Source organism: Hemitrygon akajei, chromosome 8 (assembly GCF_048418815.1).
Source record: "Hemitrygon akajei chromosome 8, sHemAka1.3, whole genome shotgun sequence".
NCBI lineage: Eukaryota > Metazoa > Chordata > Chondrichthyes > Myliobatiformes > Dasyatidae > Hemitrygon > Hemitrygon akajei.
The window spans coordinates 62,383,888-62,455,976 of record NC_133131.1 but is presented as its reverse complement, the minus strand read 5'-3'; the positions used below and the strand labels follow the sequence as shown (position 1 = coordinate 62,455,976).

At 47.3% G+C, this 72,089-nt stretch overlaps 1 protein-coding gene across 3 annotated transcripts; it reads left to right on the top strand.

The window, feature by feature from the left end:
• Positions 1–19,838: 19,838 nt before the first annotated feature.
• On the top strand, positions 19,839–48,850 carry dcaf8 (DDB1 and CUL4 associated factor 8). Of its 3 annotated transcripts, none has more exons than XM_073053921.1 (13): positions 19,839–20,004; positions 26,864–26,941; positions 32,134–32,852; positions 36,897–37,037; positions 37,374–37,468; positions 40,255–40,365; positions 40,585–40,657; positions 40,847–40,904; positions 42,446–42,553; positions 43,406–43,536; positions 44,224–44,343; positions 47,639–47,755; positions 47,839–48,850. In XM_073053921.1, exons 2-13 carry the CDS (start codon positions 26,893–26,895, stop codon positions 47,953–47,955), a joined length of 1,839 nt encoding a protein of 612 aa, XP_072910022.1. In that variant the 5' UTR covers positions 19,839–20,004; positions 26,864–26,892; the 3' UTR covers positions 47,956–48,850. The 3 variants fall into 3 exon arrangements, with proteins under 3 accessions (XP_072910022.1, XP_072910021.1, XP_072910023.1); XM_073053920.1 differs by lacking the exon at positions 19,839–20,004 and adding an exon at positions 20,450–20,673; XM_073053922.1 differs by lacking the exon at positions 19,839–20,004 and adding an exon at positions 20,995–21,443.
• Positions 48,851–72,089: the final 23,239 nt, after the last annotated feature.

Here is a 72,089-nt window from a genome sequence, read left to right as displayed (position 1 = left end):
TCTGATGACTCTGCCATAGTTGGATGCATCAGCAAGGGCGATGAGGCTGAGTACAGGGCTACGGTGGGAAACTTTGTCACATAGTGCGAGCAGAATCATCTGCAGCTTAATGTGAAAAAGACTAAGGAGCTGGTGGTGGACCTGAGGAGGGCTAAGGCACCGGTGACCCCTGTTTCCATCCAAGGGGTCAGTGTGGACATAGTGGAGGATTACAAATACCTGGGGATACGAATGGACAATAAACTGGACTGGTCAAAGAACACTGAGGCTGTCTACAAGAAGGTTCAGAGCCGTCTCTGTTTCCTGAGGAGACTGAGGTCCTTTAACATCTGCCGGACGATGCTGAGGATGTTCTACGAGGCTGTGGTAGCCAGTGCTATCATGTTTGCTGTTGTGTGCTGGGGCAGCAGGCTGAGGGTAGCAGACACCAACAGAATCAACAAACTCATTCATAAGGCCAGTGATGTTGTGGGGGTGGAACTGGACTCTCTGACGGTGGTGACTGAATACAGGATGCTGTCCAAGTTGCATGCCATCTTGGACAATGACTCCCATCCATTCCATAATGTGATGGTTAGGCACAGGAGTACATTCAGCCAGAGACTCATTCCACCGAGATGTAACACTGAGCATCATAGGAAGTCATTCCTACCTGTGGCCGTCAAACTTTACAACTCCTACCTTGGAGTGTCAGACACCCTGAGCCAATAGGCTGGTCCTGGACTTATTTCCACTTGGCATGATTAACTTATTATTATTTAATTATTTATGGTTTTATATTGCTATATTTCTTCACTATTCTTGGTTGGTGTGGCTGTAACAAAACCCAATTTCCCTCTGAATGTATTTCTGTCTGTCTGTCTCTGTCTGGGATCATCCATCATGGGATTTGCCAATCCCTACTGCACATGGGGGGAGTCAGGAGCACCAAGTTTTTTGGAGTGTGCATCACAGACGATCTCATCTAGTCTCTCAATACCACCTCATTAGTCAAGAAAGCACAACAGTGCCTCCACTTCCTGAGGACATTGAGGCGAGAGAGTCTCCCTACCCCCACTCTCCTCACATTCTGCTGGAGCAGCACAAAGAAAGTCCTGACCAGCTGTGTTATCAACATGGATGGGAAATGCAAGCATCTGGCCACAACCCTGCAACAGATTGTGAGGCTCACTGGGGTCTCGCTCCCCTATCCCAGCAGGTATACTACATTTGCAGAGTTCTCAGCATGCTCAGGGAGGCTCACATCTGTCCCACAATATCTCTCTCTTCCCACAGTAAAAGTACAAGGTCTGTTAAGCTGGGTAAGAGCTTCTTGCCCCAGGCTGTGAGACCTCTGGACACTCCGTTCTTACCCAGAACACACTATTTCTGAGAGTGCTGGTAGCAGAACACCGCTGTATATTGAATTCTGCGTCATAAATGCACTTTATAACAATTTGTCCATTTATAGCCCTTTGTTGGTCAGGGTTGACCATGGATGTTGTGTCTGAGCTGTCTACGTGATTCACAAGCCAGGGCAGCACGATACAGAGAGCAAGCTGTTGCCCATGCATCCCTTCTCCAGGCAGCTGATGAACGCAAAGGAATGGCAGGCTCGGATGCAGTTTGGTACCAGCAGCATTCCAGGAGTTACCAGTCAGCGTTGAACACAATGTAGGACTGCCTCAGGGAGTCCAGCTCCTGATATTTTCCTTGGGGTTTACTCCCGAAGCCTTCCCTACAAGCGGATACAGCCACAATGCAGCTGAGGTTTGAGATCAGTGTTTTCCTTCTCCTAGATGAGCTGCCAACCACGACTGACAAGTCCCGTCTGCCCAAAGTGAACCCGCCTTTTCCCCTTCTCCTGTCAGCAGAAATATAGAAACATAGAAAATAGGTGCAGGAGTAGGCTATTCGGCCCTTCGAGCCTGCACCGCCATTCAGTATGATCATGGCTGATCATCCAACTCAGAACCCTGTACCAGCCTTCTCTCCATACCCCCCGATCCCTTTAGCCATAAGGGCCGTATCTAACTCCCTCTTAAATATAGCCAATAAACTGGCCTCAACTGTTTCCTGTGGCAGAGAATTCCACAGATTCACCACTCTCTGTGTGAAGAAGTTTCTCCTCATCTCTGTCCTAAAAGGCTTCCCCTTTATCCTTAAACTGTGACCCCTCGTTCTGGACTTCCCCAACATCGGGAACAATCTTCCTGCATCTAGCCTGTCCAATCCCTTTAGAATTTTATACGTTTCAATAAGATCCCCCCTCAATCTTCTAAATTCCAGCGAGTATAAGCCCAGTCGATCCAGTCTTTCTTCATATGAAACAGAAACAGTTCTGCCGGGCTTAGTTGTTAAGCCGCATGTGAAGGCCAGGAGTTGGAGTTGGTTGTCAGAGGGTATCTGAGATGCACACCATTGGGAGCATTTAATAGGTAGTGGGAGCTCATCTACCCACCCCCCTCCACCACCCCACCAACCCAGCAGCTATGAAAACCTTAAGGAACCGTCTACAAAATACATTTTTATTATCTGTTAATATAATAGTGTTAATATTATTTTATCTGCTGTTTGTGATATATAGACTGTGTTTTGGACCAGCATCCCAGAGGAACATTGTTTCAAAGTTCAATGTAAAATTTATTATCAGAGTACATACATGTCACAACATACAACCCTGAGATTCATTTTCTTGTGGGCATACTTTGCAAATCTATAGAACAGTAACTGTATGTTGGATCAATGGCCAACAAACTGTGCAAATGCAGATATAAATAAATAACAATTGATAACGAGCAATTGATAACAAATTATGAGTCCTTAAATGAGTGTAGTTATTTCCTTTTGTTCAAGAGCCTGTGGGTTAGTAACTGTTCTTGGATCTGGTGGTGTTAGTCCTGAGGCTCCTGTACCTTCTACCTGATGGCAACACCAAGAAAAGAGCATGACCTGGGTGGTGTGAATCTTTGGATGCTGCTTTTCATAACAACATTTCATGTTGATGTGCTCAATGGTTGGGAGGGATTTACCCGTGACGTACTGGGCTGAATCCATTGCCTTTTGTAGGATTTTCCACTCAAAGGTATTGGTGTTTCCATACTAGGCTGTGATGCAGCAAGTTAACACACTTTCCACCACAAATAGATAGAAGTTTGCCAAGCTTTAAGATGACATGCTGAATCTCTGCAGACTCCTGACAAAGTAGAGGTCTTGTCGTGCTTTCTTCGTAATTGTGTTTATATGATGTGCCGAGGACAGGTCCTCTGAGATAGTGACACCCAGGAATTTAAAATTACTGACTCTCTCCACCTCTGATCCTCCGATCATTACTGGCTCATGGACCTCTGGTTTCGCTCTCCTGAAGTCTACAATCAGTTCCTTGGTCTTGTTGACATTGAGTGAGAGGCTGTTGTTATGACACCACTCAGCCAAGTTTTCAGTCTCCCTTCTGTATGCTGATTCATCACCACCTTTGATAAGGCCCCAAACATCAGCAAACTTGTATATGGTGTGAGAGCTGTACTTAGCCGCACAGTCATAGGTGTGAAGCGAGTTGAGCAGGGGGCAAAGTACACATCCCTGTTGTGCTCCTGTGCCGATGGAGTTTGTGGAGGAGATGTTTGTGCCAATCTGAACTGACTGAGGAAATCCAGAAGCCAATTGCACAAGGGGTTATTGAGATCCAGGTCTGGAGTTTACCAATTAATGTTATTTGGGGATGATGGTATTAAGTGCTGAGCTGTAATCAATAAAGAGCATCCATCTTTGCTGTGAAGAGCCAACAAGATAGAATTGACCCATTGCTTCAGAAGGCAAACTGGAGCAGATCCAAGTCGTCACTCTGACAGGAGCTGATATGCTTCAACACCAGCCTCTCAAAATATTTCATCACTGTGGATATAAGTTCCACTGGGTGATAGTCATTTAGATAGGTTACCACACTCTTCATGGGCACTGTTATGATTGTAGCCTGCCTGAAGCAAGAGAATATCAGACAGTACTGGAGTGAGGGGTTGAAGATATCCGTGAATACATCAGCCCAGGCTCTTAGTACACAGCCAGGTACTCTGTCCAGACTGGACAGTTTCCACGGATTCTCTCTCTCGAAGGCAGCCAGCAAGTCATCCAAAGGATCATCGGGAGACATGGGCGTGTCAAAGCGAGTATAGAAGGCATTGAGCTCATCTGGGAACAAAGGTCTGCTGTCCCCCATGTCACAAGATTTAACTTTGTAGGAGGTTATGGCATTCAAACCCTGCCACAGCTGTTGAGCATCCCTCATTGATTCCAGTCTAGCTTGGAATCACCACTTTGCCCAGGAGATGGCTTTCCAGAGATCATACTTGCACCTTGTGGCATTCTTGATCTTCAGGCTTGAATTCCTCTCATTGGGCTCTCAGCAGGTTCCAGATTTCATTGTTCATCCAAGGCTTCTGAATGGTGAAAACCCTGAATGATTTTGTGGGGACACACTCATCCACAGCTGCTTTAATAAAGTCTGTGACCACCCTGGTGTAGTCATTCAGATCCTCAGATAAGTTAAACATAGAAAACCTACAGCCCAATACAGGCCCTCTTAACCCATCCCTTCATTTTTTCATCCAGGTCATTTATAAAAATCACAAAGAGTAGAGGTCCCAGAACAGATCCCTGAGGCACACCACTGATCACTGGCCTCCATGCAGAAGATGACCTGTCTACAACCACTCTTTGCCTTCTGTGGGCAAGCCAGTTCTGGATCCACAAAGCAATGTCCCCTTGGATTCCATGCCTCCTTACTTTCTCAATAAGCCTTATCAAATGCCTTGCTGCAATCCATATACACTACATCTTCCTCCATCAATGTCTTTAGTCACATCCTCAAAAAATTCAATAAGGCTTGTAAGGCACGAACTGCCTTTGACAAAGCCATGCTGACTATTCCTAATCATATTATGCCTTTCCAAATGTTCATAAATCCTGCTTCTCAAGGATCTTCTCCATCAACTTACCAACCACTGAGGTAAGACTCACTGGTCTATAATTTCCTGGGCTATCTCTACACCCTTTCTTGAATAAAGGAACAACATCCACAACCCTCCAGTCCTCCGGAACCTCTCCCATCCCCATTGATGATGGAAAGATCATCACCAGAGGCTCAGCAATCTCCTCCCTCACCTCCCACAATAGCCTGGGGTACATCTCATCTGGTCCTGGTGGCTTATCCAACTTGACGCTTTCCGAAAGCTCCTGCACATCCTCTTTCTTAATATCTACATGCTCAAGCTTTTCAGTCCACAGTAAGTCATCCCTACAATCACCAAGATCCTTTTCTGTAGTGACTACTGAAGCAAAGTACTCATGAAGTACCTCTGTTATGTCCTCCGGTTCCATACACACTTTTCCACTGTCACACTTGATTGGTCCTATTTTCTCACGTCATATCCTCTTGCTCTAAGTATACTTGTAGAATGCCTTGGGGTTTTTCTTAAACCTGCTTGCCAAGGCCTTCTCATGGCCCCTTCTGGCTCTCCTAATTTCTTTCTTAAGCTCCTTCCTGCTAGCCTTATAATCTTCTAGATCTCTATCATTACCTAGTTTTTTCAACCTTTTGTAAGCTTTTCTTTTCTTCTTGACTGGATTTAGAACAGCCTTTGTACACCACGGTTCCTGTACCCTACCATCCTTTCCCTGTCTCATTGGAACGTATATATGCAGAACCCCATACAAATATGCCCTGAACATTTGCCATATTTCTTACGTATGTTTCCCTGAGAACATCTGTTCCCAGTTTATGCTTCCAAGTTCCTGCCTGATAACCTCATGTTTCCCCTTACTCCAATTAAACCATATATAACTATATAACAATTACAGCATGGAAACAGGCCATCTCGGCCCTTCTAGTCCGTGCCAAATGCTTACTCTCACCTAGTCCCACTGGCCCGCGCTCAGCCCATAACCCTCCATTCCTTTCCTGTCCATATACCTATCCAATTTTACTTTAAATGACAATACCGAACCTGCCTCTACCACTTCTACTGGAAGCTCGTTCCACACAGTTACCACTCTCTGAGTAAAGAAATTCCTCCTCATATTACCCTTAAACTTTTGCCCCCTAACTCTCAACTCATGTCCTCTTGTTTGAATCTCCCCTACTCTCAATGGAAAAAGCCTATCCACGTCAACCCTATCTATCCCCCTCATAATTTTAAATACCTCAATCAAGTCCCATCTTTCCTAACTTGTCTGTTCCTATCCCTCTCCAATGCTTTGGTAAAGGAGATAGAATTATGATCACTATCTCCAAAATGCTTTCCGATTGAGATAGCTGACACCTGACCAGCTTCATTTCCCAAAAACAGATCAAGTACAGCCTCTCCTCTTGTAGGCTTATCTACATATTGTGTCAAGAAATCTTCCTGAACACACCTAACAAACTCTACCCCATCTAAACCCCTCGCTCTGGGGAGATGCCAATCAATATTTGGGAAATTAAAATCTCCCACCACGACAACCCTGCTATTATTACACCTTTCCAGAATCTGTCTCCCTGTCTGCTCCTCGATGTCCCATTTACTATTGGGTGGTCTATAAAAAACACCCAGTAGAGTTATTGACCCCTTCCTGTTCCTAACTTCCACCCAGAGACTCCATAGACAATCCCTCCTTTTCTGCAGCCGTGACACTATCTCTGATCAACAGTGCCCTCTCCTCTTTTGTCTCCCTCTATGTCCTTTCTGAAACATCTAAAACCCGGCACTTGAAGTAGCCATTCCTGCCCCTGAGCCATCCAAGTATCTGTAATGGCTACAACATCATAGCTCCAAGTACTGATCCACGCTCTAAACTCATCTGCTTTGTTCATGATGCTTCTTGCATTAAGATCCTCCCTCACACACTGTCTCCAAGCTTTCTCTATTTGTGAGCTAACCGCCTCTTCCCCAGTCTCTTTGGTTCAGTTCCCACCCCCCAGCAGTTCTAGTTTAAACTCTCCCCAATAGCCTTAGCAAACCTCCCCGCCAGGATATTGGTCCCCCTGGGATTCAAGTGCAACCTGTCCTTTTTGTACAGGTCACACCTGCCCCAAAAGAGGTCCCAATGATCTAGAAATCTGAATCCCTGCCCCCTGCTCCAATCCCTCAGCCACGCATTTATCCTCCACCTCATTCTATTCTACTCTACTCTACTCACTGTCACATGGCACAGGCAGTAATCCTGAGATTACTACCTTGAGGTCCTGCTGCTCAACTTCCTTCCTAACTCGCTGTAGTCTGCTTTCAAGACTTTCTCCTTTTTCCTTCCTATGTTGTTGGTACCAATATGTATCACAACCTCTGGCTGCTCACCTTCCCACTTCAGGATATCATGGACGTGATCATAAACATCCCAGACCCTGGCACCTGGGAGGCAAACTACCATCTGTGCTTCTTTCCTGAATCCACATAATTGCCTGTCTGACCCCCTAACTACAGAGTCCCCTACCACTGCTGCCTGCCTCTTCCCTTCCCTACCCTTCTGAGCCACAGGGCAACACTCTGTGTCAGAGGCATGACCACTGTTGCTTCCCCCTGGTAGGCTATCCTCCTCAAGAGTACTCAAACAGGAGTACTTATTGTTAAAGGGGACAGCCACAGGGGTACTCTCTAATATTGGACTCCTGCCATTCCCTCTCCTGACTGTTACCCACTTCTCCGTCTCCTGTGGTCCTGGTGTGACTATAGCTGCCTATAGCTCCTCTCTGTTACCTCCTCACTCTCCCTGACCAGATGAAGGTCATCGAGCTGCATCTCCAATTCCCTAACACGATCCCTAAGGAGCTGTAGCTCGACGCACCTGGTGCAGATGTGGCCGTCTGGGAAACTGGGAGTCTCCCAGACTTCCCACATCTGACACCCAGTACAGAACACCTGCCTCACACACATTCTTCCTGTCTGTAGTCTACACAGGCAACCTACCACGCCTCAACTCGTTATTGCTGAAGACCTGTTGAACCAAATCCTTCCTACTCTGTCTCCCTCTACTCTGATACCCGCTCTATAAAGCTGTCTCCTTTTAAACTCTTCTCGCTGTACTCACTGGCTGAAGTCCATGCGCTTGTGCAGTTGTGCCCCAATCAAACTGCTGAAGAAATAACCTGATTATTTATAATAATAATAATAATAATAATAATAATAATAATAATAATAATAACAATAATAATAATACAGAAACACAAGAGATTCTGCAGTTGCTTGAGCAACACACACAAAATGCTGGACCTCAGAGGACCTGTCCTGGGCCAATCATATAAATATAATTGCAAAGAAAGCACAACAGGACCTCTACTTCTTCAGGAGTCTGTGAAGATTCAATATGTCATCAAAATCCTTGGCAAATTTCCATAGATGTGTGGTGGAAAGTGTGCTGACTGGCTGCATCACAGCCTGGTATGGAGACACCAATGCCTTTGAGTGGAAAATCCCACAAAAGGTCATGGATTTGGCCCAGTACATCATGGATAAAACCTTCTCAACCATTCAGCACATCGACATGAAACATTGCCGTCGACAAACAGAATCCATCATCAAAGATCCTCACCACCCAGACCGTGCTCTTTTCTCACTGCTGCCACCAGGTGGAAAATACAGGAGCCTCAGGACTCTCACTACCAGGTCCAAGGACAGTTACTACTGTTGGCCAGAAGAAACTTCAGTCTGATCAAGGACAGGGGAAGGAGACAAGTTACTTTGTTCCCCCATTTTATGGACTCTGAACAGTTTCTTGCTCTTGGACAATCTAATCAGAGCAACTGAATGTGGACACAGGAAGCTTAACCTGAGAACATTCTCAAACAAATAGCTGTTTGTTATGTAAAGGGCGTGGACTCTGAACTGATCCTTGCTCTGGGACAACCTAATCAGAGCAATATATTCTCAGAGGAGTAGCTACTTGTGATGTAAAATGCCAGACCTGAAATCGGTAATCTCGTTAGACTCTGTCTAGGTTGCCTCATTTAACTGATTTGGACCAGTCAGAGTGTAAAGACACAAATATACAAGGCTGGGGTGGGCAGAGCCATGAAACAATGTTGGCTGTAGCCCTGGACAATGACCAGTAAGAAGGTGACCCAGGTAGGTCAGGTGACATTGAGCCAATGGGATGGAGATCCAATGGTTCAATTGATGATGAACAGTATAAGACTCAGGAGCTCCAAATACGCAGGGGTGATAACTCTCCAGCAGCCAGAGACCAACCATTGTGGATAAGGGGGATCCCACGGACACGTGGAGATCGGGACCACGAGAAACATCTGGCCAGCTGAGTGTATATTTGGGTGTAAACACATAATAATCGATTTTCTTTTCTCTTCATTGACTGTTCATGGAGGGTCAGGGAATTCTAGTAGGGTGCACACAGAGACAGTTCGTGAACCCACGTGTTTTTTGTTGAAACAATAAAAGTTACTTGTCGGTAAATACAGATTCTCTGTGCCTCACTGATCATTATTACAAGGGGTGATTCTAGTAACAGAATTGACATCCCTGGGTGGGCTTGAGGATAAATCTCTTTCTTCAGTGGGAGACTCAAGTCAGACTATGTAGGTGAGTTACAGAGATCTGGGGCTGGGCAGTTAGTGGTAACTGACTCAGGATGGAGAATTCAGGAAATTCTGCAAGTCCACAAGACTTGGCTTGTTTTGATTGGAGGGAATACCTCCTGAAATGCGTGTTGGGAAAGTGGCCACAATATGAGGAGTTTGTCAGTCACCCTGGCTGTGCCCTATAGAAAATCGTCCGAGGGCAGCTGTCGAGCAGGAAGTTTAAACAATTACAAAAACCAGTAGCAGTTGGCTGTTTAATTGAGGATTTGATAGAATTATGACAAAATGCTAAAGCAGAACAGCGTAGATTAGAATTGGAAAACAAACGTCGGCATAAAGCTGAAGCCGAACGAGATCGGTTAGAAGGAAAACATAAAAGGCTCCAAAAGGAGGTAGAAACCTTTAGAGAAAGGGTTACAGGGTCAGAGAGGTGTGGACTTGATGCATATGAACCAGTTTCAGATGAAGTGTGAGAAATTACTTAAAGAGAAAAGTAAACGAGAGAAAGCAGCCACACAGGTGAAGGATGAAGTGGAAGGATTAGGTAAACAGTGCAGTGATTTAAAGACAGCTCTGAATGTGATTCAGAAATCAACACAGGAAAGGACAAGTGACACTGGAGATCATGCAAAGTGATTAAAGCAGATACAAAAGCTGCAGGACCAACTTGGGGCACAGTGAGGAATAACGTGCTTTTGGATCTGAAAAAGGGGAGGAATGTGAATATGGAGATATTGATTGGCATGATTTAGCAGATGAAGCTGGTAGACACGGTTACAAAAATTACGAAGCACCATTTTCTGAGGAACTTCCACCAACATCCTTCCACAACAGCAGCTGGTGCTACCGTCTGCATGATTGGCACCCCTAGTTGCTATCAGAGAGGGGGGAGCAAATCAAAATCAGAATATAACATGCACCACACAGTTTGGGGTACAGCAGCTTAGAGATATTGCTAAGGATATCAGGACATGTGTGCTCGGAGACAATCCTCGAGAGCTTTTCCGAGCAACTAGACATCAGAGAATAACACACGGCCTAGACGAGGAAAGGAAACTGATTATTATGTGTTTACACCCAAATATACACTCAGCTTTGCCAGATATACAACGACATGGTGGGGGAACAAGAACGGAACTGAAAAACGCATTAATGACTGTGATGGGAGTTAACAGAGGGGAGCCAGAAGGCGCGCTCTCCAGATGTTACCAAAGGAGAGGTGTAATTCCCACTGCATTTGCATCCCGTTTATGGACAGTGTTCCAAGGGGTTTATGGGACAGCATTAGAGCGGGACCATTTAGGACCAGAGGCCTCAAGTAGATGGTTGAGGACACTGGTGTCTCACTGTACCGATGAATCTAAAAAACGACACTGGAAGTGTTTGATCCTTCTGAACCCACACATACTGAGGCATGGGTCCTGAGGAAAATGAGTAGAGCGTGGGAAAAGGAGATACAAAGACTATCTAAACTAATGGGAAGGTGATGCCTGTTAGAAGTCAGGCACCTGCCTGGAGAAACGAGGGTAGGGGACCCACCCCGAGGGCCCTGCCACACCATCAAGGGGCAAGGAAGGGCAGAGGAAATGCAACAGGGCCAGGAACAGAAGGTGGAGTAATTAAATGCTATAACTGTGGTCAAGAGGGGCACATTAAGAGAGATCGGAGATGAGAAAGATCAGAGCAAGGCAGTTTGCCCTCGGAGGGGCTAGAAAGACGGAGCCCACAAAAATAGCACGGTGCAGACACCACCATCCAGGGAACTGTACCCTGAGTTTCAGTAACGGTGTCAGGCCTCACCAACATGAGTGTGTGACACAAGGTGGGATGAAACCGGAAGACCTCGAGTGAGTGGCAGGGTCGGAGGCCTCCCTGTTATTTTTTATGGGATGCTGGAGGATTACAAACCACCGGCAACGCTACTAATGTAAATAACATAAATACAAGGTAAAATTATCCCAGTTGGATTCACAGGACATTCACAAGCGGGACATGTGGTTGTACCATTGGAAGTTAGAATAGGAGACATAGCACTGGAACATTCAGTAGTGTTGGTGGAATTACCCAGGGAGCAGGAACATATACTGGGGAATGGTTACATGGTCAAAGTGGGGCTTTGCTTTGATCCAGTTAACTGTATGATTTGGCAGGTGCCAACTGGCATGAACAACATACACCACATGCAGATCCCAGTTGGAGAATATCAGGATAGAATATGCACAATGGGTGAAATGTGGATAAAACCAGAGGAGATGAGCAATGAACAGAAGGTGCAGCAAATAGTTGCACAGAACATGACTGCGGGAAAGATGGCTGGCAGTGTGTGCATACTAAGTCCAGACCCCAAACCACAGAAGCAATATGGGTTTCCCAAAAAAGCAGAGGAAGATGTCGGTAAGGTAATACAGAGTTTGGTACTGCAAGGGGTTCTGAGGCCAGCAGCCTCCACTAATAACTCACCAATATGACCAGTGAGGAAACCAGATGGTAGTTGGAGACTGACGATAGACTATCGACAGGTGAATAAATTTAACAGCCCCAACTGTAGCAACTAACCCAGAGACAGTGGTCAAAAAGAATGGAAGAGCACAATGGTTCACAGTTTTAGACATAAATATTGGATTTTGGTCTATCCACTTGAACGAAAGTTTGCATTTACCTTTCTCGGACAGCAGTATACATGGACTGCCCTACAATGGGGGTTCCATAATTCCTCATCTTTGTGTCACCAACGCTTAGGTGAAGGGTTAAAACGGTTTTCAAAAACTGAGTGATTGGTCCAATATGTAAATAATCTGCTCCCGCAGACTGAAACTAAGCAGGAACATTATCAGCTATTGACAGAACTGTTGCAATTAATACGTGCATTGGGACTAAAGGTAAACCCTAAAAAACTACAGGTGATGAAACAAGAAGCTAGTTATTTGGGAATGATCTTGTCACCGGGAAAAAGAGAGATTGATAAGTGAAGAGTAGAATCGGTTATGAAACTGCCTATTCCTGAGACCTGAAAGGGATGCGGTCATTTCTGGGGCTGGTAGGATACTGTAGAGATCGCATTGATGGATTTTCCACTAAGGCAGCTCCTTTAATGGAGTTACTGAAGCAGAGCGTGGCGTGGGAATGGAAACCAGGTCACACCCAGGCCATCACAGACCAGAAACAAGCATTGGTCACTGCGCCTGCTTTAAAAACCCCAAATCCAAATGACCCATTCTCATTGGAGGTGGCTACAACTGATACCACCCTCTCAGCAGTGCTCTTACAGCAAACACGTGGGAAGTTAAGACCAGTAGCATATGCATCACACATGCTCCCACCAGTAGAACAGGGGTATACTGTGTGTCAGAAACACTTGTTAGTGGTTTTCTGGGCGGTACGACATTTCACCTACATAGTGGGACTTAATCCACTTACAATACTGACAGAACACACCCCCGTACAAATACTGTTCTATGGAAGGATTAAAGATGGTTCAGTAAACCGAAGCAGAATTGCTAGATGGACATTGCTGTTGCAAAGGAGAAATATTAGTGTAAAGCGAGTAAACACTACCTCAGTGTTAGGCGATAACCTGGTGTACCAAGGAAATGAACATGAGTGTCATAACTATTATGAGTGACCAAAGGGTCCACTTGTATCAAAACAAAAAGGAGGGGGTGGAAGCAGATCAGATAAAGTAATGACTGAGAACAAAGACACAAAGGAAAAATAAAAACCCTATTTTAAAATTTTTGTTGATGGTCCCTCACTCATTAGTACAGGATGTGAGAGGAGAAGTGGGTGGGCATCTATGTAGAGGATGAACATGGCTGGGAAAGGTATGGTATAGCTTTAAAGTCACCCAAGGCCATGAGTGCACAGGCAGAGAATTGGCAGCTGTAGCATATGTGGTTAGCCACCCAGAGCATTTTCCACCAGGGTCAGTCATACACTCTGATATGTTTGTAACAGCCTTACAGAACATTTGCCTCTGTGAGAAGCCAGAGGGTTTGTTTCAGCTGATGGAAGGTCCCTCCCATCTGCTGCTTTATTGCAATATATATTTGGAGAGGCAAGGGGAAAAGAATATGGAGTGGTAAAGGTGAAAGCTCACTCTAAATTAACTCCTGAGGGAAATAGAAAGGCTGACGAATTGACGAAGCAAGGTGCTTTATTTGGGCAGGAATGGCAGCCACAGATTGGGGAGATTGGGTGGCAGAAGGAACAACAGATTAAGGTTATGGATTGAACAGAGGAGCAGAAGAAAGATAAAGCATTTAAAAAATTGATAGAAGGTGCAGGGTCTGAAATATACAAAAAGAACAAGGGAGTGTTTATCAAAGATGGGGTTGTCCTTCATGAAGGAAAGTTTGTAGTTCCAAAAGGAGGAAGAACCCAGATGATCCATTGGTACCATGATCTATAGGGACACCAGGGGTGCGGACACCCTGGAAAAGATCAAGGAAGTGGGCTGGTGGCCTAAGATGAAGGATGATGTAGAGCATTATGTCAGAAATTGCTTGATTTGTGCACAATATAATCCTGATAGAAATGTAAAGAAAGAAGCCCTTCGACACACCAGACCAGTGGAAGGGCCTTGGACTAATTTGCAGACAGATTACGTTGCTCCCTTATCACCCACCTCAAGAGGGTACAAATATATTCTGGTAGTAATAGATATCTTTATGAAGTGGGTGGAACTTTCCTGGCTAAGACAAAGACAGCAAAGGCCACTACAAAAATCTTATTGGAAAGGATATTGACTCACTGGGGACTACCCCGGAGTATCGAATCAGATCAAGGCACACATTTCACAGCACAGATAATGCAAGATGTGATGGCACTTTTAGGGATCAAGCAGAGATTTCACATACCCTATAGACCAAAGCAGAGATTTCACATACCCTATAGACCAAAGCAGAGATTTCACATACCCTATAGACAAAAGCAGAGATTTCACATACCCTATAGACCAAAGCAGAGATTTCACATACCCTATAGACCAAAGCAGAGATTTCATACACCCTATAGACCAAAGCAGAGACTTCACATACCCTATAGACCAAAGCAGAGATTTCATACACCCTATAGACCAAAGCAGAGATTTCACATACCCTATAGACCAAAGCAGAGATTTCATACACCCTATAGACCAAAGCAGAGACTTCACATACCCTATAGACCAAAGCAGAGATTTCATACACCCTATAGACCAAAGCAGAGATTTCATACACCCTATAGACCAAAGCAGAGATTTCACATACCCTATAGACCAAGGCAGAGATTTCATACACCCTATAGACCAAAGCAGAGATTTCACATACCCTATAGACCAAAGCAGAGATTTCATACACCATATAGACCAAAGCAGAGACTTCACATACCCTATAGACCAAAGCAGAGACTTCATACACCCTATAGACCAAAGCAGAGATTTCACATACCCTATAGACCAAAGCAGAGATTTCATACACCCTATAGACCAAAGCAGAGATTTCACATACCCTATAGACCAAAGCAGAGATTTCATTCACCCTATAGACCAAAGCAGAGATTTCACATACCCTATAGACCAAAGCAGAGATTTCATACACCCTATAGACCAAAGCAGAGACTTCACATACCCTATAGACCAAAGCAGAGATTTCATACACCATATAGACCAAAGCAGAGACTTCACATACCCTATAGACCAAAGCAGAGACTTCACATACCTTATAGACCAAAGCAGAGATTTCACATGCCCTATAGACCAAAGCAGAGATTTCATACACCCTCTTGACCAAAGCAGAGACTTCACATACCCTATAGACCAAAGCAGAGACTTCACATACCCTATAGACCAAAGCAGAGACTTCACATACCCTATAGACAAAAGCAGAGATTTAATACACCCTATAGACCAAAGCAGAGATTTCACATACCCTATAGACCAAAGCAGAGATTTCATACACCTTATAGACCAAAGCAGAGATTTCACATACCCTATAGACCAAAGCAGAGATTTCATACACCCTATAGACCAAAGCAGAGTCTTCACATACCCTATAGACCAAAGCAGAGACTTCACATACCCTATAGACCAAAGCACAGATTTCACATGCCCTATAGACCAAAGCAGAGATTTCACATGCCCTATAGACCAAAGCAGAGATTTCACATGCCCTATAGACCAAAGCAGAGATTTCATACACCCTATAGACCAAAGCAGAGATTTCATACACCCTATAGCCCAAAGCAGAGACTTCACATACCCTATAAACCAAAGCAGAGACTTCACATACCCTATAGACAAAAGCAGAGATTTCATACACCCTATAGACCAAAGCAGAGATTTCACATACCCTATAGACCAAAGCAGAGATTTCATACACCCTATAGACCACAGTCTAGTAGAATTATGGAAAGGATGAATCAAACACTAAAAAATATGATTGAAAAACTGGTGCAACAACATGGAACAACATGGTAAGTAGCTTTGCCTTGATGATAATAAGGAATACAGTGGCATCTTCAACTGGTTATCCCTTATAAACTCATGACCGGAAGAGACATGACAGGATTGGAGGAGTCCTTTACGCAGTCTTTACACAAACCATCTCACTGAATACCTACGCTCTGTCCGCCAGAGAAAGCAGGATCTCCCAGTGGCCACACATTTTAGTTCCACATCCCATTCCCATTCTGATATGTCTATCCATGGCCTCCTCTACTGTCAAGATGAAGCCACACTCAGGTTGGAGGAACACACCTTATATTCCGTCCAACCTGATGGCATGAAAATTGATTTCTCTAACTTCTGTTAATGCCCCTCATCTCCTTCTTACCCCATCCCTTATTTATTTGTTTGTTTGTTTGCTTATTTATATTTCTCTCACCCCTTTTTTCTCTCTCTGTCCCTCTCACAATCACTCCTTGCCTGCTCTCCATCTCCCTCTGCTGCTCCCCTCCCCCTTTCTTTCTCCCTAGGCCTCCCGTCCATTGATCCTTTCCCTTCTCCAGCTGTGTATCCCTTTTTCCAATCACCTTTCCAGCTTTTAGCTTCATTCCTCCCCTTCCTGCCTTCTCCTATCATTTTGGATTTCCCCTTCCCCCCCTACTTTCAAATTTCTTACTATCTTTTCTTTCGGTTAGTCCTGACGAAGGGTCTCAGCCCAAAACGTCGACAGTGCTTCTCCCTATAGATGCTGCCTGGCCTGCTGTGTTCCACCAGCATTTTGTGTGGGTTGCTTGGAGGGGTTGTTAGGATTAGATATCTCAGAACCCAAAATTGATGGGATTGTGTCAGAAAAGTGGGTACAACAATTGGTAGAGACAGTGAAAGAGGCTAATTATGTGGCAGCCCACCAAATAGGAAAGAAAAAACAACAGAGTAAAGCCTACTCAAAAGTCAGTCCCATAGAATTAAGCCCAGGACAAAGAGTGATGATCAGAATACACCAACCCACCTCAATTTTAAATCCAAGGTTTGCAGGGCCCTATGAAATTATAGTCAAAGCAAGCCCTTCAGTGTACAAAGTGCTGACTTCCCCAGATAAATGGGGGTGGTATCATTGGTGGGGCAGAAACAGGATTTTTATCACCATCGGCACATAACAATTAATGCCCTGATTTGGCAGACTTGAGGATGGAACAACTGTTCCAAGAAGATGGGAACAAACCCTGTCAAGGGGATGATTTTCAGTCCTCTCATCCTGAGAATCAGGGAAACTCTGTCAAAAAAATCAAAGGAAAAGGAAGATAAGCTAGTGCTTGTTCCCCCCATCCTGAAACGAAACTGGGTGAGGAAATATGGTGGCTTGAGTCCAAAGACAATTGGGAGCTTAGATTGGATGGGTTCAAAAACCAAAATATGGACTTAAAATAATTTAAGATTTAAACTGGAAATAAGAGCAGTTATTACTCTTGTGTGTTATTCATTTAACTCAACATGAAGAGAATAATATATTTTGTTGCAATGGAATTTACCATGACTGGGACCATGGTCAGTCTCGTTCTAGAGCCAGTACAGTGGACAAACGTGTCAACAGTGATATCATTGCTTGGAAAACACTCAGTGAGAAAAAACATATCTTCTCAATGGACACCAGAAATACGGTCTAACAAAGGAGAAATGGAGGACTCAATTTTGTATTATACACAGTAATGAGGGAGAACCTCAAGATCCAACAAACTGATACAGATGTTGTTACTGAATTGCTGTCAATTTCTCACTTGACCACAGATGGGACACGTGTTGTGGAGGAGGCAAGGGAGATCATTCATCAATGGACAAAACACACTAAAGTTATTAAAACACACGCTGGTAAGGCAAATGAAATATTCAGTGACCCAGGCTTTTGGAGCAAATTTTGGAATTGGGGGACAAATGTTCAAAAAAATTCATGGGTAAGAATAGTATCACCTGCTGCTGTAATACAAATTTTATTTACCTGATAATTGTTGTTGCTCAATGTATATCAACTGAGAAGATGGAAGGCTGAAATAATGGGAAATATTGAGGACAATGCTTTCATGAAACAGCAGAGACGATTGTGAATTTAGTTAGTGAATGTTAATATTTTTTATAGAATGTAAGTGTTGCACACCTGCTTTGTTCCATGGCAGTCCTATGGGCAGTCAGCTGAATGAGAGGATGATAATAATCCTAAGATAAATATCTTTGGATCAAGAGGAGGGAGGTGTAGGCCAGAAGAAACTTCAGTCTGATCAAGGACAGGGGAAGGAGACAAGTTACTTTGTTCCCCCATTTTGTGGACTCTGAACAGTTTCTTGCTCTTGGACAATCTAATCAGAACAACTGAATGTGGACACAGGAAGCTTCAGGTAATGATCTGCTAAACCTGAGAACATTCTCAAACAAATAGCTGTTTGTTATGTAAAGGGCGTGGACTCTGAACTGATCATTGCTCTGGGACAACCTAATCAGAGCAATATATTCTCAGAGGAGTAGCTACTTGTGATGTAAAATGCCAGACCTGCAATCGGTAATCTCATTAGACTCTGTCTGGGTCACCTCATTTAACTGGTTTGGACCAGTCAGAGTGTAAAGACACAAATACCCAAGGCTGGGGTGGACAGAGCCATGTAGGTCAGGTGACCTTGAGCCAATGGGGTGGAGATCCAATGGTTCAATTGATGAGGAACAGTATAAGACACAGGAGCTCCAAATAAGCAGAGGGGCGATAACTCTCCAGCAGCCAGAGACCAACCATTGTGGATAAGGAGGACCCCACGGACACGTGGAGATCGGGACCACGAGGAACGCCTGGTCAGCGTAGACCTCTTTCCTGGGTAACATCCTTTTCTCTTCATTGACTGTTCATGAACTGTCAGGGAATTCTAGTAGGGTACACACAGAAATAGTTTGTGAACCCACGTGCTTTTTTAGTTGAAACAATAAAAGTTACTTGTCGGTAACTACAGATTCTCTGTGCCTCAATGATCATTATTACAAGAGGTGATTCTTGTAACGCTACCCTTCAACCATCAGGCTCTTGAACAAAAGGGGATAACTACACTCATTTAAGGACTCTTTTATCTTGTTATTTCACGTTCATTATTTATTGCTATTGATTTATATCTGCACCTGAACAGTTTGTTTAGAGCTTATGATGTTTACAGTTCTAAGTATGCCCACAGAAAAGAATCTCAAGGTTGTATGTGGTGGCATGTATGTACTCTGATAAGAAATTTTACTTTGAACTTTGGCACTTTAGCAGACCAGGCAGTATCTATAAACAATAGATGCTTTGCCCCAAGGTTCTGCTTTTCTCTCTCCATGGATGCTGCCTGACTTGCTGTGTTTTCCGGCTTTTTTGTGTGTTACATACCGACGTATTATGTGGCTGTCGGCACTTCGATATCCGCGAAAGCTTTTTTTTTCCTGAGAGACAGGAACACCTTATAGTTTGTGAAAAGGGGTTACAGAAACCCTTTCTTCTGTTTTGTGTAATCGGTGACATACAAAGAAGCTTTCCTTCGAAAGAAGAGTAAAATTACATTTTAGCAGCGTTCAACGCACTTCCTATCAATAAAATTAAATCGGGGAGATGTAAACAGGAGGTGACATCATTGCAAGTGATCTGTCTGTTCTCCGAACGCTTTCAAAAACTACACCACCGCACAAAATATTGGCAAGGAATAAAGATAACAAGTAGGAAGCGAAAATAACCAGAGTAATCTTATGTATCGTTCATGAAAACTTCGAAGGTTTGGGATTTGTACTGATAAAGTTGGTTGACGATTGACGGGCAAAAGGAAGGCAAAATGGCACTGTTCAAATCGGATTGGTTGACGCAGCGGCGCCAGTACAGGAAGTGACGATTCACCGAGGACGGTTGGAGTTGCTATCACTGAACTTTTAATAGAATTACTTGGTTTTAAAACCTTTTCCGTCGCTGATGCAGATCTGCGAGAAAAAGAGGAAAAAAACTGCATGAAGGCCTAGAGTAGGGGAAGAAGGAGACTTCCACGGGAAAGTAATTTTCGTTGTTGACAGTTAATGTGCTTTACCCACTTCGATTCTGTCATATTCTCATATTCGTAATTCGCATGTGAAAATCGCTGATAGCATTTATTAGAGCGATAAATTTAAATCGAATCGTAAAAATTATCGACGTAATTGGCGTGGTCGCCATTATGAGGGGCAAATGCACTGGGGGCTGCCATTTTACGGGGCATCACTCCGGGGCGGTGGCCATCTTAATGAGGGGCATTGCATTTCCCCGTAGTATATGGTTTCGCACCGGAAACTTTAACTCTTGTTTGTCTTCACACGGATGTTATCTGACCCGCCGAGTGTTTCTGTTTTCACTGTAAGCCCGGCCTGTTTGCGTTTCAGTTTGTTTTTCACCCACTTCCCCTTTACGTTCAGAGCGGGCCGGCGTTTGGAGGGACAACCTGTCAATCACAGTGATTGGCAGGTGACGGAGGAAGGGAAGGGGCGGGGCCTGTTGTCGCCTGCAACAAAGATGGCGGCGGAGGGCCGAGCCAACAACAACAACAAGCGGAGCAGCTTCAATCTCCGGCCTGGGGCCTAAGGCGAGAGGGGCTAAAGGCCCCAGAAACCACTCAGGCTACAGACAAAAACCGAGTTATATCCTTGTAGAAGTTCGGGAACGGAGGGAGGCTTGGGGCAGGGGAGGAAGGTATGTTGTGGGGGGTGGGGGAAGGTGATGTCTCTGTGTTTGGCTGGGTGCATCAGACCAGGCTATGGGTCGAGGGTGTCACGTCGTGCCCGCAGGATGACTTCCTTCCGGGTGCCCGTTCAATTTCCTGCTCTGGGGGTCTTGGGTGTTGGATAGTGGTTGGCAGGGTTTGGCTGGCAAGACCCTCCCATTTGCTGTGAGTGCAGCCTCACAGCCCCTTCAACCCACTTCCTCTGCTCGCAGGTGGGTCAGGGGGCTGTCGGCGGGCCCACTTCACCTGCTGCAGTTAGCCGGACTGGGTCATTTCCTCCCTGGTTCTTGGCTGAAGGAACTGTGCCTGGCAGGTTGGCTGTGGAGTAGCAACTGGGCCCTCGGACAGCTTGGCTTCCTGTCCTGGGAATGCCAGTCCTGCCACTGCCTGGGCAGGGGGTTGACGGTCCCCCCTTGGAGGGGTTAGCAAGCTTGCCACCTGTCAGTCATACCATGTCCTGATGGTGTGGATGTGGAGGCTGGTGGGTTAATGATCTGCCACAAACTCTTGCTGTACATGGAGGAAATTACCCCCTCCTCACCCAGTGGGGGCAGCAGTACTTGCTAATCGGCTGCCGTCATGGTCCCTTGTTGCCCTCAGGTCCACTCTGGAGGAGGTTGTCCAGCAGGCTGGATGGACTACTGGGAAAGGCCCTGTTTAACAGCACCCACTGCCGGAGGCTATGGTTAGACTGCACTTGGAGTATTGTGAGCAGTTTTGTGCCCTTTATCTAGAAAAGGTGAGCTGGAGAGAGCCCTGAAGAGGTTGTTTACAAATCCACAGCTCCAATTGGGCAGTAGTTACACAAACCTGAAGTCCCACACCACTAGACTCAGAAACAGTATTTCCCTTCAACCATTCGATCTTGAAACAACTGGCACAACCCAGAGAAGGAGGTAATGCTGAGGTTGTATAGGGCAGTGGTCAGACTGCACTTGGAGTATTGTGAGCAGTTTTGGGCTCCTTATCTGAGAAAGGATGTACTGGCACAGGAGAGGGTTTAGAGGAGGTTAATGTAAATGCTTCCAGCAATGAAAGAGTTAACACATGGGCAAGTGCTTGCTGGAGTTTAGAAGAATTAGGGCGTGGGGGCGGGGGGGGGGGGGTCTCATTGAAACCTGCTGTAAATTGAAAGGCCGAGGCAGAGTGAATGTGGAGAGGATGTTTCCTATAGTGGGGGAGTTTAGGACCAGAGGACACAGCCTCAGAATAGAGGGATGTCCCTCCAGAACAGAGATGAGATAGTTCTTTACCCAGAGGGCAGTGAAACTGGAATTCATTGTCACAGACCACTTTAGAGGCCAAGCTATTGGGTGTAGTCAGGGTGTCAAATGTAACGGAGAAGGCAGGAGAGTGGGGTTGAGAAGGATAATAAGTTGGCCATGATAGATTGGGGGAGTAGATGATAGGCTGAATGGCGTAATTCTGCTGCTATTTCTTGGTGAGTGGGACTGAGAATAACTCTGGAAAGAGGCTGAAACAGTGAGGGTGGGGGAGGTAGGGCGTGCGATTCGTAAATAGATCCAGCAAGAAGAAAACAGGGAGGGACAGGGCACAGGCTGATCTTGGAGTGGGTGTGGAAACAGTTTATGAGCCAATTCGAGTTCCTGAGATGAGCAGTTTCAGCTCTAAGGTGAGACGGGAAAGGCTAGGATGGTTCACCCTCGGAGAGTGGACAAGATGTTGCTGGGGTGGGACGAGGGGAAGCTGCTCCCACTGGGGTGAGGGTGGGGGTGCTGGGAAGGACCCAGAGTGTTACAATCCATCCATTCTGACTGCGATGCGTAACCTGTGCTAACTCCTTCTGCCCGTGATTATCTCATGTCTCTCAAAACCTTTCCCATCCATCTTGTTGAGTGTTGTCGAGTGGCTGTCGGCTTACAGTGTGTTAGTCTGTAGAGTTTTCAAGTAGACTGCCAGGCCTTTCTTCCACACTGACACTGCTGCTGCCCAGGTTGGGACCCGGCTGGATTTGAACTCGGGACCATCTGCTTTGAAGTCCAGTGCTGATGCCACTACACCACCAGCCTGCCCTCTCATCCGTGTACCTGTCCAAAAGTAATAGTACTTCACCATGTACCCCCCACTCCTGTGTGGAAAACTTTTCCTCTCTGCTCCACTTTAAATCTTTTCCCCTCTCAGCTTGAATCTCTTTCTCTTCTCGTTTTAGACGCCCCACCCTGGGAAAGAGGAATGTGAGCTTTCACCGCCTTATCCATTCCTCTCATGACTTTAGTTAGACTCAGAGCGTGGGACAGGCCTTTCTAGCCTTCTGGGCTACATCACCCAGCAACCCACCTATTTAACCCACACCTAATCACACCACAGTTTAAATGACCAATTGGCCTACTAACCAGTACACCTTTCAGCTGTGGGAGCAACTCAGAGCCTCTATAAAGTCATCCCTTGAACAGACTGAGCCCTCCAGACCAAGCAACGTCCTGTGAGTCTTTCCTGTGCCCCCAACATAATCCCTTCTTTCTTAAGAAAGAAGGTGACCAAAACTGCAGACAGTGTTTCAAGTATGAACATAAGAGCACTACAGCCCCTTCAGCCCATGATGTTATGCCCACCTTTTAACCTAAGATCAATCTAACCCTTCCAACATGGCCCCCATTTTTCTGTCATCCATATGTTTATCTAAGAGCCTCTCAAATGTCCCTAATGTATCTTCCTCTACCACCACCCTTCACAGCACATTCCATGCACTTACCACTCTCTGTATATAAAAAAACTATCTGATTATCCCAATACTTTCCTCCATCACTTTAAAATTATGCCCCCTTGTACTAGGCATTTCTCCTCTCCACGTGATCTATGCCTCTTATCATCTTGTACACCTCAAACAAGTCATTCACCATTTTCAAAGCCTTAGCTACCTTTCCTCCTAAGACGTGCTCTCTAATGCAGGCAGCATCCTGGTAAATCTGCTCTGTGCCTTCTAAAGGTTCCATATCCTTCCTAGAATGAGGTGACCAGAACTGAGCACCATTCTCCGAGTGTGGTCTAACCAGGGCTTTATAGAGCTACCTCATGGCACTTGAACTCAGTCCCCCAACTGATGAAGACTAAAAGGCCAACATAACATCCAATTTCTCAACAATCCTGTTCATTAGCATGGTCTAGTAGCTGCGGGGGGCGGGGGTGCAATGATGGTTGAGAACTTGCTGCATGTTGGAGCAGAGCTGATTGGTGCCCCCTCCCCTCAATCGGGGACACTTGGGCAGTTAGCAGAGTGTGTGTCTTCTCCTTGATGCTAGCAGTGAGAAGACAGCACGTCCTGGCTGATGGGGTCCTTAATGATGGATACTGCCTTTTTTGATGATGTCCTTGGTGCTGGACCTTGGGATATAAACAGAAGATATGACTTCTGACTTCCCTCGCTGTGGTAACGTGTGTACAAAGCAGATTTTCACCGTCCCTTGGAACGTGGCGTTAATAAGCCAAAAAAGAAGTTTGTGTATTCTACCAGGAAGAGAGGTGGTTATTCTCCAAATAGAGCGCTATTCTGTGTTCATTCTGGTCACAGCAGGCATCCTGGTAGTGTAGGGGTTAGTACCAGTGAGCCAAGTTCAATCGCTGCTGCTGTCCGTAAGGAGTTTGTGACTGGGTTTGCTCCCACCTTCCAAAGATGGATGTGTTTGGCTTAGTAAGCTGTGGACACTGGATATATGGCGGCACCTCTGGGCTGTCTCCAGTATATCCTCGGATTGTTGATTGTTGACACAAGCAGCACATTTCGTTGTTTCCATTACATGTGACAAATAAAGCTAAAAGTTTGATTTGGAGACGGTGCAGAGGAGATTAACCAGGATGCTGCCTGGATTACAGAGCACGTTCTATGAGGAAAGGTTGAGCGAGCTGGGGCTTTTCTCTGTGGAGTGAAGGACAAGAGGTGATTTGTAGAGGTGTATAAGACAGTAAGAGGCTAGGATCGAGTGGATGGTTGACTGTGGAAATGGCTAAAAGACAGGGACATAATTTTAAGGTGGAAAGTTTAGAGGGATGTCAGAGGTAGGCTCTTTTTTTTACACAGTGGTGGGTGTGTGCAGTGCTGCCAGTGTGGTGCTAGAGAGATATTTTATTAGGGAGATGCAAGAGACATTGATGATAGGGCCATGTGCGATGTGGGCTAGATTGATGTTGGAGTAGGTTAAAATGTCCGCACAATGTTGTGGGTCAATGTTCTGTGTTCTAATCACTGTCAGTCTCCAGTGCAACAAACCCAGCCCATGCAATCTGCCCCTCTGCCAATCCGGCCATCATTTTAGTTCCGATCCCCATTCCTGATCCGACGTGTTGGTCAATGGCCACAGTGAGGCCACTCTCAGGGTGGAGGGTAACAGTTTACATTCCATCTGGGTAGCCTCCAACCTGATGGCACAGCCATCGACTTCTCCTTCCAGTATTTTTGTCTTTTTCTTTTCCCCTGCCCTTTGCTCTTCTATTCCCCACTCTAGCCTCTTCTCCCTCCTCACCTGCCGACCACCAACCCCTGGTGCTACTCCTTCCTCCCTTTCTCCTATGATACACTCTCCTCTCCTATCAGGTTCCTTCTTCAGCTCTTTACCTTTCCCACTCACCTGGTGTCACCGATCACCTTCTAGCTATCCTCTTTCCCCTCGCCCCCCTCCTTCTTACTTTGGTATCTTCCCCCTTCCTATCTGGTCCTGAAGAAGGGTCTCAGGCCGAATTGTTGACTGTTTATTCATTTCCATCGATGCTGCCTGACCTGCTGTTCCTCCAGCATTTGTGCATGTTGCTCTGGATTGCAGATATCTGCAGAATCTCTCTTGTTTATGATGTGTTGGAGAGTCTTGTCTGCACCCCGTCCACTGCAGACATCTCTTTGCTGTAATGTGAAGTCCCTGTGATCTAACCAGTGTTGTAAAGGCTGAGCAGGGTTGTGACCCAGTCAGCATCAGGCTGCCAAAATGCAGAGTGTCTCTGTCCTGAGTGCTAAATTGAAAGAGGCATTGTAGACCTGAAATGCCTCCTCTCTAGAAGGCTGTTGAAACCAAAGGGTAGGGTGACTGAGTAGTTGAAGCCCTCCATTGGTCAGGTTGACCATGGATTTTGAGTCCCAGCTGTCTACGTGCTATTCGGGCCTGGGCAGTACAATATGGAGAGCAAGCTGTTGTCCGAGCAGCAGGCTCCCCTCTCCACACAGCTGCTGAATCCCAAGGAACGGCACAGACCAGTAGTTTCTTTTTGCACTAGTGGTGGTGCAAGAGTTACCAGTCAGCATTGAACTCAAAGTTTGATTGCCTTAGCTCCCCATTTTCCTTTGTGGTTTACCCCCAAAGCCCTCCCCATGTTTGGGTATAACTGCAAGGCTTTGAGATCAGAGCTTTCCTTCTGCTAGATGAGCTCCATCTGCCCGAAGCAATCTGGTTTTAAGATACCAGTAACCTGCTTTTGCTCCTTTTCCTGTTGGTAGAAAAGGGTCCTAGTAGCTGAGCCACTCATGAAGGCTAGGAGCTAGGCTTGGTTGTCAGAGGCTGCATGTGATTAAGAGCATAAGACATCGGAGTAAAATTAGGCCATTTGGCCCATCAAGTCTGCTCTGCCATTTGATCATTATGATTTATTATCCTTCTCAATCTCGTTTTCCTGCCTTCTCAGAACCTCTGACGCCCTGACTAATCAAGAATCTGTCCATCTCTGCCAAATGGTTGATAGGTTCGAGACTATAAGGGTTTGTCAAAGGTTACTGGGCAAAGGCAGGAGAATGGAGTTGAGAGGGAAACGATCGAATGGTAGAGCAGACTCAGTGGGCTGGATTCTTCTGTCTTTATGGCTGTTTGTTAGGGACTGAGGGTGCTGATTATGGACAGGGTTTGAGAAGGTGGTGTTTGGGCAGAATCTGAATACTTTTAGGGATTTCCAAGTTGAGATTGGTGGTGTCAGGTGATGGGTTGCTGAATGTAGGAGCAACCATCATCTTGGACATGGTGCCAAATGACCTCTTGCCATGGGTTCTGGTGAAGGGGAGAGTGGCGTTCCCAGGGAGGGAGAGTGGCTTTTCCATTCCTGTTCCCAGGGACAGTGAGTGGTGTTCCCGTTCCCATTCCCAGGCAGGGCGAGCGGTGTTCCCGTTCCTGGGGGGCATGTATGGTTTGCTATGTTGACTTCATCCCTCTCATTTCTTGTCCTCAGGATCTGCCCAGTTTGAGGCATCAGTCAACATGGCAGACAAGAACGAAGAGCTAGATGTAAAGTCAGACCTCAACAGTGGTAGGTGGCGAAGTCTACTGCTTTTCAGCCTTGCTCGTTACATCATGCTGAGGTTCCGTCTGAGCTGACAGGCCTCACTGCGAGAATGGTTAATGGTTTAACTGGATCCTAGTTTTCTCAAATAAAACACTAACATCCAAGACAGGAATCAGAGCCCTGCCATGCACTCTTCTCACTTTCTGCCCCCTCTGTGTGAGGGCTGATCTGAGCAGCACCCATCATCAAGGACTCCCCATCCAGCCCACTCTATGTGGGACGGGAGCCGGGTCCCACACCACCAGTTCAGAAACCATTGGGTTCCTGAGCCACTGTGGATAACTTCTTTTCACGGCCTACACACTCATTTTCCAGGACTTTACAACTCAAGTTCCCAGTTTGATTTTTTTTTTGCACTATGGTTCTGTGTCAGCCTTATTGTGCTTAGATAGCGATTTTAGTAAATGCTATTGTATTTTAGAAGGCACCATGGCACAACACTATTACAGTTTGGAGTTCAGTTCTGTTAGGAGTTTGTACATTCACCGCTGGAAACGCATGGGTTTCCTTTCACAGTCCACAGACGTACCGGTTAGTAGGTTAATTGGTCATTGTAAATTGTCCTGTGATTAAGCTTGGGTTAAATAGGTGGGCTGCGGGATGACCTGCTTTGTTGGGCTGGAAGGGCCTGTTCCATGTCGTATCTCTAAATTAAAATAAATAATGTTTCTTTATTTTCCATATGTAAACACCTGCAAGAAAGTGAATCTCAAGGTAATATATGGTAACACATACACACTTTGAACTTGGATCTCTGCCCCATATTCCTCAGGTTCCAAGCTGTCCTCATGCGCTCCTACAGCTAAACTTCAAAGATTATCTTCTAAACTCTATCTTAAGTGGGCAGCCTCTTATTCCAGTTTGGTGTTTCCTAGTTTCGATTCCCCACTAAAAGAAACATTTACCCTTTCGTCATTTCTTCTCCAGCCCTTTACCGTTCCTTCCCACCTGACTTCACCTGTCACCTTCTAGCTATCCTCCTTCCCCTCCCCCCACCTTTTTATTCTGACATCTTCCCCCTTCCTCCTCAGTCCTGATGAAGGGTCTTGGCCTGAAATGTTGACTCTCTATTCATTTCCAAAGGTGTTGCCTGACCTGCTGAGTTTCTCTGGCATTTCGTGTGTGGATAATTAAGATTGCTACTTGTCATTCTAAACTCCCACCTTTGCTCGGGAATTAACCCTGTCTCTGTATATTTAAAAAAAAAAGTTAAAATATTCATTGCAGGAAAGTTATAGAAACTTTAAAGAGGGTGTATTGGTGATCCATCAGCATGCTGCCTGGATTAGAGAGGGTGCAGAGGAGATTTAGCAGGACGCTGCCTGGATTAGGGAGGGTGTCGAAGAGATTTACCAGGAAGCTGCCTGGATTAGAGAGGGTACAGAGGAGAGTTAGCAGAATGCTGCCTGGATTAGAGAGGGTGCAAAGGAGTTAGCAGGACGCTGCCTGGATTAGAGAGGGTGCAGAGGAGATTTAGCAGGACTCTGCCTGGATTAGAGAGGGTGCAGAGGAGATTTAGCAGGACGCTGCCTGGATTAGAGAGGGTGTCGAGGAGATTTTCCAGGACGCTGCCTGGATTAGAGAAGGTGTCGAGGAGATTTACCAGGGCGCTGCCTGGATTAGAGAGGGTGTAGAGATTTAGCAGGACGCTGCCTCGTCTTGTGAGGAGAGGCTGAGTGAGCTACGCCTTTTCTTTTTGGACTGAAGAGGCCTGAGCAGTGACTGGATAGAGATACAAGATGATTAGAAGCCTCGACAGAGTGGATAGGCAGAAGTACATGGGAGCATCAATTTAAGGTGTTTTGAAGAAAAGTATAAGGGGATTTTTTTTTTACAGGGTGCTAAATGACCCTGCCATACGTGGTGGTGGAGGCAGATACATTAGAGACATTTAAGAGACTCCAGGGAGTCCATGATAGACACATGGATGAAAGAAAAATGGTCTGAGTAGGAGGGAATGGTTATATGACCCACAGCTGCTTTCTCAGACTGTGAGACTAATGAATACCCTGTCACCACTGAGGTCTTGTCACCAGGACAATCAGCTGCTGGCTGCACTGTTTTCTGTTTTCCTGTGCTGTGCACTACATGCATTTTGAATTATTAACCTATTTGTGATGTTTTTGTGCTGTGTGTAATTATATGCTTTGTGGGTGCATTGTGGTCCAGAAGAATGTTTTGTTTGGTTGTAAATATGTACAATCATGTACAATAAACTTGAACTTGCACTTGAGTAGGTTATAAGGTTAGCACAAGATTGTGGGCTGAAGGGCCTGTACTGTAATGTTCTGTGTAAAACTGGAGTGAGAGTTCCAGGAAAGGTCTCGCCCATGATCTGTGCATTTGTAACAAGACTTCCCTACTGCTAACTCTCCTTCCTTTGTACTAATGGCCAACTTGCCCTGTGAATCACCTACTCTCCCTGTAGAATTCCAAACTTGTAGAGTAAAACAGTGCAGAAACAGCGTCCTCCCTGATGGTCTTAGTTGCTGATAATCCCCAGTCTCCCCCCAAGTACCTGTCCAAATGCCTCTTATATGTTGCAGTGGTACCTCATTCCAGGTACTCTCTACCCTCTGCCTCTTGGGTCTCTTTTAAATTTCAACCCTTTTATCTTGTATCTTTGCTCTCTAGTTCTGCGCTCCCCAACCCTGGGAGAAAAAACGATGAACATCCACCATATCCGTCAGAACTTTATGAATTGTTTTGAGGATATCCCTCATTCTCCTGTGCTCTGGGAAGCAAAAATTCTGCATGGCCACCCTCTCCTTGTAACTCAGGCCAGCAAGTCCAGGCAATATCCATTGTAACCCCCTCCAGCTTGACCATGTCTTCCCTGTAACAAGCTGACTAAAACTGTACACAGTACTCTTTAAGTCTGGTTTGAATGGTGACTTATAAAACTGCAACATCATGTCCATGCTGCTAAATGATGAAACATTACCTTACCACTCTGTCACCTCTCTCAACCCCTTTCAGTGAACAGTGCATTTCAAGCCCCCAGGTCTGTCTGTTTTTTCCACAGCACTCATCACTGCTCTGCCATTCACTTTATAAGTCATAGTCTAACTGTCCAACATAATTGGTGTTGCACCTAGCTACATTGAAATTAATTTGCCATTCCTCAGCTCATCTCCCTGGATGATCAAGATCTCTTTGTAGTTGATTGTGACCTCCCTTACTATCAACAAGACAAATAGGACAGTGGATGTCTATAATGACCTCAGTGAGGCCTCTGATAAGGTCCATATTAAAAGAAAACCTATCAAATATTCAAAGGGCTCGGTAAAGTGGACATGGAGAGGATGTTTCCTAGAGTGGGTGAGTCTAGGACCAAAGGGTACAGCCTTGGAATAGGTGGGTGTCCATCTGGAAGATTATATCGGAAGGGATTCAGGAGGAGCTGGCGAGAGCTGGAGTGGAAGCAGAGGATGAAGGTTGATTCTGGAGGTCCGTGACTTGTACGGTGTTCAGGGATCTGTGTTTGGACCTCTGTTATTCATTTATGTAACTGATTTGGATGTGATTGTACATGGCACAATTAGCAAGTTTGCTGATGATACTAACTTAGGTCTTGTTGATTTGTCAGACATGATCTCCCACTAAAACAATGCTGACTATTCCTGACCGAGCCATGACTATCCAAGTGATGGTCGATCTTGTCCCTCAGAAATTCCTCCCTGGTTAACTCAGCTGGGCGGCTGTGATCTGCAGTGAGATCCAACAGCCACAAAGGTAGATTCTGCGCCACTCCATGGAGAGAGCAGGTTGTGATGAGCACAGGACGACACCCGTTGTGGCGACTACTTGTACCCAGACTTGAGGCAAGAGAGTGGAACTGTCCCAGTGCAATGGCTTTTCCACTTACTCCCCTGCACAGGTTTCCTGTCATCATCGGAAACAACAGACAGTCGCCACCATGGCGTTGATACAGAGGGATAGTGATTAGAACACAGCAGAATATGGGCCCGTCAGCTCAAAATGTTGTGCTGACCTTTAACCTACTCCAAGACTAATTTCACCTTTCCCTCCTATGAAGCCGTCCATTTATCATCCGTCCATCTACCTGTCTAGTGCACACCCCCTCCCCACGTCTGCTACCCCACCCCCTCCCCGCGTCTGCTACCCCACCCCCCACATTTGCTTCTACCACCCCCATCCCACATCTGCTTCTACCCCCCACATCTGCTTCTACCCCCCCCCCCAGCAGAGTGATCCACCCACTCACTCCACATCTGCTTTTCTCGGGTCTGTTTTGTATGTATATGTGTTTGGCTCTCCAGTCTGATTTAAGCTAACAGGGAAGGTATGGCCTTTCTTTATAGACCGAATTTTCTAGAGCTGATTAATCTAGCCCTTCCCTCTTACACAGCTCTCCAACTTTGTCATTCATGTGGTGATCTAAGGCAGATATCTCTTCCACTGACTGGCTCGTCCATGCCCTCACCACTCCTTGTGTTAAAGAACTTGCCTCTGATGTCCCTCTTCCCCTCCCCCTACCCAATACTTCTCCAACCACCTTAAAATCATGCTCTTGCTGCCCTGGGAAAAAGTCTTGCTGTCACTTGATCTATGTTATGTCTCTATTCATCTTATACACCTCTGTCAAGTCACCTCTCATTTTCCTTTATTCCAAAGAGAAAGGATCAAGCTCACTCAATCTGTCCTCAAAGACAGGCTGTCAATCCAAGCAGCACTCTGCTAAATCTCCTCTGCACCCCCTCTAAAGCTTCCACAGTCCCACTCTTTTTCTTGAACAAGGAGATAACATTTGCCACTCTCCAATCCTCTGGCGTTACCTCTGTGTCATTTTAAATGGTAAATGCCTTCTGGAAACCCAAATGCATCACAGTGGTGAATGCTGAAAAATCTGGAGACACTCCTCCCCCACCTCAGCTCAGACAGATCTTGTCAAATGAGAAATGGTCAAGCTTTCAGGTAGTTGAAATCACAAAAAATGTGAAATAATATTCACCCCGATCTCTCTTTCTTCCCCCCCTCACCTTTGCTATGAAAAGCTGACTTATTTCAAGTTCACATTTATTATCATCTGACTGTACATATATACAGCCAAACGAAACAACATTCCCCAGGACATGTACCACTAAACATCACTTTTTTCTCTCTTCCACCACAACCCCCTTCCCCACTTGCAGGCAGCCTGTGCAGCAGCCCAGGAGACACAGAGGAGAATCGGGAGAACTCTTCGGGCATCGAGGTGGAGGCGTCGGACCTGAGCCTCAGCCTCACTGGGGAGGAGCAGCTGATGGAAGCAGAGGAGGAGGACGAGGGACGAGGCAGTCGGGAGGGGACTGGAGACGGCAGCCGGCGGGAAGCCCGCCATGACAGTTCTGATGAGCATGACACTGAGTCCTTGGGAGACACCGGCAACTACTCGATTGAGGAAGAGGAGGGGGACGAGGAGGAGGAGGATGAGAGCAAGATGCAGGAGGGGCGGGTGGACCTGCCTGGCCACCTGCGACGGCGTGGCCCCAAACGGGGAGCGAGCAGCGAAGCCGAGCGGGAACAAGACTCCTCCGAGGAGGAGGCAGCCCTGGAGCGCTGGGTCAACTCAGAGGTGGAAGCCCTGCCTCGGCCCACCTGGTGCCCAGCCCCTGCCCTGGGTGGGCGAGCCATCGGCCGTGACCCCCGAGCCTTCATGTACCGGGCCTGCGGCGCCCGGGCCTTCGTGGAGCGCCTGCGCCTGCAGCACGGCCTAGAGCGCCACACGGGCTGTGTCAACACCCTGCACTTCAACCGCCGTGGCACCTGGCTGGCCAGCGGCAGCGACGACCTCAAGGTGGTCATCTGGGACTGGGCTCGTCGCAAGCCCGTCCTCGAATTCGAAAGCGGCCACAAGAGCAACGTCTTTCAGGTGAGGGTGGCTTGGAAGGGTGTTGCAGTAAGTGTCGGTTCATCGAAAGCTGCTCAACTGTGCTATCTGGGGGTGGGAGCATTGCAGTGCTTCCACTGGCTGCCATTTAGCTGATAGCATCATGGCACCAACAGAGCTTAAACCTATGTGTGGCCTCTTGCTCTCGGGTCACCGTGGGTCGGGCTGTGGAAACAGTGAACAGTGGGGGTGAGGAGGGCCAGGACGTACACTGCAGATGAGTATTTGTTACTGTCTGTAATTGAAAGGGATTACTGAATACTTACTGCCTAAATTGTCCTGCCACTTCGAGCGCTCAATTTAGTTAAGTATTTGTAACTGAGTGTAACTTGAATTGTTTACTGAATGTTTAGTGTCTGTCTCGTCTTGTCAGTAGTTAACTTACTGGTGTTTTCTGCCCCCAGTCACAACCTGTGAATTGGATTTCACACAACAGAGGGGTGTTAGTGTCTGCGCGTGTCACAGGGCGCAGTCGATGTTGTCTTTACACCAGCTTTCGTAGAGTCCCACACATGGAAACCTCTGGTCCTTCCTGTCAATGTCAGCTGTGCATGTGTCCTCCGTCCCACCTTCCCCTCAGACTCCTCGACGCTCTGGCGTGCCATAGAGTGTAAAGCTGAAGCTTTGATCGGAGTGTTATCTGTCCACACCACTCCCATTTGCCAGTGTTTGGCCCATAACAACAGGCATATCATTTTGGATACTGTTGGTGGGGTGGGGAAATGAGCTAACAGGAGACTCCCAGTGATCAGGTCTCTGTGACTCAGACAGGAAGGTGGGGGAGGAGAGGCGAGCTGTGGTGATAAGGGATTTGTTAGTTAGGGAAACGGACAGGAGGATCTGTGGATGAGAAGGAGATTCTCTGATGGTACATTGCCTCCTGGGTGCCAGGGTCAGGGTATCTCGGATCGAGTCCTCAGCATTCTTAAGTGGGAGGGTGAACAGCCAGAGTCCATGTAGGTACCAATGACATGGGTAGGACAAGTGACAAGGTTCTCCATAGGGAGTTGGGTGCTAAGTAGCACCATGTGCATCAGCACATAAGTAGCATCATGTAGCACCATGGTCCTGAAAAACGTTGTCTTTTTACTGGATACTGTACCAGTGGTCATGGTCAAAATGACAACAAAAAGTGACTTGACTTGAAGTTGAGGGCTGGACCTCCAGGGTTGTGATCTCAGGATTGCTACCTGTGCCATGTGCCAATGAGGCCAGAAATAGGAAGATTGTACAGTTTAATACGTAGCTAAGGAATTAGTGTAGGAGGGAGGCCATAAGTTTTTAGGATCATTGGGCTTTCTTCCAGGGAAGGTGGGACTGTACAGAAGGGATGGTTTGCACATTAACTGGAAGGGGACTAATATCCTATTGGGAAGGTTTGTTAATGCTGCACGGTGGGGTTTAAACTGGAGTTGAACAGGGGTGGGAACCAGAGTGCTAGGACAGTTAGTGGAGAGGTTGTGGAGGCAGATGTTGGTAAGACCTCAGACAAAGTTGGAAGTCAAAATTGGGAGCATGGTGCAACAAAATCGAAGAGTGAATACAGGACTAAAAGGTGTTGTATCCGAATGCATGCAGTATACGGAATAAGGTTGCTGAACTTGTAGCACAGTTGTGGATTGGCAAGTATGATGTTGTAGGCATCACTGAATCATGGCTGAAAGATTATAGCTGGGAGCTTAATGTCGAAGGATACAGGCAGGAAGGCAGAGGGGGCAGCATTGCTCTGTTGGTAAAAAATGAAATCATTGGAAAGAGGTGACATAGGGTCGGTAGGAATCATTGTGAATGGGGCTAAGGAGCTGCAAGGGTAAAAAGACTCTGATGAGAGTTGTATACAGTAGTAAGGATGTGGTCTACAAATTACAACGGGAGACAGAAAATGCATGCCAAAAGCGCTATGGTGCAATAGTCACGTAGGACTTGAATAAGCAGGTAGATTGGGAAAATCGGTTAGTGTTGGATTCCAGGAGGGGGAATTTCTAGAGTGCCTATGAGATGGCTATTTAGAGCAGCTCATGGTTGAGCCCACTAGAGGATCAGCTGTTCTGAATTGGATGCTGTGTAATGAACCAGAATTGATTAGAGAGCTTAAGGTCAAAGAACCTTTAGGGGAAAATTATCATAATATGATTGAATTCACCCTGAAATTGAGAATGAGAAGCTAAATTCAGATGTATCAGTATTAGAGTAGAGTAAAGGGAATTACAGAGGCATGAAAGAGGAGTTGGCCAGAATTGATTCTGGGATGACAGCTGAGCAGCAATAGCTGGAATTTCTGGAAGCAATTCAGAAAGCACAGGATCCCAAAGAGGAAGAAGTATTCTAAAGGAAAGATGACACAACCATGGCTACCAAGAGAAGTCAGAGCAAAACATAAAGGCCGATGAGAGGGCATATGAGACTAGTGGGAAGTTAGAGGATTGGGAAGCTTTGAAAAACCAATAGAAGTAAACTTAAAAAAGACATTAAGAAGGTGAAGATGGAATATGAAAGTAAGCTAGCTAATAGTATTAAAGAGCATACCAAAAGCTTCTTCAGGTACATAAAGTTTTTTTAAAAATAAGAGTTGAGGGATATCAGACTGCTGGAAAATGATGCTGGAGAGATAGTAACGGGATAACGAAATGGCGGACAGGCTGAATAAATATTTTGCATCAGTCTTCACTGTGGAAGACACCAGCAGTATGGTGGAAGTTCCAGGTGTTGGGATCATGAAGGTTCTTGGGAAACTGAAAGCTCTGAAGGTGCACAAGTCATCTGGACCAGATGTTATATACCCCAGCACTCTGAAAGAGTTGTTTTTAGAGATTGTGGAGGCATCAGTCCTGAAGACTGGAAAATTGCAAATGTCACTCCACTCTTCAAGAAGGGAGAGAGGCAGAAGAAAGGAAACTAGGGGCCAGTTAGTATGAACTCAGTGGTTGGAAAGATGTTGGGGTCAATTATTAAGGATAAGCTCTTAGGGTACTTGGAGGCACATGATAAAATAGGCCTGTCAGCATGGTTTCCTCAAAGGAAAATGTTGCCTGATAAATTGGTTGGAATTCTGGATGCATCCACAATATCCTGAAAAGGGAGGGTGAGCAGCCAGAAGTCGTGGTACATATTGGTGCCAATGACATAGGAAGAAAAAGGGACGAGGTTCTGAAAAAAGAATGCAGGGAGTTAAGGAGGAAGCTGAGAAGCAGCACCTTAAAAGTAGTAATCTCAGGATTGCTGCCTGTGCCACGTGACAGTGAGGATAGGAATAGAATGAGGAGTAGATAAATGTGCGGCTGAAGATTTGGAGTGGGGGCAGGGATTCAGATTTCTGGATAATTGGGACCTCTTCTGGGGCAGGTGGGACCTGTACAAAAAAGGTTGGACTGCACATGAATCCAAGGGGAACCAATATTCTTGAGGGCAGGTTTACTAGATCTTTTGGGAGTGGTTTAATATGGCAGGGGGTTGGGAACCAGGATGATAGAGCTGAGGATGAGCCAGCAGGTTTACAAGCAGATGAAGGGTGTAACATAAATGTACGGAAGGACAAGTCCGGATTGGGTACAAATGCAGACAGGGCTGAGAGTTAAATTGTATCACAGAGGCAAAATTCAAAAGGGCGAAGAATGCAGGGCTGCATTAGTGATCGGTCTGTAGGACATTGTGGGTGTCACTGAGTCATGTCTGAAAGGTCATAGATGGGAGCTTAACACCAAAGGACTGTTCCTGAACCTGCCAGTGTGGGAGCATGCTCACTCCTCGATGGCAGTAGCAGGAAGAGAGCATGGCCTGGATGATGGGGCTCCTTGATGATGGATGCTGCTTTCTTGTTACAGTGCTCAGGGATGGGGCAGGCTGGGCTGCATCCACCACTTTTCCATTCTCGTATTTCCATACCAGATCGTGGTGCAACCAGTCTCCACTATGAATCCATAGAAGTTTCAGGTTTTGGTCCTTTTGGAAGCTGTGGGGCAGGGGGTTGTGTGGTGTGCTGTCTGTGCTGCCTAATTCCAGAGTTGCTCTGGTTCTGTCTCTCTCCAGGCCAAGTTCCTGCCGAACAGTGGGGATTCCACGTTGGCCATGTGTGCCCGAGACGGGCAGATCCGTGTTGCTGAGCTCTCGGCTACCGAGTGCTGCAAGTCCACCAAGCGAGTGGCCCAGCACAAGGGCTCTGCGCACAAGGTCAGTGATCCCTCTGCTCTTCCTCCCAGCTCTCTCTGCTCATATATTGTAAGGTTCAGAAGTAGCTGGGTGGGAGGGGGGGACGCAGGGAGTGGGGGGGACATGGGGAGACTGGGCAGGAGGAGGGATGCAGGGAGTGGGCGGGGTGTGGGGAGGCCGGGTGGGAGGAGGGAGATGCAGGGAGTGGGGGGGAGGGGACGTGAGGAGGCTGGGCGGAAGGGGGACACACAGGGAGTGGGAGGGTTGTGGAGAGGCCGGGTGGGCAGTGGGGACATGAGGAGGGGGTGTGAGGGTGGGTGAGGAGCCCGTCATCAGTTGCTTTTCTTGTGCCCGCAGTTGGCGCTGGAGCCCGACTCACCCTGCACTTTCCTGTCGGCAGGAGAGGACGCCGTGGTCTTCACCATCGACCTGCGCCAGGAGCGTCCAGCTTCGTGAGTGCTGGGCAGAGAGGGTGGGCAGGGTCTCCATCAGGTTTATTGTCATGAAAGAACATTCTTGTGGACCACAGTGCACTCACAAAACATTTATCACACACAGTACATAAAACAAAATGTTACGAAATATAATTCAAAATATATTTATTGAGGTACAGCTGTGAATGGGCCCTTTGAGCCACAGTCCCTAGATTTGACCCTAGCCTAACCACAGGGTAATTTACAATGACCAATTAACTTACCAACTGGGAGGAAACTGCAGCACTCGGAAGAAACACATGTGGTCGGGGAAGAACATATAAACTCCGGGGCAGTGGCGGGAATTGAACCGGGGTCACCGGTACTGTAAGTCGCTCTGCTGACCACTACACTACTGTGCTACCAAAATCACATGTAGTGTGTGGCACAGGTAATCAGTAAACAGCTCGCTGTCCTAGTGATGAGACCTCGGTGGAGGCAGGGTCTCACAGCCTGAGGGAAGAAAAATACAAAAATAATATACTGTGGAGAACATTCTGACAGGCTGTATTGGGGGGCCGCTGCAGAGGATTGTAAATCTAGTTGGCTCCATCTTGGGCACTAGCCTACAAAGTACCCAGGACATCTTCAAGAAGTGGTGTCTCAGAAAGGCAGCGTCCATTATTAAGGACCTCCAGCACCCAGGGCATGCCCTTTTCTCACTGTTACCATCAGGTAGGAGGTACAGAAGCCTGAAGGCGCACACTCAGCAATTCAGGAACAGCTTCTTCCCCTCTGCCATCTGATTCCGAAATGGACATTGAACCCTTGGACACCACCTCACTTTTTTTAGAAACATAGAAAACCTACAGCACAATACAGGCACGTCAGCCCACAAAGCTGTGCCAAACATGTCCTTACCTAAGAAATTACCTTGGGTAGCCCATAGCCCTCTATTTTTCTAAGTTCCACATACCTATCCAGGAGTCTCTTAAAAGACCCTATCATATCCACCTCCACCACTGTTGCTGGCACCCCATTCCACACACTCACTACTCTGAGTAAAAAAAACTTACCCCTGACATCTCCTCTGTACCTACTCTCCAACACCTTAAACCTGTGTCGTCTTATGCTAGCCATTTCAGCCCTGGGGAAAAAGCCTCTAACTATCCACATGATCAGTGCCTCTCATCTTGTACACCTCAATCAGGTCACCTCTCATCCTCCATTGCTCCAAGGAGAAAAGGCCGAGTTTACTCAACCTATTCTCATAAGGCATACCCCCCCAATCCAGGCAACATTCTTGTAAATCTCCTCTGCACACTCTCTATAGTATCCTCATCCTTCCTGCAGTGAGGTGATCAGAACTGAACACAGTACTCCAAGTGGGGTCTAGCTAAGATCTTAAATAGCTGTAACATTACCTCACGGCTCTTGAACTCAATCCCACATTTGATGAATGCCAACACACCATACGCCTTTTTAACGACACCATTAATAGCTTTGAGTGTCCTATGGACATGGAGCCCAAGATCCCTTTGATCCTCCACACTGCCAAGAGGCTTACCATTAATATTTTTTTCTGTTTTCAAATTTGACCTACCAAAATAAACCACTTCACACTTATCTGGGTTGAACTCCAACTGCCACTTCTCAGTCCAGTTTTGCATCCTATCGATGTCTCACTGTAATGTCTGACAACCCTGCAGACTATCCACAACACTCCCAATTTTTGTGTCATCAGCAAACTTACTAACCCACCCTTCAACTTCCTCATTCAGATTGTTTATAAAAATCACAAAGCGAAAGGTCCCAGAACAGATCCCTGAGGCACTCCGCTGGTGACCGACTTCCATGCGGAATACTAACCATCTACAACCACCCTTTGCCTTCTGTGGGCAAGCCAGTTCTGGTTCCATAAAACAAGGTCTCCTTGGATCCCATGCCTCCTTACTTTCTGAATGAGCCTTGCATGGGGAACCTTATCAAATGCCTTGCTGAAATCCACTGCTCTGCCTTCATCAATGTGTTTTGTTACATCCTCAAAGAATGAAGTCAGGCTCATAAGGCACAACCTGCCCTTGTCAAAGCCATGCTGACTATTCCTAATCATATTATGCCTCTCCAAATGCTCATAAATCCAGCCTCTCAGGATCTTCTCCAATAACTTGCCCACCACTGAATTCAGACTCACTGTGTATAAGACTAACGTATATCGATTATCAGTATCCAGAGTAAACTGGGTAACCAGGAAGGGGGGTAATAAGTACCTGTTACTTGTTGCTGGGCGAGAGAATGTTGTGAATTCCTGGGGTTGAGGGCTGGGTCTAAGTTTCTGATGGGCTGCTGTGGGGAGGAGTGTAGCGCTGTGGGAGGGATGGAGAGTGGGGTCCATGCTTCGGGGAAAGGTGATCTGTGGGAATTCTTGTAGGCAGTTTAACCATGCAGGTGTTGCTGGAGCTTGGAACAATAAGGGGGGATCTTATTGAAACCTGTTGAATATTCAAATAGCCTAGAGTCAATGTTGGGAGGATGCTTCCTATAGTGGGGAATTCTAGTAGAGGGCACAGTCTTAGAATAGAGAGCATCCCTTTAGAACGGGGTTAAGGAAGAATTTCTTTAGCCAGTGGGTGATGAATCTTGGAATTTATTGCCACAGACAGCTGTGCAGGCCAAGTCATTGAGTATATTTAAAGCAAAGGTGTCAGAGATTCTGGGGAGAAGGCAGGAGAATGGGGTGGGGAGAACCAGGATGGCAGGGTGGAGCAGACTTTGTACCAAATAGCTTAATTCTGCTCTTTTGTCTTGTGTCTCCCTCCCTCCAGCAAACTGGTTGTGACCAAGGAGAAAGACAAGAAGGTGGGCCTGTACACCATCTACGTTAACCCTTCCAACACGCATCAGTTCGCAGTGGGAGGCCGGGACCAGTTCCTCAGGTGGGGCCTTGGCGATTGATGGAGGGTGGGAGGGGCGGAGAGCAACCAGGTGGCTGTGGTGTCAGCTGGAGTCCAAGTCTGTGCAATCTCAGAAGCCGACTGCTCAACCGTTAAAACCTCCTCCTCTCCCCACGTGCCCTCTCGTTTGCTTGCACACCACCCCACATCGACCGACTTGGTGTGCTTGCCCTCTTACTCACATGTCTGTTCCTATTGCAGGATCTACGATCAGCGCAAAATTAACCTGAACGAGAACAATGGTGTCCTGAAAAAATTCTGCCCCCACCACCTGGTAATGATCTGCTGTCTCTGTGCTCTGACTCTGCCTTTCCGAGTGGTGTGCATGCATGAATAGTTGTGTTCCTGGGTACTACCTGCGTGCAGGGTTTGTGGTTGAGGGAGGGTGTATGCTCTCTGTCGTTCCTCCTTTGCCCTGTTTCCACTTGTTCCACGGTTCCAACACTTCCCTTCTTGTCCTCAGGTTAACAGCGACTCGAAAGCCAACATCACCTGTCTGGTCTACAGCCACGATGGCTCAGGTGAGCAGGCAGGTGGTGGTGGAGGGCATGGGGAAGGGGCTTCCAATGGAGAAGTATGGGACTGGGGGCAAGGGCAGGTAGGGAGGTGATATCCGATAAGAGCCAAATTCGGGGTGGAAGCTTCTAATGGCAGGAAGTGACAAAGTCTCTCTTACTTTCAAATATACGGTGGATCACGATTAACTGGGACACGTCGGGACCAGTACTTTTTGGCCCAATTAAGCGACTGCTCCAGTTAGCTGAAGTTTCATGAAAATAGTTAAAAAGGTATTTTAAAAAAAAGACAGCTACCATTTAACTGACCAACAAATTATTCAAATGAAATACAGAACAAATTAGAATGCTGAAAATCCAACTACCACGCTTTAAAACTGTTAGTTCCCAGTAGTCATGGATGGAAGAATTCATCCAGTGTACACTGCCATGTTCGTTAGATTGACTGATTGTAAATAAACAAAGTCAGCACACATCCTAGTGTAGATAATGGACTGCCATCATATAATCCTTTTGACGATTGCATCCTCCAAATCTTCATTTTTGTTGTAACATGCAAAATTATTGATGATACCTTAATTCGTTGAGGTTACTAATTTGTTGAAGTAGTGAAATGCTTTCATTTTCACTCCTGGCCATTTCTGACATCTCCAAGCCTGGGATGCTTGAAACTGCAGTGAGCAAAACAGTTCTGAATTGTCTTGCTGCTTATTTTTTGCCAACTAACAGTGACAAAAATCGCTGCATTTTGAACACAAGCGCACATAATTGATGCTATTTAAAAACTGTTCACTCTAAGCTTGGTGTAGTGTCTAATGGCCACTCAAGTGTACGTGACTGATGCTAGTTAGAAACTGTTCATTAACAGTCTCCTGTCTTAATTAAGCAGCATAGTGTCCCAAATAAACAAAGGGAATCCCGGCTATTTTGTCGATTAGTTAAGAGTTGTCCAAAATAAACAGCTGTCTCAGTTAACCAATGGCTCAATTAATTGGAATCCACTATATATTAAAAAATAAAATGCATAAAATATATCCAAGATCTTAACAAAAGAAGTGCATGGCTCCCTTAGTGTTCGCGGAGTATTCAGCTTGCACACTGTTAGCAATAACGGTCTTTGCACCTTCTCTGTATAGTGGGCCATCTTTGAGAAGCTTTTGCCCAGGATTTAACCCCTCCGTGTCCACTGGCTGATGGACTTTAGACTGCAACCCTTACCCAACAGGGCCTTTGCATTGGCCACACTGAGCTTCAGCACGTTCTCCTGCAGACTGGAATGTGCCAGTCAGCAGTGTTCCTGGTTGGACAACTCGATGTGCTGGCAGACCTGTAGTCCTAGAAGCAACTTGTTGGTAATATAGCAGCTGCCTGGGACCAAGTTTGTCAAGGACCTCTGCATCCTTCTGTAAATCTCTGTTGCTCACGAGCATCACAGCTATACTGAGAACAGGTGTGCGTAGCAGAGAGTCCGGAAGGTCTGACAGGCGGGTCACTTCTTGGTGTTAAACTGTTTTCATTCAATGAATTGGTCTTTCTGCCTTCCACAGACTTGTTAGCAAGTTACAACGATGAGGACATCTACCTCTTCAATTCATTTCACAGCGATGGAGCTGATTACGTCAAGCGCTATAAAGGTCACCGGAATAATGCCACAGGTAAGCAGCCGTTCCATCCCTCCCTCCTGTATTCTCTCTCTCTCTGTCTGTCTGTCTCAGCCTGCAACATATCTTATAACTCAGGTGATTGGGTTGGATGCACCTGTCAACAATGAGGTAGGATTCAAGGTAATGTTTCAGCTCAGACAGATATTGTCAGAATCTGTTGCTGCTGTTATTTGTCATACATCAAAGCATACAGTGAAATGTGTCAATGACCAGCACAGTCCGAGGCCATTTCTGGTCACCTCATGTGATGTGGAAGGATGTGGAAGCTTTAGAGAAGGTGCAGGAGAGAATTCCCAGGATGCTCCCTGGATTAGAGAGCATGAGGACAGTTTGAGCAAGCTCAGGGATTTCTCTTTGGTGAAGGAGGCTGAGAAGTGACTTGACAGGTTGCACAAAATGATGAGGCAGAGATTGAGTGGACAGCCGGGGGCTTTTCCCAAGAAATAGCATAATTTTTAGGTGGTTGGAGGGAAGTATGTTGGAGATGTAGGTTACTCTGGGTGTATGGAATGCGCTGCCAGGGTTGATAGTTTAAGGACATTAGCTAGGCAAATGGATGAGAGAAAAATGGAGGGCTGTGTGGGAGAAGGTCAGCACACTATGATGGGCTGAAGGGGCTGTGCTGTATGTTGTACAAGTCCTGGGTGCAGATTGGAGGAGGAGGGAATCGGGGAAGCTGCAGGTGGAGCCCACTCCCATCGACGGAGCTGATGAGAGCGAGGGAGCCACAGGATGAAGGTGATGGACTTGCCAGTGGCCAAGGGGGCAGGGCGGAGCAGGGCTAGCACACACCTACCACCCCACTGTCCTGACTTAACCATGTTTGTGCCTCTGCCCACCCAGTGAAAGGTGTGAACTTCTACGGGCCGAAGAGCGAGTTTGTGGTGAGTGGCAGTGACTGTGGCCACATCTTCCTGTGGGAGAAGCTGTCGTGTCGCATCGTGCAGTTTATGGAGGGAGACAAGGGGGGAGTGGTGAGTACAGGAGGCAGGAGACACTGAGTGTCTGTGTATGCTCGAAAATGGGGAGGCAGATACCCTGGGCAGGACCTTCTCCTGTGAATCAAGCGTGGCGTAGCAGTTGGCGAGGCACTGTTCAATGCCAGCGCTGTCTGTAAGGAGTTAGTATATTCTCGCCATTATGACCACATGGGCTTCCTCCGGGTGCTCCGGTTTCCTCCCACTGTACAAAGACATACCGGTTAGTAGGTTAATCGGTCATTGTAAATTGCCCTGTGATTAGGCGCGGGTTAAACCGGAGGTTGCTGTGTTCCGCACATCAGCTTGCCACGGTCGATGACTTCCTCCAGCTGACATGCTCGCTCCAGATCTTGGGGTCTGCGGTCCCTCACTGGGATTCGGCTGTGTGAAACTTGTCAGCCCCCAGATGTCTGGGGCACTGCAGAGTGTCGAACTGGTTGACTGAGATTCACACGTAGACAAGAAGCATCTTCCCCTCGGAAGTTGGACACCCCTGCCCTCCCATCCCGTTCAGACCTGACCAACAATTCTCCTTGGGGGTGGGGGTCATGACAAACCCACCCCTCCCTTCCCCTCCCCTTTGTGGGGGGTGAGTTTGTCATGGGAGGTGCTCAGCTCACACTGCTCAGCTTTGGGATGCTGGAACCTCAAGCTGATGTTTTCTCTCTCTCCCCTGGGCAGGTGAACTGTTTGGAACCCCACCCCCATCTCCCCGTGCTGGCTACCAGTGGACTCGACCACGATGTGAAGATCTGGGCCCCCACCTCAGAGTCAGGCAACGGTTTGACGGGACTTTCGGAGGTGAGAACCTGTCGACTCTTCCCCCTCGCAGAACCCACATTCCTTCCTTCAGCTCGCTGTTCACAACACCCACCTCCTCCAGCTCCCAGAATCTAACTCCGGCCCTGACAACCCTCCCTGTCTAGTAACCTCCTGTCTCTGTAATCCCCTCTGGCTGTTATACTTGCCCCTGTCTCTAACCCCCCCTCTGGCTGTTATACTTAACCCTTTCTCTGTGATCCCTGCACCTCTCTTCATCTTTCTGCCAGTCATCAGCAGTGGATGAAGGTTTGAACTGGCCAGTGAGGGTTTCAAATCTAAGCTGCTGTTCCATGAGCTGGGGTCCAGTGGCTGCACTCACTCCTCACCGGAGTGATTGGAAAACATCACCTCCTACAGTCAGGGCTGGGCAGACCATTGCTCTCCCAGGATTCTGTCCACATCACCCCCACCAACCCTGATCCAGGTCACATCTGTACAGTTGCCCATTGGGGAGAACTGGAGACACAGGCTGGACACCCTGTGTCGAGATCAGGTGAGGTGGGAATTTGTGGACGACATTCCCAGAGGGATTGTGAATGCCCTGAGGTTGAGATGATGGAGTGGTGAGCACTTGGGTGCTGACGTGGGCAGCAGGGCTCCAAAGGCTTATAAGAAATAAAAACAGAATAAAGACATTCAGCCCTTCAAGTCAGTTCTGTCATTACCCAATCTGTCTGCATATTGAAATCCCCCACCACTATCATAACATTGCTCTTTTCACATCTTTTCTATCTCCCGCTGTAATTTGTAGTCCTGGCTACTGTTCAGAGTCCTATATATACAGTGGCACGCAAAAATTTGGGCGCCCCGGTCAAAATTTCTGTTACTGTGAATAGTTAAAGTGAGTAGAAGATGAACTGATCTCCAAAATTCATAAAGTTAAAGATGAAACATTATTTTCAACATTTTTAGCAAGATTAGTGTATTATTTTTGTTTTGTACAATTTTGGATTGAAAAACAGGAAAGGAGCACCAGTCTGGGCACCCCAAGAGATTTGAGTTCTCAGATAACTTTTACCAAGATCTCAGATATTAATTAGCTTGTTCGGGCTATGGCTTGTTCACAGTCATTGTTAGGAACGGCCAGGTGATGCAAATTTCAAAGCCTTATAAATACCTTGACTCAAACCTTGTCCCAACAATCAGCAGCCATGGGCTCCTCTAAGCAGCTGCCTAGCACTCTGAAGATTAAAATAAATGATGCCCACAAAGCAGGAGAAGGCTATAAGAAGATAGCAAAGCGTTTTCAGGTAGCCATTTCCTCAATTCGTAATGTAATTAAGAAATGGCAGTTAACAGGAACGGTGGAGGTCAAGTTGAGGTCTGGAAGACCAAAAAAACTTTCTGAGAGAACTGCTCGTAGGATTGCTAGAAAGGCAAATCAAAACCCCTGTTTGAATGCAAAAGACCTTCAGGAAGATTTAGCAGACTCTGGAGTGGTGGTGCACTGTTCTACTGTGCAGCAACACCTGCACAAATATGACCTTCATGGAAGATCCATCAGAAGAAAACCTTTCCTGCATCCTCACCACAAAATTCAAGTGTCAGAAATTTGCAAAGGAACATCTAAACAAGTCTGATGCATTTTGGAAACAAGTCCTGTGGACTGATGAAGTTAATATAGAACTTTTTGGCTGCAATGAGCAGAGCTATGTTTGGAGAAAAAAGGGTGCAGAATTTCATGAAAAGAACACCTCTCCAACTGAAAAGCACAGGGGTGGATTGATCATGCTTTGGGCTTGTGTTGCAGCCAGTGGCACGGGGAACATTTCACTGGTAGAGGGAAGAATGAATTCAATTAAATACCAGCAAATTCTGGAAGCAAACATCTTCCAAACAAACAGTCTGTGTAAAAAAAAAAAAAAAAAAAAAAAAAAAAAAAAAAAAAAAAAAGATTAAAAAAAAAAGCTGAAGATGAAAAGAGGATGGCTTCTACAACAGGATAATGATCCTAAACACACCTCAAAATCCACGATGGACTACCTCAAGAGGCGCATGCTGAAGGTTTTGCCGTGGCCCTCACAGTCCTTAAACATCATTGAAAATCTGTGGATAGACCTCAAAAGAGCAGCGCATGCAAGACGGCCCAAGAATCTCATAGAACTAGAAGCCTTTTGCAAGGAAGAATCAGCGAAAATCCCCCAAACAAGAATTGAAAGAATGGAAAGCTGGCTACAGAAAGCATTTACAAGCTGTGATACTTGCCAAAGGGGGTGTTACTAAGTACTGACCATGCAGGGTGCCCAAACTTTTGCTTTGGGCCCTTTTCCTTTTTTGTTATTTTGAAACTGTAAAAGATGGAAATAAAAAAGTAATCTTAAGATATTAAAGAAATGTTTCATCTTTATGCCTTTTGGAAATCAGGTCATCTTTTACTCGCTTAGCTATTCACAGTAACAGAAATTTTGACCAGGGGTGCCCAAACTTTTGCATGCCACAGTAACTCCCATCAGGGTCTTTTTATCCTTGTAGTTTCATTACTATTCCCACAAGGATTGTACATCTTCTAATCCCATACCACCTCTTTCTAAGGATTTGATTAAATTTTTTGCCAACAGAACCACTCCTCCCTCTATGTCTAGCTGCTTGTCCTTTCGAGAGATTACTACCCTGGAGGTCTGTCTTCACAGCTTTCTGCCTAACTCCCTAAATTCTCTCTTCAGGACCTTCTCCCTTTTCCTACCTATGTTGTTGGTATTAATATGTGCCATGACTTTTGCTGCTCACCTTTCCCCTGTAGACTGGATCTGAGATGTGCCTGACCCTGCACCCCCACCCCCCAGTAGATTTTTTCCGATGTGCCCCCCCCCCCCCCCAACCCAAGCCAACAGCACTCAAATCAGTGTACTTGATATTGCGGGGACTGGCCACCGGGGTTCTGTGCATTGGTTGACTATTCCCTTCCCCCTCCCGACAGTCACGCAGGTATCGTCCTGTGGCTCCTGTCTACCACCGCCTCATCCTCCTGGATGAGCTGAAGGTCATCAAGATGCAGCTCCAGTTCCCTGACACGGTCTCCAGGGAGCTGCAGGTGAGGTTGTCAGGGAGCCTGGAGTCCACCAGAGCTCACACAAAGAACATCCCAGTTAGTCTGGATCCATTCTTACTGCACTAGCTATCTAGTAATAGACAAAACTTATTTAGCACCTCCGCCTGTTCTTGCTGAAGCCTGCCGCTCTGATGCTGGCCCCACCCTGCTTACACCTCTGATTATTTGGCCAGATAAAACTTTCTCGCTTCTCCTGCTCCTCCTCCCTCCTTGCTCTTTCCGTAGGTCATCAAACGAAACAAGCGTGAACGTGACGAAGACTGCCTGCGTCACACCGAGCTCTTCGACAGTCACATGCTCTGGTTCCTCATGCATCACCTGCGTCAGCGGAGACACCGGCAGGTGAGCTCAGGGCCGTGGGAGGGTTGGGGTCACTATCATCTGCAAGTCACCTGCCTCTCTAACTCGTGCCTCCATCCTAACAGCGTCGGCGGGAACCCATCTCAGCACCGGAGGATGAATCCGACGACACGTCAAGCTCCTCAGAGACGTCAGAAGAGGAAGAGGATGGCCCCGATCGGGTGCAGTGTATGCCCTCCTGAGGAAGGAGCTGTGGTTCGGGGGCGCCCACACGCCGCTCAGACTGATGGGGGGAGGGGGGCAGCCCGGGCGGGGATAGGCAGCCACACCGCTTGACCGGAGCAGGGAGACACGCAGACGGAGAGAGAGAGCAGATAGAGGCAAAGCTGATTGGGTGATGGAAAGAGAGAGAACACCAACCAGACCCATGGATGGCATCAACATACCCAGACTCCTCTTGTTTCTGTCCCTCTCTCTCTCTCTCTCTCTCTCTCTCTCTCACAATGGGGTGGCACGAGTCTGCATGTGTCCCTGCATCTTGTGCATCTGTCTCCCTGCTCTCCTGTTTTTCCGGTCTGTCTCTCTGTCTCTGTGTGTGTGTGTGTACACGTGTCTCCCCCTCTGTATGTCTGTCTGTCTGTCTCTCTCTGCGTCTTTGTGTCTGTTTCCCTCTGTTCCCCCACATGCACTCACTCCAGTACTGACCTGTGCAAATTGCCGCAGTATTTTTCTGATTGACAACTTTCTAAGTTTTGTATATCTACAGATTCCTCCGTCCCTGCAAAACTGGCCGATTTTTGGGTGGGTGGGAGGGTGGGGAATAATATTTTAAACAAATAAAAGTTCTATGTTGAGAGTCTGTTTAAAAGTTTGGGAGGTGGGGTAAGTATCCTGCCCTCTTCTTGCCCCTCTTCCCCACACCCCACTTCCCCCATTAGGCCACGTTGGAGGTGAAGGGTGTCCCCACTGTTGAGCCTGCAGTTTGAGATGGTGGGGGGAGGAACTGCAATTGACTGGTGGATTTGAAATGCTTTACAGATGCCGTGACAGGTATAGCTTGTTGCTTTCTGCGTTTTTGCCCGTTCTCGATTTTGATGGATTTGGATTTAGACCGCAATTAAAAACTGCATTGAGTGACCCGTGTTCCTGCGTGTTCGTTGATCCCTTCCACTGGGGTTTGCCAGTTTGGAGGGAGACTAGACTGTTGGGTGGCGGAGGGCTGAGGAGAGGGAACTTGCAGAGGAGAGGAAGAGTGCACATTTGAAATAGGCTGTTTGGCACTCGGTGAAGCTGGAGAGGTAGGGACATAGCACACTCCCTATCAGAGAGGTAGATGCCCTCATTGTTCAAAGTTCAAAGAAAATTTTATTATCAATATATAAGTGTCACCCCAGACCATAAGATGGAGGAACAGAATGAGGCCATTTGGCCCATCGAGTCTGCTCCACCATTTCATCATGGTTGATCCAGTTTTCCTCTTGGCCAGAATCTCATGCCTTCTCCCCGTATCCCTTCATGCCCTGAATAATCAACAATTATTGATTATTTAAATATATATTTAAAACCTCTCTTAAATATACATAAAGACTTGGCCTTCACAGCTGCCTGTGTCAACGAATTCCACAGATTCACCACTCAAAAAACCATAGAACACTACAGCACAGTACAGGCTCTTCAGCCCTCCATGTTGTGCTGACCCATATAATCCTTACAAAAAAAAGTACTAAACCCACACTACCCCATAACCCTCCATTTTTCTTTCTTCCATGTGCCTGTCCAAGAGGTTCTTAAATACCCCTAATGTTTTGGCCTCCACCACCATTCCTGGCAAGTCATTCCAGGCACTCACAACTAATTGTGTTTTTAAAAAAAAACAAACAACAACTTACCCCTGATGTCTCCCCTAAACTTCCCTCCCTTAATTTTGTACATATGCCCTCTTGTGTTTGCTATTGGTGCCCTGGGAAACAGGTACTGACTATCCACCCTATCTATGCCTCTCATAATCTTGTAGACCGCTATCAAGTCCCCTCTCATTCTTCTATGCTCCAAAGAGAAAAGTCCCAGCTCTGCTAACCTTGCTTCATATGACTTGTTCTCCAATCCAGGCAACATCCTGGTAAATCTCCTCTGCACCCTCTCCGTAGCTTCTACATCCTTCCTATAATGAGGTGACCAGAATTGAACACAATACTCTATGTGCAGTCTCACCAGAGATTTGTAGAATTGCAACATGACCTTTCTACTCTTGAACTCAATCCCCCTATTAATGAAGCCTAGCATCCCATAGGCCTTCTTAACTACCCTATCAACCTGTGCAGCGACCTTGAGGGATGTATGGATTTGAACCCCAAGGTCCCTTTGTTCATCCACACTCTTAAGTAACTGACCATTAATCCTATACTCAGTCTTTTGGTTTGTCCTTCCAAAATGCATCACCTCACGCTTGTCCGGATTGAACTCCATCTGCCATTTTTCTGCCCAACTCCGCAGCCTGTCTATATCCTCTTGTAACCTTTGACAACCTACAGCTCCATCCACAACTCCTCCAATCTTTGTGTCATTGGCAAACTTACTCACCCATCCTTCCACCTCTACATCCAGGTCATTTATAAAAATCACAAATAGCAGGGGTCCCAGGACAGATCCCTGCGGCACTCCACTAGTCACCGTACTCCAGGCAGAATACTTTCCTTCCACAACTACCCTCTGCTTTCTTCCTTTAAGCCAATTTTTTATCCAAACAGCCAAGGTTCCACTTATCCCATGCCTCATGACTTTCTGGATGAGTCTCTCGTGAGGGACCTTGTCAAATGTTTTGCTAAAGTCCATGTAGACTATATCCACTGCCCTACCCTCATCAATTTCTTTTGTTACCTCTTCAAAAAACTATCAGGCTCTTGAGGCACGATCTTCCCTTCACAAAGCCATGTTGACTATCCATGAGTGGACTGTACTCCAAATGCTCGTAGATCCTATCCTTAAGAATCCTTTCCAATAGTTTGCAGACCACCGACGTAAGACTCACCGGTCTATTGTTCCCAGGTTTCTCCCTATTACCTTTTTTAAACAAGGGAATTACATTTGCCATTCTCCAGTTCTCTGGCACTTCCCCTGTAGCCAAAGAGTATTCAAAGATCATAGCTAAAGCTCCTGCGATCTCTTCTCTCAATTCCCACAACAACCTGGGGTGTATCATATCCGGCCCTGGGGATTTATCAATCTTAATGTTTTTAAGAAGATCCAGCACTACTTCTTCCTTGATCTCCACATTGTCCAGCACACAGGCCCGCTCAACTTCGACCTCATTCTGATCAAGATCCTTTTCACTTGTGAATACTGAAGCAAAGTATTCATTTAGGACCTCCCCAACTTCCTCCGGATCCAGGCACATGTTGCCCTCTATCCTTTAGCGGTCCCACCTTCGTTCTCGTCATCCTCCTATTCTTCACATACGCATAGAATGCCTTGGGGTTCTCCTTAATCCTACATGCCAAGGCTTTCTCATGCCCCCTTCGAGCTCTCCTAAGACCTTTTTTTTAGGTCTTTCCTGGCTACCCTATATTTCTCATGAGCCCCTCCTACTTCCTGCTTCTTGTATCTAACATATGCTTCCCTTTTCCTCTTGATGAGTTGCCTCACGTGTTTTGTCAGCCATGGTTCCCTTTTCCTACCATTTTTTCCTGGCCTCAGTGGGACAAACCTATCCTGAATCCAGCTCAAGTGGCCCCTAAACTTCTCCCACATTACTTCTGTGCTTTCCCCTTTGAACATTTGTTTCCAATTTACTCTCGCTAGTTCCTGCCTCATCCCTTCAAAGTTAGCCCTTCCCCAGTTAAGCACTTTACCATTTTGTATGATTTTATCCCTTTCCATTAGCTATGCTGAAGCTAAGGGAGTTGTGGTCACTCTCACCAAAATGCTCCCCCACCAAGAGGTCTGTCACCTGACCAGGTTCATTACCCAGAACTAGATCCAGTATAGCCTCTCCTCTCGTCGGCCGGTTCACATACTGTGTCAGGAACCCTTCTTGAACACACCTGACAAATTCAGCCCCATCTATCCCCCTTGCACTCAGGAGGTGCCAGTCAATACGAGGGAAGTTGAAATCGCCCATAACTACTACCCTGTATTTCCTGCACCATTCTAAAATCTGCCTGCTTATCTGCTCCTCAGTGTCCTGAGGGCTATTTGGGGGCCTATAGACACAGTGATTGATCCCTTCCTATTTCTGACTTCCACCCAGACTGACTCCGTGGACACTCCTTCTGCAGCGTCCTCCCTTTCTATAGCTGTGATACTGTCCCTGACCAGCAATGCCACTCCTCCCCCTTTTCTACCCCCCCATCCTATTCTTTTTAAAACACCTGAACCCCAGGACCTGCATCATCCAATCCTGACCTTCCTCCAACTAAGTTTCAGTAACAACCACAACATCGTAGTTCCACATACTAATCCATGCTCTAAGTTCATCCTCCTTGTTCCTAATACTCCTAGCATTGAAATAGACACATTTTAACCCCTTTAACTGGCTACAATTATGTTCTGTCCCCTGCCTGTCCTTCCTCATCAACTCAGGACTCTTAGCATCATGCCCTTGTCCTTCTACCTTAATCCCTGCACTCACATTCTGATTCCCACCCCCCTGCCAAACTAGTTTAAACCCTCCCCAACAGCTCTATCAAACCTGCCCGCCAGGATATTGGTCCCCCGGGATTCAAGTGCAACCTGTCTTTTTTGTACAGGTCACACCTGCCCCAAAAGAGGTCCCAATGATCCAGAAATCTGAATCTCTGACCCCTGCTCCATTCCCTCAGCCACGCATTTATCCTCCACCTCATTCTATTCCTATTCTCACTGTCGCGTGACACAGGCAGTAATCCCGAGATTACTACCTTTGAGGTCCTGCTTTTCAACTTCCTTCCTAACTCCCTGTAGTCTTCTTTAAGGACCTCTTCCCTTTTTCTACCCATGTCATTGGTACCCACGATCTCTGGCTGTTCTCCCTCCCACCGCAGGATATCTTGGACACGATCAGAAATATCCCAGACCCTGGCACCTGGGAGGCAAACTACCATCCGAGTTACTCTCCTGCGTCCACAGAATCGCCTATCAGACCCCCTGACTATAGAGAACCCTATCACCACTGCCTTCCTCTTTTCCCTACCCTTCTGAGCCACAGGGCCAGACTCTGTGCCAGAGGCACGGCCACTGTCACTTCCCCAGGTAGGCTGTCCCCCCCCCCAACAGTACTCAAACAGGAGTACTTATTGTCAAGGTGTACAGCCACAGGGGTACTCTCTAGTACCTGACTCTTCCCCTTCCCTCTCCTGACTGTGACCCATTTCTCTGTCCCCCATGGCCCCGGAGTGACCACCTGTCTGTAACTCCTCTCTATCACCTCCTCACTCTCCCTGACCAGACGAAGGTCATCGAGCTGCAGCTCCAGTTCCCTAACACGGTCCTTAGGAGTTGCATCTCGATGCACCGGGTGCAAATGTGGCCGTCCGGGACACCGGGAGACTCCAGGACCTCCCACATCTGACAGCGACCACAGAAAACTGGCCTCACACACATACTACCTCCTTTAGCAATTAACAACTGCCTCACCTCGTCCCGTTACCGCCGAAGCCCGTGGAGCCAAAGCCCTGCTGCCTCTCACTCCACTGCCCGCTCCCAATGCTACCCCGCTGGATATGGCTGCCTTTTTAAACTGTTCGCGCTGAACTGGCTGACGTCATGCGCCTGCGCGGTCTGGCCTCTCTCTTCCCCCGAGAACTCAATGTCTTCCCGCTGGAAATCCTTAGGTGCTCTCCCGCTGCCTTCTCGTTCTGAATCAAAGAACAGTACAGCACAGTACAGGCCATTTGGCCCACAATGTTGTGCTGACCCTTAAACCCTGACTCCTATATAACCCTCCACCTTAAATTCCTCCATATACTTGTCTAGTAGCCTCTTAAATTTCACTAGTGTATCTGCCTCAGGCAGTGCATTCCACGCAGCAACCACTCCCTGAGTAAAAAAACCTTCCTCTAATATCCCCCTTGTACTTTCCACCCCTTACCTTAAAGCCATGTCCTCTTGTATTGAGCAGTGTTGTCCTGGGGAAGAGGTACTGGCTGTCCACTCTATCTATTCCTCTTAATATCTTGTATACCTCTATCATGTCTCCTCTCATCCTCCTTCTCTCCAAAGAGTAAAGCCCTAGCTCCCTTAATCTCTGATCATAATCCATACTCTCTTAACCAAGTGTGGCCTAACCAGAGTTTATAGAGCTGCATCATTACCCCGCGACTGCTTAAACTCTATCCCTCGACTTATGAAAGCTAACACTCCATAAGCTTTTCTGAAACTACCCTATCTATCTGTGAAGCAACTTTCAGGGATCTGTGGACATGTACCCCCCCCCCCCCCCCCCCCCCCCCCCCCCCCCCGGATCCCTCTGCTCCTCCACACTTCCAAGTATCCTGCCATTTACTTTGTACTCTGCCTTGGAGTTTGTCCTTCCAGAGTGTACCACCTCACACTTTTCTGGGTTGAACTCCATCTGTCACTTCTCAGCCCACTTCTGCATCCTATCAATGTCTCACCCTGCATCTTCAACAATCCTCAACACTATCCATGACACCACCAACCTTTATGTCGTCTGCAAACTTGCCAACCCACCCTTCTACCCCCACATCCAGGTCGTTAATAAAAAATCACAAAAAGTAGAGGTCCCAGAACAGATCCTTGTGGGACACCACTAGTCACAACCCTCCAATCTGAATGTACTCCCCTCCACCAAGAACCTCTGCTTTCTGCAGGCAAACCCAATTCTGAATCCACCTGGCCAAACTTCCCTGGATCCATGGCTTCCGACTTTCTGAACAAGCCTACCATGTGGTACCTTGTCAAATGCCTTACTAAAATCCATGTAGATCACATCCACTGCACTACCCCTCATCTATTTGCCTGGTTCACCTCCTCAAAGAACTCTATCAGGCTTGTTAGACACTCAATCTGCCATTCACAAAGCCATGCTGACTGTCCCTGATCAGACCATGATTTCTCTAAATGCCCATAGATTCTATCTCTAAGAATCTTTTCCAACAGCTTTCCCACCACAGACATAAGGGCTCATGGTCTATAATTTCCTGGACTATCCCTACTACCCTTTTTTTGAACAAGGGGACAACATTCACCTCCCTGCAATCCTCCAGGTACCATTCCCGTGGACAACAAGGACCAAAAAGATCCTAGCCACAGGCTCAGCAATCTTCCCCTTGCCTCGTGGAGCAGCCCTGGGGAATATTCCGGCAGGGCCCCGGGGGCTATCTGTCCTAATTTAACAAACTCTAACACCTCCTCTCACGTTAATATCAACATGCTCCAATCACATCAACCTCACTCATATTGACCTCACCGTCATCAAGCCTTCCCTCTCATCTCATTGATGAATACCGAAGAGAAGTATTCGTTTGAGGACCTCACTCACTTCCACAGCCTCCAGGCACATCTTCCCACTTTTATCTCTAATCAATCCTATCTTCATCACTCGTCAACCTTTTGTTCTTCACATAATTGAACAATGCCTTGGGGTTTTCTTTTACCTTACTTGCCAAGGCCTTCTCATGCCCCCTTCTTGCTCTCCTCAGCCCCTTAAGCTCCTTTCTTGCTACCCTATATTCCCCAATAGACTCATTTGATCCTTGCTTCCTAAACCTTACGTATACTGCCGCCTTCCACCTGACTAGATTCTCCACCTCACTGGTCACCCATGATTACTTCACCTACCATTCTTTATCTTCCTCACCACGACAAATTTATCCCTAACATCCTGCAAGAGATCCCTAAACATCGACCACATGTCCATAGTACATTTCCCTGCAAAAACATCATCCCAATTCACACCGGCAAGTTCTGGCCTTATAGCCTCATAATTTGCCCTTCCCCAATTAAAAATTTTCCTGTCCTCTCTGATTCTTTCCTTTTCCATGATAATGTTAAATGTGATAACGTGACTCTCCCGCAGAGTCCACATCTGCCAGAAGTGCTTGCGGCTGGGGCGATCTGGAAGATCGTGTGAGGATCCTGGGAGCAGCAGCTGGATGACCTTCGACTCATAAGGGAGAATGAGGCCGTCATAGATGAGAGCTACAGGGAGGTAGTCACACCTAGGCTGCCAGAAGCAGGTCGTTGGGGTGACAGTCCGAGGGGGGAAAGTGAAAGAGAGTAGACAGGTAGTGCAGAGGACCCCTGTAGCCATTACCCTGAATAATAAGTTTACTGTCCTGGATGCTGTTGGTGAGGATGACCGACCAGGTATGAGCCACGGTGGCAGGGCCTCAGGCACTGAGTCTGACCCTGTGGTGCAGAAGGACGGGACGGACAAGAGGAGAGCTGTCGTCATTGGAGACTACAGTCAGGGGAGCAGACAGGAGATTTTGTGGACGTGAGAAGGAAAACCGCCATGGTTTGTTGCCTCCCGGGTGTCTCTGACCGGGTGCATGACATCCTGGTATGAGAGGGAAAGCAACCAGAAGTCGTGATACATGTTGGGACCAAACGACATAGGCAGGAAGAAAGGTCCTGAAGTGTGAGTTTCAGGAACTAGGCAGAAGACTGAAGAACAGGACCTCAAGGGTGGCGTTCTCAGGATTGCTGCCAGTACTATGTGGATAGTGATGGTAAGAATTGGAGGGAGATGGCAGTTGAATGCGTGGCTGAGAGGTTGGTGCAGGGGGCAGGGTTTTTAGATTTTTGGGACCATTGGGATCTCTTCTGGGGAAGGTGGGACCTGTACAAATTGGATGGGTTGCACCTGAACTCGAGGGGGAGCAATATCCTTGCTGTTAGGTTTGCTAGCATGGTTTGAGAGGGTTTAAACTAAAATGCAAGGGGGGATGGGACCCGGAGAGCGATAGAGGAGTGAAAGAAGTGCATGGAGTAAAGCCAGATCTAACATATAGAGAGGCTTTGAGGAAAGAGCAGCAGAATAAAGGTAGTAAAGTGTGTGTACTTCAATGCAAGAAGCATCAGGAACAAAGGTGATGAACTGACTGAGAGCTTGGATACATGCATGGGATTATGATATAGTGGCCATTACAGAGACTTGGCTGGCACCAGATCAGGAATGGATTCTCAATATTCCTGGATTTCAGTGCTTTAAAATGGATAGGAGAGGGGGAAAAAAGGGGAGGGAGGAGTGGCATTACTGGTCAGGGATACTATGACAGCTGCAGAAAGGGTGGGTAATGTAGCAGGATCCTCTTTTGAGTCAGTATGGGTGGTAGGAACAGGAAGGGGTTGCAGTTACTCTACTGGGGGTATTCTATAGGCCCCTTGGTAGCAGCAGAGATACAGAGGAGCAGATTGGGAGGCAGATTTTGGAAAAGTGCAAAAATAACAGGGTTGTTATCATGGGTGACTTTAACTTCCCTAATATTGATTGGCACTTGATTAGTTCCAAGGGTTTAGATGGGGCAGAGTTTGTTAAGTGTGGTCCAGGATGGATTCCTGTCACAGTATGTTGACAGGCCGACTAGGGGGAATGCCATACTAGATCTAGTATTAGGTAACGAACTGGGTCAGGTCACAGATCTCTCAGTGGGGTGAGCATCTGGGGGACAGTGATCACCACTCCCTGACCTTTAGCATTATCATGGAAAAGGATAGAATCAGAGAGGACAGGAAAATTTTTTAATTGGGGAAGGGCAAATTATGAGGCTATAAGGCTAGAACTTGCGGGTGTGAATTGGGGATGATGTTTTTTTCAGGGAAATTACTATGGATATGTGGTCGATGTTTAAGGACCTCTTGCAGGATGTTAGGGGATAAATTTGTCCCGGTGAGGAAGATAAAGAATGGTAGGGTGGTGAAAGAACCATGGATGACAAGTGAAGTGGAAAATCTAGTCAGGTGGAAGAAGGCAGCATACATGAGGTTTAGGAAGCAAGGATCAGATGGGTCTATTGAGGAATATGGGGGTAGCAAGAAAGGAGCTTAAGAAGGGGCTGAGAAGGCCTTGACGAGTAAGGTAAAGGAAAAACCCCAAGGCATTCTTCAATTATGTGAAGAACAAAAGAATGACAGGAGTGAAGGTAGGACCGATTAGAGATAAAAGTGGGAAGATGTGCCTGGAGGCTGTGGAAGTGAGCAAGGTCCTCAATGAATACTTCTCTTCGGTATTCACCACTGAGAGGGAACCTTGATGACGGTGAGGACAATATGAGTGAGGTTGATGTTCCTGGAGCATGTTGATATTAAGGGAGGAGGTGTTGGAGTTGTTAAAAGACATTAGGACGGATAAGTCCCCGAGGCTTGACAGAATATTCCCCAGGCTGCTCCACGAGGCAAGGGAAGAGATTGCTGAACCTCTGGCTAGGATCTTTATGCCCTCATTGTCCACGGGAATGGTACCGGAGGATTGGAGGGAGGCGAATGTTGTCCCCTTGTTCAAAAAAGTAGTAGGGGATAGTCCAGGTAATTACAGACCAGTGAGCCTTACGTCTGTGATGGGAAAGCTGTTGGAAAAGATTCTTAGAGATAGGATCTATGGGCATTTAGAGAATCATGGTCTGATCCAGGGACAGTCAGCATAGCTTTGTGAATGGCAGATTGTGCCTAACAAGCCTGATAAGAGTTCTTTGAGGAGGTGACCAGGCATATAGATGAGGGTAATGCAGTGGATGTGATCTACATGGATTTTAGTAAAGCATTTGATAAGATTCCACATGGCAGGCTTATTCAGAAAGTCAGAAGGCATGGATCCAGGGAAGTTTGGCCAGGTGGATTCAGAATTGGCTTGCCTGCAGAAGGCAGAGGGTCGAGGTGGAGGGAGTACATTCAGATTGGAGGGTTGTGACTAGTGGTGTCCCACAAGGTCCCACAAGGATCTGTTCTGGGACCTCTACTTTTCATGATTTTTATTAACGACCTGGATGTGGGGGTAGAAGGGTGGGTTGGCAAGTTTGCAGACGACACAAAGGTTGGTGGTGGTGTAGATAGTGTAGAGGATTGTCGAAGATTGCAGAGAGACATTGATAGGATGCAGAAGTGGGCTGAGAAGTGGCAGATGGAGTTCAACCCAGAGAAGTGTGAGGTGGTACACTTTGGAAGGACAAACTCCAAGGCAAGAGTACAAAGTAAATGGCAGGATACTTGGGAGTGTGGAGGAGCAGAGAGATCTGGGGGTACATGTCCACAGATCCCTGAAAGTTGCCTCAGAGGTAGATAGGGTAGTTAAGAAAGCTTATGGGGTGTTAGCTTTCATAAGTCGAGGGATAGAGTTTAAGAGACGTGAGGTAATGATGCAGCTCTATAAAACTCTAGTTAGGCCACACTTGGAGTACTGTGTCCAGTTCTGGTCGCCTCACTATAGGAAGGATGTGGAAGCATTGGAAAGGGTACAGAGGAGATTTACCAGGATGCTGCCTGGTTTAGAGAGTATGGATTATGATCAGAGATTAAGGGAGCTAGGGCTTTACTCTGGAGAGAAGGAGGATGAGAGGAGACATGATAGAGGTGTACACGATATTAAGAGGAATAGACAGAGTGGACAGCTAGCACCTCTTTCCCAGGGCACCACTGCTCAGTACAGGAGGACATGGCTATAAAGTAAGGGGAGGGAAGTTCAAAGGGGATATTAGAGGAAGGTTTTCACTCAGAGAGTGGTTGGTGCGTGGAATTCACTGCCTGAGTCAGTGGTGGAGGCAGATACACTAGTGAAATTTAAGAGACTACTAGACAGGTATATGGAGGAATTTAAGGTGGGGGATTATATGGGAGGCAGGGTTTGAGGGTCGGCACAACATTGTGGGCCAAAGGGCCTGTAATGTGCTGTACTATTCTATGTTCTATGTTAAAGGCCTGGGAGCGCTGGTCATTGTCCCCCAGATGCTCACCCACTGAGAGATCTGTGACCTGACCCAGTTCGTTCCCTAATACTAGATCTAGTATGGCATTCCCCTGAGTCGGCCTGTCAACATACTGTGACAGGAATCCATCCTGGATGCACTTGACAAACTCTGCCCCATCTAAACAATTGGAACTAATCAGGGCCAATCAATATTAGGGAAGTTAAAGTCACCCATGATAACAACCCTGTACCTTTTTTTGCACCTTTCCAAAATCTGCTCCTCGGTATCTCTGCTGCTACCAGGACCCTATAGAATACTCCCAATAGAGTAACTGCTCCCTTTCTGTTCCTGACTTCTACCCATACTGACTCAAAAGAGGATCCTGCTACATTACCCACCCTTTCTGTAGCTGTAATAGTATCCCTGACCAGTAATGCCACCCCTCCTCCCCTTCCCCCCCATCCCTTTTTAAAGCACTGAAATCCAGGAATATTGAGAATCCATTCCTGCCCTGGTGCCAGCCAAGTCTCTGTAATGGCCACTACATCGTAATTCCAAGTATGTATCCAAGCTCTTAATTCATCACCTTTGTTCCTGATGCTTCTTGCATTGAAGTACACACACTTTAGCCCTTCTACCTTGCTACCTTTACACCCTTTATTCTGTTTCTCTTTCCTCAAAGTCTCTTTATATGTTAGATCTGGCTTTACTCCATGCACTATACTTACAGTTCTCTCGACCTTTATCCTCCTCCACCTCACTATCTGCTCTAACACTCTGGTTCCCCACCCCCTGCAAATCCAGTTTTAAACCCCCGCCCGGAGCAGCACTAGCAAACCTTCCCACAAGGATGTTAGTCCCCCTCTAGTTCAGGTGTAACCCGTCCCATCGGAACAGGTCCCACCTTCCCTGGAACAAGGCCCAATTGTCAGCGAACATGAAGCCCTCCCTCCTGCACCAACTCCTTAGCCATGTATTTAGCTGCATTATCTTCCCATTTCTGGCCTCACTAGCACGTGGCATGGGTAGCAATCCTGAGATTGCAATATTGGAGGTGCTGTCCTTCAATTTTGCACCTAACTCCCTAAATTCTCTTTATAGGACCTCCTCCTTTTTCCTATCCACGTCATTGGTCCCTACATGGACCATGACATCTGGCTGCTCACCCTCCCTCTTGAAAATGCTGAGAACTCGATCCGAGCTATCGCGGACCCTGGCACCAGGGAGGCAACAGACCATCCAGGATTCTCGATCTCTTCCACAGAACCCTCCTATCTGTCTCCCTAACTATCAAATCCACTATCCCTATTGCTCTTCTCTATTCCCTCCTTCCCTTCTGAGCTGAGGGTCCAGTCTCGGTGCCAGAGATGCAACCACTGCAACTTGTCCCTGGTAGGTTGTCCCCACTAACAGTATCCAAAACGGTATACTTATTATTGATGGGAATGGCCACAGGGGTGCTCTGCTCATTCTGTCTATTCCCTCTCCCTCTCCTGACAGTCACCCAGCTACCTACCTCCTGACTTTTAGGGGTGACTATCTCCCTGTAACTCCTGTTTATTTCTGCCTCTGCTTCCCGAATGATTCAAAGTTCATTCAACTCCAGCTCCAGTTCCCTAACCGTTTTGTCAGGAGCTACAGCTGGATGCACCTTTTACAGGTGTAGTCATCAGGGACAATTGTGCTCGCCCTGACTTCCCACATGCTGCAAACGGAGCACTCAGCTACCCTAACTGCTGCCTCCATTACCTACTTCTAAGTTAATTGGACTTATTAAAGGAGCTTACCCAGCCTTACCTCACTGGGAGCAAGCTGGTCCTCAGCCACTGTTTGCTGAAGCCTCTCGAGCCAAAGCCTTACTACTCTGTCGCCTACTACTCCGTTGCCTGCTCCATTAATCTGATCGCTTTTAAACTCTCCCGCTGATCTTGCTGACCTTCACGCGTTTGCGCAGTTGTGCCCTGTTCAAACTGCCGAAGAAATGACTGTCCCTTCTCAATCTGCTCGCTTTTTAAACTCTCCCACTGATCTCAGAGGCTGACCTTCACGTGCTTGCGCAGTCGTGCCCCGTTCTAACTGCTGAAGAAATGGCTGAAGAAATTCCTCCTCCTGTGTTCTAAAATGACACCCCTCTGCTCTGAGGCTGAACGTAGAAATCTACAGCACATTACAGGTCCTTCAGCCTGCAATCTTGTGCCAACCATGTAACCTACACTAGAAACATTGAAAACCTACAGCACAATACAGGCCCTTTGGCCCACAAAGTCGTGCTGAACATGTCCCAACCTTAGAAACTACTAGGCTTACCTATAGCACTCTATTTTACTAAGCTCCATGTACCTATCTGAAAGTCTTTTAAAAGACCCTATCATATCCACCTCCACCACCATTGCTGGCAGGCCATTCATTCCAAGCACTCACCACTCTGAGTTAATAAACTTACCCCTGACATCTCTGTACCTACTCCCCAGCACCTTAAACCTGTGTCCTCGTGTGGCAATCATTTCGCCCTGGGAAAAAACCTCTGAAACTGTCTAGAATTTCCCTACTACATAGCCTTCTATTTTTCTAAACTCCATGTACCTATCTAAGAGTCTCATAAAAACCCTATTGTATCGGCTTCTAGCACCATTGTTGACAGTGTATTCCATGCACCCACCGTGCTCTGTGTGGAAACTTTACCCCTGATATCCCCTCTGTATTTACTTCCAAGCACTGTAAAACTATGCCCCCTTGTGTTAGCCATTTCAGCCCTGAGAAAAAGCCTCTGGCTATCCACATGATCAATGCCTCTCATCATCTTACACACCTCTAGCAGGTAACCTCAATCTCTGTCGCTCCAAGGAGAAAAGGCCAAGTTCACTCAACCTATTCTCATAAGGCACGCTCTCCAGTGCAGGCAACATCCTTGTAAATCTCCTCTGCACCCTTTCTGTAGTTTCCACATCCTTCCTGCAGTGAGGTGAACAGAATTGAACACAATACTCCAAGTGGGTTTGATCAAGGTCTTGTATAGATGTAACATTACCTCACGGGTCTAGAACTCAATCCTATGTTTGATGAAGGCCTTGTACGCCTTCTTTACAACACTGTCAACCTGCATAGCAGCTTTGAGTGTCCTGTGGACTCAGACCCCAAGATCTCTGTGATCTGACACACTGCCAAGCGTCTTACCATTAATACTATTTTCTGCCTTCAAATTTGACCTACCGAAATGAACCACTTCACACTTATTTGGGTTGAAATCCATCTGCCACTTCTCATCCCAGTTCTGCATCTTATCGATGTCCTGCTGTAATCTCTGACAATTCTCCAGACTATCCACAATTCCCCCAACTTTTGTGTCATCAGCAAACTTACTTCCTCATCCAGGTCATTTATAAAAATTACAGAGGAAGGGTTCCAGAATAGATCTCTGAGGAACACCACTGGTCACAGTCCTACATGCAAAATACAAACCATCTACAGCCACCCTTTGCCTTCCGTGGACAAGCCAATTCTGGATCCATGAAATAAGGTCTCATTACTTTCTGAATGAGTCTCGCATGGGGAACCTTATCAAATGCCTTAATGAAATCCATCCCCTGCTCTACCTTTATCAATGTGTTTTGTTACATCCTCAAAGAACTCAGTCAAGTTCGTAAGGCATGACCTGCCTTTGACAAAGCCATGTTGACTAACCCTAATCAGATCATGTCTTTCCCAAATACTGAGAGAAATCCTGCCTCTCGGGATTTTCTCCAACAACCTGCTCACCATTGAAGTAAGACTCACTGGTCTGTAATTTCCTGGGTTATCTCTACTCCCTTTCCTGAACAAGGGAACAACATTTGCAACCCTTCAATCCTCTGGTACTTTCCTGTCCCTATTAATGACACAAGGATCTTCACCAGAGGCTCCTTCCTTGCTTCCCAACAGTAGCCTGGGTTGTCTCACATCCGGTCCCGGTGACTTATCTAACTTGATGCTTTTCAAAAGCTCCAGCATGTTCTCTTTCTTAATGTCTATATGTTCAAGTGTTTTAGTCCTCTGTAAGTCATTCCCCACAATTAGACCATAAGACCAGAAGATATAGCAGCAGAAATAGGCCATTTGGCCCATTGAGTCCGCTCCACCATTCAATCATGGGCTGATCCAATTCTTCCAGTCAACCCCACTCTTTTCCCCATACCCTTTGATGTGCCAGCTAATCAAGAACCTGTCTTAATACACCCAATGACCTGGCCTCACAGCCACTTGTGGCAACAAATTCCACAGGTTTACCATCCTCTGACTAAAGTAATTAATCCGCATCTCAGTTCTAAAAGGACGTCCTTCAATCCTGAAGTCGTGCCCTCTTGTCCTAGAATCCCCTACCATGGGAAAAAACTGCCATATCTAATCTGTTCAGGCCTTTTAACATTCAGAATGTTTCTATGAGATTCCCCCCTTGGCAACCTTGTAATGTTCTAGAACTCATCATTCTCCTGAACTCCAGAGAATACAGCTCAAGAGCTGCCAGATGTTCCTCACACGGTAACCCTTTCATTCCTGGAATCATTCTCGTGAATCTTTTCTGAACCCTCTCCGATGTCAGTATATCCTTTCTATAATAAGGAGCCCAAAACTGCACACAGTACTCCATGTGGTCTCACGAGTGCCTTATAGAGCCTCAACATCACATCCCTGCTCTTATATTCTATACCTCTAGAAATGAATGCCAAAATTGCATTTGCCTTCTTCACAACCTACTCAACCTAGAGGTTAACCTTTAGGGTATCTTGCACAAGGACTCCCAAGTTCCTTTGCATCTCTGCATTTTGAATTTTCTCCCCTTCTAAATAATAGTCTGCCCGTTTATTTCTTCCAACAAAGTGCATGACCATATACATATCAACATTGTATTTTATTTGCCATTTCTTTACCCATTCCCCTAAACTATCTTAGTCTCTCTGTTTCCTCAACACTACCTGCTCCTCCACCTATCTTTGTATCGTCAGCAAATTTAGCCACAAATCCATTAATACTGTAGTCCAAATCATTGCCAAGGTCCTTTTCACTGGTGAATACTGAAGCAAATACGGAAGTATCTCTGCTACTTCCACTGACTCCATGCATACGTTTCCACTGTCGCACCTGATTGGTCCTATTCTCACACGACTCATCCTCTTTCTCTTCACATACTTGTAGAATGCCCTGGGGTTTTCCTTAATCCTGCTCACCAAGGCTTTCTCTTAGCCCCTTCTAGCTCTCCTAATTTAGTTCTTAAGCTCCTTCCTGGCAACCTTGTAATGTTCTAGAACTCAAACAGTACCCAAATTCTTGAACCTTTTGTAAGTTTTGCTTTTCTTCTTAACTGGATTTTCCACATCCTTTGTACACTGTGGCGACCCACTTCCCAGCGCACTCGAACCAGCTCACAAAGCGGCGAGCGCCGGCATTGAGGCCGGTCGCAAAGAGGGCGCCAAGCCTGTTTCACCAGCAAGGGGAAAAGACCGCACGCGGGGCGGGACTGTGAATACGTACAGTATTCCCGCCCGAGGAGGGCGGGATCAGGAAGGCTTTAAAGCGAGGCCGCGAAGTTTGAATAAACCTCTTTTGTAACTGCAGCTTACCGACTCCGTGTCGTTATTTCAGCGCTGCGTGTAGCACACCGGTACAATTGGTGACCCCGACAGCCCAAACGATATTTGGACCGGAGATGAACGACGCCGCATCTGTTCATGCAGTTTCGTTAAAACTGCCAAGCTTCTGGACGCTGCGACCTCACCTATGGTTCCAGCAAGCAGAAGCCCAATTCCACATTCGGCAGATAACCTCGGATGCCACATGTTACTACTACGTGGTGAGCTCCCTCGACCAGGAGACAGCCGCCCAGGTTGAGGAGTTCATACAATCGCCCCCAGCGGACGGCAAATACACAGAATTCAAAGCCTTGCTCATAAGGACTTTCGGACTCTCACGGCGCGAGCGAGCTGTCCGCTTACTGCACCTGGATGGTTTGGGGGACAGGCCACCGTCGGCTTTGATGAACGAGATGCTGTCCCTGGCCGGAGGACACAAGCCCTGCCTCATGTTTGAGCAGGCATTCTTGGAGCAGCTGCCTGAGGACATACGCTTGCTGCTGTCCAGCGCGGATTTCAGCGATCCCCGGAAGGTGGCGGCCCGGGCAGACGTGCTGTGGAAAGCCAAGAAGGAGAGTGGGGCGTCCGTCGCACAGATCACCAGGCCACGCTCCCAGCAGCAAACCACACCAGGCCCGGCCGCAGAGCCCGCTAATCCCAGAGGCAGGGGTGAGGAGACCAACGAACAATGGAGCTTCTACCACCAGCGGTGGGGTGCAGAAGCCCGCCGCTGTAGCCCTCCCTGCAAGTTCCCGGGAAACGCCAGGGCCAGCCGCCGCTGATGGCTACGGCGGCTGGCCATCGGGATAGCCTCCTGTATGTGTGGCACAAGCAGTCGGGACGCCGCTTTTTGGTCGACACCTGAGCCGAGATCAGCATCTTACCTCCGATGAGTTATGACACCCGCAACAGAGAACTGGGTCCCAACCTGAGGGCCGCGAACGGCAGCACAGTAAGGACCTACGGCACCCGTACGGTGCGGCTACAGTTCGGCTCCAGCCGGTTCACGTGGGACTTCACACTGGCCGCCGTAGCCCAACCGCTCCTGGGAGCGGATTTTTTGCGAGCTTACAGCCTACTGGTAGACCTGACCAGGAAGAGACTGGTCCACGCCGAGACCTTTCAAGAGACCTAGACTCCATCACGCTGTCCGACAACGACTTCACCAGGGTCCTGGCGGATTTCCTATCGGTTCTGGAGCCGTAGTTCACGGCAGCCATGCCCAGACACGGCGTTCAACACCACATCCCGACACAGGGACCACCCCTCCACGCCCGTGCTCGAAGGATTCCCCCGGACAAGCTCCGACTGGCGAAGGAGGAGTTCAAGAGGATGGAGGAATTGGGGACCATCCGGCGGTCCGACAGCCCATGGGCCTCCCCCCTGCACATGGTGCCCAAAGCAACAAGGGACTGGAGACCATGCGGCGACTACCGCAGGCTGAACGAGGCTACCACACCGGACCGCTACCCTGTGCCGCACATTCAGGACTTTGCAGCAAACCTGCACGGCACACGGATCTTCTCCAAGGTAGACCTCATCTGGGGATACCATCAAATCCTGATGCATCCGGACGACGTCCCCAAAACGGCTCTCATCACCCCGTACGGCCTTTTTGAGTTCCTCCGCATGTCGTTTGGCCTAAAGAATGCCGCACAGACGGTTCAGCGGTTAATGGACGCGACCTGGACTTCGCTTTCATCTATTTGGACGACATCCTCATAGCCAGCAGCAGTTGTCAGGAGCATCTGTCCCACCTCCGTCAACTCTACGCCCGACTGAGTGAATACGGCCTGACAACCAACCCGGCTAAATGCCAGTTCGGGCTCGACACCATCGACTTCCTGGGCCACAGGATTACTAAAGACGGGGCAACCCCTCTGCCCGCCATTTCCCCCGACCCACCACGGTCAAAGGCCTTCAGGAATTCGTGAGTGTGGTGAATTTCTACCACCGCTTCCTCCCTTCAGCTGCCCGAATCATGCGCCCCCCTGTTCGCCCTGATGTCGGGTAAGGGCAAGGACATTACCTGGGACGAGGAGTCCGCCGCCGCTTTCATTAGAACCAAAGAAGCCTTGGCAAACGCCACGATGCTAGTGCACCCCAGAGCAGATGTCCCTACCGCCCTCACAGTGGACGCATCCAATACAGCAGTCGGTGGAGTGCTGGAACAACTCATCGAGGGTCGCTGGCAACCCCTGGCGTTTTTCAGCAAACACCTACGACCACCCGAACTCAAATACAGTGCTTTCGACCGGGAACTGTTGGCGCTATACCTGACGATCCGGCATTTCAGGTACTTCCTAGAAGGTAGGCCCTTCACCGCGTTCACGGACCACAAACCGCTTACCTTTGCGTTCACGAAAGCATCCGACCCCTGGTCGTCCAGCCAGCAGCGACCTTAGTCCTACCTCTCCGAATACTCGACGGATGTCCGGCATGTCTCGGGAAAGGACAATGTCGTGGCGGACGCCCTCTCCCGCCCTAACATCCAAGCCCTGTCCCAGGGGGTAGACTATGAAGCACTGGCGGAGGCACAGCAGGCAGACAAGGAGATCCCTAGTTACAGGACTGCAGTCTCCGGTTTGCAGCTCCAGGACCCCCCCCGTAGGCCCAGGTAAGAGGACCCTACTCTGTGACGTCACCACCGGCCAACCCCGCCCCATCGTTCCGGCGGTCTGGCGGCGGCGCGTTTTCGACTCCATTCATAACTTAGCGCATCCCTCCATCAGGACAACCGTCCGGATGGTAGCCAACAGGTTCGTTTGGCACGGACTCCGCAAGCAGGTCAGTGAGTGGGCCAGAACGTGTATGCACTGCCAAACAGCCAAGGTGCAGCGGCACACCAAAGCTCTGCCGCAGCAGTTCCACCCCACCCACCGGCGTTTCGACAACATTCATGTGGATATCGTGGGCCCCCTGCCAGTGTCGCGCGGAGCGCGGCACCTCCTGACTATCGTGGACCGGTTCACAAGATGGCCAGAGGCGATCCCGCTCACCAGCACCACCTCCGAATCTTGCGCCCGGGCATTGATTGCCACCTGGGTATCTCGCTTTGGTGTACCGGCCCACATTACCTCCGACAGAGGCGCCCAGTTCACCTCCAGCCTGTGGTCAGCTATGGCCAGCCTTTTGGGGACACAGCTGCACCACACAACTGCCTACCACCCACAGTCGAACGGCCTGGTGGAGCGTTTCCACTGTCACCTAAAGTCGGCTCTCATGGCCCGCCTCAAAGGGCCTAACTGGGTGGGTGAGCTCCCCTGGGTCCTGCTCGGAATCCACACGACGCCCAAAGAGGATCTGCACGCCTCGTCGGCTGAGTTGGTGTACGGCGCACCCTTGGTCGTCCCAGGAGAGTTCATACCAGCCCCAACAAGAACCCGCAGCAGTCCTGGGCAGACTACGCGAGAGGCTTGGTAACCTGGCCCCCATACCCACTTCACAGCATGGGCAGAACCCGACCTGCGTACCCAAAGACCTGCAAAACTGTAAGTTCGTTTTTGTACGACGGGGCGGACATCGGGCACCGCTACAGCGGCCCTACAAGGGGCCGTTTACGGTGATCAGGAACAACGGGTTCACATTCGTGCTGGACATTGGGGGGAAAGAGGAGGTTTTCACGGTGGACCGACTCAAACCGGCCCATGTGGACTTGGCGCAGCCGGTCGAGATTCAGGCACCGCGGCGCAGAGGTAGACCTCCCAAACAGAGTCCGACCCAGACTGTGGACATTGGGAGGTGTATCGCCGGTTCTGGGGGGGGGGGGTGGTTATGTGGCGACCCACTTCCCAGCGCACTCGAACCGGCTCACAAAGCGGCGAGCGCCGGCATTGAGGCCGCTCGCAAAGAGGGCGCTAAGCCTGCTTCACCAGCAAGGGGAAAAGCCCGCGCACGGGACGGGACTGTGAATACGGGATCAGGAAGGCTTTAAAGCGAGGCCGCGAAGTTTGAATAAACCTCTTTTGTAACTGCAGCTCACCGACTCCGTGTCGTTATTGCAGCGCTGCGTGTAGCACACCGCTACAACACCATGGTTCTTTTACGCTACCATCCTTTCCCTGCCACAATGCAATATACCCATGCAGAACCTATCCCTGAATATTTGTCACATTTCTGTGGTGCATTTCCCTGAGGCTGTGTCCTCTGGTTTTAGATGTCCCACCATAGGAGACATCCTCTCCATGTCCACTCGATCAAGGCCTTTCACCATTCGACAGGTTTCAATGAGGTCACTCTTCATTTTTCTGAATTCTAGTGAATACAGGCCACGAGCCAATAATTACTCTTCATGTGCCCTGAGATTCATTTTCCTGCAGGACACTCAGCAAATCTAGAATAGTAAGTCTGACAGGATTGATGGAAGTTCAAGTAGAGCACAGAAGGCAACAAACTGAACAAATGTGAATATACATAAATAGCAATAAATAATGAGAGCATGAAATAACAAGACAGAGAGGATTAAAATGAGTTGTAGGAACATCTCAGTAGCTTTTGTTCAAGAGCCTGATGACTGAGGAGTAATAACTGTTCTTAAAACTTGGTAGTGCAAGGCTTGAGGCTCCTGCATCTTCTACCTGATGGCAGCAGCAAGAAAAGAGCATGGCCTGGGAGGTGAGGATCTTTGATGATCAATACTGCTTTCCTATGACAGTGTTTCTTGTATAATTGCTCTATGGTTGTGAGGGTGGTGATGTACTAAGTTGAATCCACTATCTTTTGTGGGATTTTCTCTTCAAAGGCAATGGTGTTTCCATACCAGGCCTTGTCGCAGCCAGTCAATACTCTCTCCACGACACATCTGTAGAAGTTTGTCAAAGTCTTTGATGACGTGACAAACCTCTGCAGACTCCTGAGGAAGTAGAGGCACTGTTGTGCTTTCTTTGAAATTATATTTATATGATGGGTCCTCTGAGTCTGTAACACCCTAGGAATTTAAAGTTACTGACCCTCCCCACCTCTGATCCTCCTATGAGTACTGGCTGATGGACCTCTAGTTTTCTTCTGAAGTCTACAATAAGTTCCTTGGTCTTGTTAACATTGAGTGAGAAGCTGTTGTTATGACACCACTCAGCCAAGTTTTCAATCTCCCTCCTGTATGCTGATTCATCACCACCTTTGATACAGCCCACAACAGTCATGTCATCAACAAACTTGTATATGGTGATGGAGCTGTACTTAGCCACACAGTCATAGCTGTAGACCAGGGGCTAACCACACAGCCCTGTGATGCACCTGTGCTAACGAGAGAAAAATCTGCAGATGTTGGAAATCTAAGCAACCGATACAAAATGTGTGTGTTCAATTCTATTTCCTATTCTCATTCCGACCTGTCAGTCCATGGCCTCCTCTACTGTTGTGATGAAGCCACATTCAGGTTGGAGGAAAAACACCTTATATTCCATCTGGGCAGCCTCCAACCTGATGGAATGAACATCGATTTCGTGAGTTTCTGATAATTGTCTCCCACCCCACCTCCACTCACTTCACCATTCCCATTTCCCTCTCTCACCTTATCTCCTTACCTGCCCATCACATCCCTTCTGGTGCTCCTCCCCTTCCTCTTTCATGGTCATCACTGTCTCCTATCAGATTTCCCCTTCTCCTGCTCGCTACCTCTCTCACCTATCTGCTTCTCAGCCCTTTTCCAGTTCCACCTACCACCTTGCACTTCTCCCTCCCCTCCCTCCACCTTGCTCTGACTCCTCATCTTTTTTTCCAGTCCTGCTGAAGAGTCTCAGCCCAAAACCTTGACTGTTTGCTCTTTTCCATCGATCCGCCTAGCCTACTGAGTTCCTCCAGCATTTTGTGTGTGGTGGATCTCTGCTGATGGAGATCCTGGTTGAGATATTTTTGCCAATCTGAACTGACTGGGTTCTGCGAGTGAGGAAATCCAGGATCCAACTGCTTAGCTTTGAGGGAATTATTGTATTAAAAGCTGAGCTGTAGTTGATAGAGCATCCTGATGTCTGCATCTTTGCTGTCCAGATGTTCCAGATTTGTGTGAAGAGCCAGTGAGATGGCATCTGCTGTGGACCTGTTGCTCTGGTAGGTAACTTGGAGCGGATCCATGTTGCCACTGAGGCAGGAGCTGATATGTTTCATCACCAGCTCTCAAAACACTTCATCACTGTGGATCACAAACAAGAGAAAATTTGCAGATACTGGAGATCAAAAGCAAGACACACAAAACGCTGGAGGAACTCAACAGGCCAGGCAGCATCTATGGAAAAAAGTACGGTCGATGTTTCAGGCCGAGACCCTTTGTCAGGAGTACTACTACACTGAGAAGTCTCTTCCAGCTATGCTTACCTTGAAGAAGTTTAAATCTTCTCCTGATGAAAGGTCTTGGCCTGGCTAGGTTCCTTAATCAGTACCCAGAAGTCCCAACTAGAAAGAGTGTGACATTAGATCTCCTAATGGGAATGAGAAAGGGCAGGTGACAGAGGGCTTTGTAGAGGAACTAGTGATTATGATCAGAATCAGTCTAATATCACTGCCATATGTGGTGAAATTTGTTGTTCTGTGGTAGCAGAACGTTGCAGTACATCATACACTGTAAATTACAGTAATAACTATATATTCAGCAAGTTAAATTCAATAAGTGGTGCAAAAAAGAGAAAAAATAGCAAGGTGGTATTCATGGGTTTATTGTCCATTCAAAGATCTGATGGTGGAGGGGAAGAAGCTGTTCCTGAACCACTGAGTGTGTTTTCAGACTCCTGTACCTATTCCTTTATGGTAGTAATGAGAAGAGGGTATGTACTGGGTGATGGGGGTCCTTAATGATGGATGCTGCCTTTTTGAGGCATTGCTCCTTAAAGATGCAACCAGTTGGGATGCTCTCCACGGTACCATATAACCATATAACAATTACAGCATAGAAACAGGCCATTTCAGCCCTTCTAGACCATGCTGAATGCTTACTCTTAT

Bases quoted from the DNA above. Each gene is read 5' to 3' on its own strand.
- dcaf8 (XM_073053921.1), top strand. From the start codon at position 26,893: ATGGCAGACAAGAACGAAGAGCTAGATGTAAAGTCAGACCTCAACAGT. The intron at 37,038-37,373 runs GTCAGTGATCCC...TTGTGCCCGCAG, and splicing joins ACAAGGGCTCTGCGCACAAG to TTGGCGCTGGAGCCCGACTC. The intron at 37,469-40,254 runs GTGAGTGCTGGG...CCCTCCCTCCAG, and splicing joins CGCCAGGAGCGTCCAGCTTC to CAAACTGGTTGTGACCAAGG.